Source organism: Carcharodon carcharias, chromosome 11, assembly GCF_017639515.1.
Source record: "Carcharodon carcharias isolate sCarCar2 chromosome 11, sCarCar2.pri, whole genome shotgun sequence".
Taxonomy (NCBI): Eukaryota; Metazoa; Chordata; class Chondrichthyes; order Lamniformes; family Lamnidae; genus Carcharodon; species Carcharodon carcharias.
The window spans coordinates 110,708,857-110,780,945 of NC_054477.1; positions in this window are offsets into that span (position 1 = coordinate 110,708,857).

Here is a 72,089-nt window from a genome sequence, read left to right on the forward strand (position 1 = left end):
GGGATATCACCATTCACTCTCTCACACTCACACCTTAATCGGCCCTGCGATCGTGTACTCATCCCATCCATGGCACCACTCACCACACACAAATGCCAGGCATCTTTCTCATCTGGCCTGGCAGGCACCCCGCTCACACTATCTCCATCTGTATTCATGCAGGACAAGCTGGCATGCAACAAAAAGTAGAGGTTGCAGACTGGTGGAGGAATGCCTGACATTAAGGTCCTAACAGACTTTGAAAGTAGAGCCATCCAGCTGGCCGGTGGTGATCTGGGCTATTCCTGTGCTGACGGTGAGGTCAGAGGTGCTCAGCTAAGTGAGGATCCAGCAGAACAACAACCATCAGACAACCATGCTGGGAGGCAGATCTGCTGTTCCGCAGTTCCCTGCCATGCACTATTTGTCTCTCTTTGTTTTTGCAGGCACATCTGGGAAGGAATCAAGGGGATCCAGGAGCCAGGTCCAAGAATCAAGCCCCAAAGGCATCTCAGAAGAAGAATCTGATGACACCCTAATTGAAGATCCATCACAGCGCTCACCCACACCCTCCACCAGCCCAAAAACATACACTTTGGTGAGACCTAATTCTGAGGTAGCCTTAGGGTCACAATCTGGTGAGCACATCGCACTATCTGATCCACAGCAGGGACTTCCTAGGTTTCCAGCACTTGGAGTATTGTTGGAGACCATAGATTTGCTGAGTCCGAGTCAGATGATGAGCTTCTGTCGGTCATACTTCAGTTGCTGCAGCTGCAAAGGCAAGTCCAGGGATATCAGGAAGGGATGTCTGCTGCACTCCTCAGACTGCAAGGCATGATGGAAGAACCTTCAGTCTGATGTGATAGAGCTGGCATGCCAACGCATTGAGATCAACACTGGTAGGGCGGTGGTCGCCGTGGAGACCTTGTTCCAGGATGCCATAGTTTGCTTCCAACTGTGTCAACGCGAGAGGGGTGCAGGGCATCTCGAGCTCACTCCAGCTACTCCTTCTCCTCAAGGAGTCAACCAGGGGCCCTCAGGCACCCATGGGGAGAAGGATCACAGTTGCACACCCCAGGGCCATCCATCCACGTGACTCTGGGAGGGTCCGGCCCATCTGAATCCATTCTTTTTTTGATCCCAGCAGCTCCAACTCCACAGGCTGAGGAAGGTGCTGCTGCCACACAGAAGAATCCTGAAAGCAGACTGGGTCCCTCCAGGTTTTGGACCTCCAGAGAATGCCGATCAAGATCATCACAGACAAGGCGTAGCAGTCAGCACGCCGCCTCCACCTCCACCCTGGATGTCAGGGAAGAACCAAGATGCAGGGGCAGGGTTATGGAGATTAAGAAGATGTAACTCTTTCAGAGTCAAACATCTAAACTAGTTCAGAAGATGTAACTCTTTCGAGGTAAAACCAATAAAACCAAATTAACAAAATTGGGATAAATCAGGCACAGCCCCTAATTCCGGTCAGCTGTAAAACCAAGAGCAAAGTTTAAAGAAAACTTACAAACTTTAAACCAAAATGTGATTAAAGGGGTCGATAAAGCACCCCAGTCCCCACGGTGCCCACCGAGCACGGAAGGCCTCGAGAGTGCCGGCAGACACTGCGTGCTCCCTCTCCAGGGACATCCGGCCGCGAACATAGCCGCGGAAGAGGGACAAACAATCGGGTGGGACTCCCCCGTCGATTGCCCACTGCCTGGACCTGTTAATAGCCAACTTGGCCAGGCCCAGGAGCAGTTCAGAAGATGTAACTCTTTCGAGTACAAACCCATTTCCATCTGTTTTTCAGATGAAGTTACATTGTTTCATAGTTTGCCATTGTGAGATTTGAACTCTTGATCTTGGGGTTACAAACCCAGTACCATAACCACTTGGCTATTTAGGCCAAGCGTTCAGAAGATGTAACTCTTTCGAGTACAAACCCGTTTCCATCTGTTTCAGATGAAGTTACATTGTTTCATAGTTTGCCATTGTGAGATTTGAGCTCTTGATCTTGGGGTTACAAACCCAGTACCATAACCACTTGGCTATTTAGGCCAAGTGTTCAGAAGATGTAACTCTTTTGAGTACAAACACGTTTCCATCTGTTCCTATTCAGATGAAGTTGCATTGTTTCACAGTTTGCCATTGTCAGATTTGAACTCTTGATCTTGGGGTTATAAACCCAGTACCATAACCACTTGGCTATTTAGGCCAAGCCTAGATGTTGTAACTCTTTCAAGTACAAACACGTTTCCATCTGTTCCTGTTCAGATGAAATTACATTGTTTCATAATTTGCCATGGTGAGATTTGAACTCTTGATCTTGGTGTTACAAGCCCAGTACCATAACCACTTGGCTATTTAGGCCAAGCCAAATAGGAAACCCACCTGGAGTGAAACTCACTCTGGATCTTTTCCTGCCCAGATGAAATTACATTGTTTCACAATTTGCCATGGTGAGATTTGAACTCTTGATCTTGGGGTTACAAGCCCTTTACCATAACCACTTGGCTATCATACCAGAACTTTAATGGGATGCTTGTAACTCTTTCGAGTACAAACCCGTTTCCATCTGTTTCAGATGAAGTTACATTGTTTCATAGTTTGCCATTGTGAGATTTGAACTCTTGATCTTGGGGTTACAAACCCAGTACCATAACCACTTGGCTATTTAGGCCAAGCCCAAATATTTGTTCAATGTCTCTTTCATTTCATTGTTTTGCCATTGTGAGATTTGAGCTCTTGATCTTGGGGTTACAAACCCAGTACCATAACCACTTGGCTATTTAGGCCAAGTGTTCAGAAGATGTAGTTGCACAGCTTGAGCATGGGTGTTAATCACTTGTACTTAATGTTTACTATTATAAATAAACTCAAAAGAATGTCTCCTTGCCTATGTCTCCTTGTTATGATGAACAGTGTTCGTATCACTTAGATCTGAAACTTTGGTTCCTGCGCAAGATAAAGGCAGGTGTCTCAGTCCAGGGCCTCTTCCCTATGCAGTGTATAATATGGAGATCAAAGTGATGGTTCTGCTTAACACTCACTGGACACATTAGTGATGCCTGCACCTTGATGCTGCTTGCCATTGCTGCCAGAATGTCGTGGGCAGGCATCACAGAGCTCCGTTATTCTCTCTGTGCTCTCAGCACCTTTTGAGGTGGGGCTGACCTCCCATCTCCTCAGCATCTGTGACCGGTGATGCTGTGCTCCTGAAGTGGTCAGGTGCTGAAGGCGAACAAAGGATCAGGTGCACTTAAAGTTTCACAGCTGCATCTCCATGATACAACTCTGCTCATAGCCAGACAGCACACAGATATTCACAGAGGCTATGTAAAAATCTATGGAGTGTCCTCACTGTATGTCGTCATCATCATTCTCCTGGAATTGAGCCACTATTGGGGCCTCCTCTGCGTCTCCATGATATGAGACTGAGCACTGAGGGTACGTGTGCTGCCATCAGCCACACAGGAGTCAAACATTCACAGATGCAAGATAAGGATGTCAGGACTGTCCTCACTGCATCTTGTCATCATCCTCCATGAATCTTGCAGCTATGAAGGCCTCCCAAGTGTACCTGCTTTCCCTGGTCATTGCTATGGCCTCATTCCTGGCATCCTCGCCTTTGAGGACCTCATCACCATCATCACCTTTGACATCCTCCTCATCGGAGGATACGTGTATCGCCTCCTCAGCCAGATCCTCTCTACAGCACTAGGTTGTGGAGCGTGCAGCAAGATACGATGATGCGCGAAACCCTCTTGGGACTATATTGCAGTGCTACAACAGACCAGGTGAGGCACTGGAACCTCATTTTCAAAATACCTATCGTTTGCTGCACCAAAGTCCAGGCTGTGGCGTGAGCCTCATTGTACTGTCGCTCTGCTGCAGTCTGAGGCCGCTGCAAGGGTGTCATCAGCTACATGCTCTGTGGGTAGCCTTTGTTCCCAAGCAGCCAACCCTGCTAAGGATGTAGGAGTCATGGACACTTCCTTGGGATCGTGCACAGACGTGCAGGACGTGTCTGCAGTGGTCACACGCCAGCTGAACATTGCGGTTGACGTAGTTGACTGCTTGTTGCCGCAGAGATTTAAGAGCCACATGAGTGCAGTTGATAGCGCAGTGCACCTGTGGAAAACCAGAGATCTGCGGAAACATCAGCGCTTTTGCTTCTTGGCTTTCCTGATCCCAGGCAAAATGCACAAAGTTCTGTGGCTTCGCGAAGATGGCGTCTGTGACCTCCTTGATACACTTGTGCATGGAAGCTTGCAAGATCCCACACAGGTTACTTGTGAAACCCTGGAAGGAGCCATTGGCATAAAAATTAAGCGCCACGGTCACTTTCCCGGCCATTGGCAGAGGGTGCCCTCCGTGGTGCCAAGTCCTGCAGCAGGGGTAGCATATGAGAACGACCAGTTCCCTAGACATGCAGAGTCTTCAGTGACACTGGTTCTCAGTCATCTTCAGAAACAACAGGTGCCATGAATAAACCCTGGGCCTAGCAAGGCACTTATTAGCAACAACTGGCTGTGCATCTTCAACTGCATGTCTAACAGGCCGCCCCTTCGCCTTGAGGGAGCTGCTCCTCTCTTTGCTGAGACAGAGGCCTCCACCATTCTCTTCTTCTTCTTCTCTGGTCTCTGTAAGCCATGAGGCATACCGCTAAGTCATCCAGCTCCATGATCCCGATGTTCTCCTGTAGAATCAAAGAGAGAGAGAGAGACGCATGGGTTAGCATGGGTGTACTTGGTTAAGTCTGAAGGACTCTTCATACATGCAGGAGAGTGCTGGCCACCACTTGGATGGCCAGAGAAAAGTGTACTCATTGGTTGTCCGAAGCCTCACCCACCTCTGCCCCAATCCAGTTGACTGATTGGCGGCAGCTTCAGCCATTGGGCTGCATCCTGTGTTCTCAGCTGAGGCTCAGGCATTCCCCCAACCCGCACTACAAGGCGGTTAGCTTGAACCATAATGGATCCTGGTCCACACCTAATTTGCAGTTTGCACCCGAGGGGTGAAAAGTGATGGAGCATTTGGTGGCACTTTCATGCTTTTGCATTGCTTGAGTGGGCTGAAAAGCTTCAGAGGCCCGACTCCAAACATGTCAATGGAGCTGCAGCTGAACGGTCTCAGCTGCGGATGAATGCTCACTTTGGGAAGCTTTCCAAGTGCATGGCCACTTCCCTCACCCACCCTCCCCCCATCCCCCGGCATGTGCTTGAGAATTTCCTTCAGTCTATCTGTGCTGCCTTACCCCCAGACCCCACCTGCCCAGCCACCCCTCCTGGTCTGATCCCCCCACACTGGAGCCCTTGCCCCAGCACAGCGCTGAAAGTCAGCCGTGAAAAAATGACTTGCCTGGACCCCCTGGGAACGCGCAGCGCCTCATCCTTAAAGTCCAACAGGTAATGCTCGTGAGCACTGTGCAAGGTTGTGTGCACTCACCTCCATGTTCCTCTCAAAGTTCAGGTTGTCCTTTTAAAGGCAGTCATGAAGCATGCCTTTCCAAAGTAACATCGACGTGGACGGTAAATTTGATGTGTGGGGATGATTCCCGTAATCAGGGCTTATAATTAGATGTAAATGTATTGAAATGATGTTCCAACATGAGGTAGTGGGAAATGCGGCCCACCACTGATGGATGGAGCAGACGATTGCAAACTGCTGTCACGATGGCGTAAAACCAATTTTGGCCTTCTTGCCATATTGTCCACCCTCCCTGCCCGCCATGATGCATGACGCCAATGGGTGTGGAAAATTCCAGCCATAGTTTTAAATACATTTAAATAAAGCTGTCCACTTTGTTGCTGACCTTAAGACCTGGGCCAAAATTTTGAAAATCTGTTAAAATAGCGCTTGAAATCCACATCAATTCCATGTTTTGTCCCAAAGAGCTGGTCATTGTTAGCAGGGGTGTTAAGACAAGCAGTCACCCCAAAAATGCTCCGCAGCCTCTTTTATCAGCAGCATTTCAGCTAGCAGGCACTTTAAGTGGCAATCAATCACTTAATGATCCTTGGAATAGCCATTTCTAATGCAAGTTGAACTCGTTTACAAAGAAAGCATCTTGTGCTATACATAGACTAAAACAGTATTTCAGTCATAAAAACAAAAAATGCTGGAAAAACTCAGCAGGTCTGGCAGCATCTGTGGAGAGAGAAACAGAGTTAACGTTTCATATCTATCTGGCTTCTTCAGAGCTTTGATGCTAGCGATGAGTAGTTACTCACTAAAATCACCAGCAATGATTTCTAGGCTGTGGCTGCTTTGCAAAATTAATATCCATTCAAACGATCAAAAATATTTCCCTTATGTTCTAAACTGGTACTTTTAATCATATTTTGTGCATAATCAAATGAAACACTTATTGCCTAGCCTTCACTACCCTCATCAGGACCATGGTATAAATAACAATAAATGTCAAATTATGTTTCCTTTCCTCTCACTGTAACTTTCTCCCTGACCTTTTCTTTCTATTTGTCTTTCATAATTCATTTCAATTTATTCTGAGGTTTACATTCTTTCTTTTTCATCTTTTCTCTCTCATAGTTAATTGCAGCTCAATTCTCTCTTCATGGTTTCGAGAAAACTTCAACCAGAACAGAGCTCAATTTGGAATTATTAAAATGAGCTGTGGAGTTTATTGGATTCTCACTTGAAATTTTACTGTTTTTGGCAAATGTTTTTAAAAACCGGAGGCCAGAATTTTGAGGTGGGTGGGCAGACACGGCAGGCGGGCAGACATTGTCGGTGGGCAGACACGGTAGGTGGGCAGACACGGCCAGCGGGCGGACACGGCCGGCGAGCAGACACGGTCGGCGGGAAGACATGGTCGGCGGGACTGGGAGCTGCCGGAAATGGCCTGTCGCCCACAATCGGTGAGGTGAGGGCGGGAGGAGGGCAAGCGCTGAAGTTAGCGCAGGTGCTGAGGTGCAGTCGCAGAAAGCTCCCTATTAGAGAGGAATACCAGGGTGCACCAAAAACTGGGAGGGACAGATAGCACTAATACAGAGAATAGTAAGTTAATAGGTGAAGTCAGGGTCAGGGAGAAAGTAACAAAATCTAAATCAGGGTTACAATGCATGAATGCGAATGTTGGAATATAGTAAATAAGATTGGGGCGTCACAGGTGCAGGTTGCTGTGTGGAAATACAATGTTGTGGTGATAACAGAGACCTGGCTCAAGGAAGGACAGAACTGTTTGTTAAATATCCCTGGGTACGTGGTGTTCAGAAGAGACAGGTCATGACTAATTTTATGTTTATTTATGTTTACTTTATCTATGCTGGTCTGGGAATGAAGACCGGAGAAGTTTATGTGATTAGTTGGAATTGTCAAAAGGAGATGAATTTTATTTTTGTCATCATAGCCTAAGTATGCTTCGCCTTTTTGTTTTGCCAGTATGTAATGCTGGATCTAAGTGGCTCTGAACTTCATTGCACAGGCACTGATTGTTCTTTGTGTTCAAATGAAAGGGTCTTTTCAGACATCCGGGATGGAGGAGACAGCCCTGGCAGGCGTTTGAAGCTGTTCTTTGGTAGCCTAGCTGAAGGAACATTGGACCCCTGGTGTCCGTAGCTCCCTGGAGGTTACTGAGGTCTGGTTCCACACCCTCAGCGTTCTCCTCATTGTGGTCCTCTTCTGACTCACGACTGGATTCATCATCTGTGGCCTGTGCAGCTGTGTCAAGATCCTCTCCCTCCAGTGGGTCCCCCATTACCAGTGACAGATTGTGGAAAGCGCAACATGCAACCACAATCAGTGACACCCACTCTGGGGGGTATCGTAGTGCTTCCCCTGAACGGTCCAGTTATCGGAAGCGCATCTTGAGAAGATGTATGATCCTTCCTATCACCGCCCTTGTGGGGGCATGACTCGTATTGTAACACTGCTCAGTCTCTGTTCTTGGGTGGCAGAGAGGCATCATGAGCCACCCCTTCAACACATCGCCCTTGAAACCCAGCAGCCATCCATCCAGCCAGACCACTAAAGAGCCTCAGCAGCTGGGAGTGTCTGAGGATGTAAGTGTCATGGGAAGACCCAGGGTACCTTGCACAGACTTGCAGTATCAGCATCCTGTGATCACACACTATCTGCACGTTCATGGAGTGGAAGCCCTTCCTGTTGACAAAGGCACCTTGATGGCCACATGTGTGCAAACTATAGCACCCTGGACACTGGGGAAGCCAGCAATGACCACGAAGCCTCTGGCTCGCTGTGTCTGGTTTGCCTGATCCCAACAGTAGTGGATGAAGGCCAGTGCACTCCTGAACAGAGCGTCTGTAACCTGCTTGACACAAGTGTGGACAGCTGATTTGGAGACACCACAAAGATCACCCACTGAGCCCTGGAAGGAGCCAGAGGCATAGAAGTTGAGGGCAGCTGTGATCTTTAGAGTCACTGGCATGGAGTGTCTGATTAGGAGACTCCACACAGATCTCCCACTGAGCCCTGGGAAGAGCAGAAGGCATAGAAGTTGAGGAGCTCTGTGACCTTCAGAGCCACTGGCATGGAGTGTCCACCCACACAGTCAGAGCTGATCTCAGGCCCTATCATCTGGTAAATGGAGGTCACTATCTCCTCTGAGAGGCGGAGCCTCCTTTGGCACTGCACCTCAGACATATTGAGGTAGCTGCATCGCTGCCTGTAAACCCTGGCAGCAGGCTAGTAGCATCTTCTGTGGCCCCTGCCACCTGGCAGTACCTGCTGGCCCTGCTCCCCTTGTGACTGTGCCTCTCTTCCCACAGGTCCCTCCCCTGGGAGCTGCACTGGGACATGTGGTCTTCTCTCCCTTCTGCCCCTCTCTTCCTCCTCAGAAGAGGTGCCTCCAGAGCAGACCACAATCCCCATTATCAAGGTTACGGAGGGCTGCCTGATACCTGGAAGGTTTCACATGGTCTGAATCCCTTGAGGGCCTTACAAACAGCAATGAGTCCTGAAATGAAGCCTGGAAATGCTAAGAATGAAACCCCGAACAGAAATGAGGCTGCCAAGTATCAATAAGCAAGCAGCAGCAAACTATCTCCAAAACTCCTCACCATCCACTCTGACAGTGCTGCTAACTCTTTTTATCCTGCCCTTGAATGAAGTTTTTGAAAATGACGGCTGGCCTCCTGCCCATTTTGCCTGTGCAACGAGCTGGAAATTGCATGGGCTAGGAAAAATCGCATTCAATTGGACTCTTAAGAGCCTTAAGTGGCGGCTTAATTAATGGCGGGCGCTGTTCCAGCACCCGTACGTGCCCATCGAGTGAAATATCGTATGAGTGCGCAATGCTGATGGGACACTTGCCCGACATCATCGCGCACTATCTTACTGCTGATTGGTTCACGTGCGCCCTCATGCTCGGGATGTAAAATTCTGCCCCAAGTGTCAGTCGAAGAACACTTAGGAGACAGTGATCATTGTATTGCACAATTTAGGATGATGATAGAAAAGGATGATAGGCCAACCAGAGTAATAATAATTAACTGGACAAGAGCCGACTTTGATGGGGCAAGAATGGGCCTGTGCCAGGTAGACTGGAATGAAAGATTGGCTGGAAAAACTGTCGCTAAACAATGGGCTACCTACAAAAAATAATTGGTTTGGCCACAGTTAAGGTATACTCCCTCAAAAGGGAAAGGAAGGTCAAATAAATCCAGAGCTCCCTAAATGAAAAAGGAGATAGAAATAAAGAAGAAAAAGTGTGCTGATGACAAGTGTCAGGTAGAAAATACAATTGAGAACCAAGAGAAATGCAGAAGATTCAGGAGGGAGGTGAAAAACGATATTAGAGAAGTGAATAGGGTTAATGCGAAAAGACTGGCAGCTAACATAAAGGGGAATTCCCAAATAGGCATATAAATAGTAAAAAGGTAGGAGAAGGATTGATTAGGGACCTGAAAGGGAATTTACACTTGGGTGAAGGGGCCATGGCTGAGGTACTAAATGGACAGTTTGGATCCATCTTTACCCAAGGAAGTAGATGCTACCCAGGCCATGGTGACAGAGAAGGAAACTCTGTCACTAGAAGGATTTAAAATTGTTAAGGAGGAAGTGTTGAATAGACTGTCGGTGGTTAAAATTGACAAGGCACTGGGACTGGATGAGATATTTCCAAGGATACTGAAGGAAGTGAGAGTAGAAATGACCAGTAGAACTGGCCATAATCTTTCATTCTTCCCTAGACTCAGAGGTGGTGCCAGAGGCAAGAAAATTACAAACATTACATCCTGGTTCAAAAAAAGCTGTAAAGGATAAGCCCAGCAATTACAGACCAGTCATTTTAACTTCAGAGATGGGCAAGATTCTAGAAACAAATATTCAGGATAGAATTAACATCCACATGGAAAAATATGGGTTGATAAGGAAGAGCTAACATGTATTTCTAAAGGGGAAATCATGTTTAACTGTGCATAGATCATTGAAGGCAGCAGGACAGATGTAGAGAGCTGTTAATAAAGCATATAGTATCCTGGGCTTAATTAATAGGGGCATAGAATACAAGAGCAAGGAGGTTATGCTGAATTTATACAAGACACTCGTTAGACCTCAGCTGGAGTATTGTGTACAGTTCTGGGCCCCACATTATAGGAAGGATGTGAACATGTGGAGAGAGTGCAGGAGAGGTTTAGAAGAATGGTTCCAGTAATGAGAAACTTCAGCTATGAGGATAAATTGGAGAGGTTGGGACAGCTCTCCTTGGAAGGAAGAAGGCTAAGAGGAGATTTGATGGAGATGTTCAAAATCATGAGAGGGCTGGACAGAGTAGATAGGGAGAAGCAGTTCCAGCTCATAAAAGTAGCAAGAATGAAGGGGCATAGAGTTAAAGTGATTTGCAAAAGAAGTAAGCATGACTTGAGAAAAAACTTCTTCACACAACGAGTGGTTCGGGTCCGGAATGCACTGCCTGGAAGTTTGGTTGAGGCAGGTTCGATCGAAGCATTCAAGAGGGCATTAGATGATTATTTGAATAGAAACAATGTGCAGGGGTATGGGGAAAAGGCAGAGCAATGGCACTAGGCCCTAATGCTCATTTGGAGAGCCGGTGCAGACAGGATGGGTCGAATAGCCTCCTTCTGTGTGGTTAAAATTCTGTGATTCTTTTGAATATGATCATAAATTTATGCTCACTGGTTAATAATGCACTGAAAAGCAGACATTTTCTCATTTACCTCATCAAACTTCTCACAAATTTGAACATCGCTATGAATTTCCATTTCAAGCATCTGTGTTCTGATGGAAAGAGTCCCAATTTCTCTCCTCATAACCAAAGCCCCTCATACCCAGTATTGTTTTAGTGATTCTCTTCTGCATCATTTCCATGGATCAACCTTGGTTCAATGAAGAGTGCAGGAGGGAATGCCAGGAGCAGCACCAGGCATACCTAAAAATGAGGTGTCAACTTGGTGAAGCTACAGCACAGGGCTAGTTGCATGACAAACAGCATAAGCTGGAAGCGATAGGCAGAGCTAAGAGATTCCACAACCAACGAATTAGATCTAAACTCTGAAATCCTACCACATCCAGTCATGAATGGTAGTGGATGAATAAACAACTCACTGGATGAGGAGGCTCCACAAATATCCCCATCCTCAATAATGGAGGAGTCCAGCACATCAGTGCAGAAGATAAGGCTGAAAAATTTGCAACAATCTTCAGCCAGGAGTGCCAAGTGGATGATCCATCTCAGCCTCCTCTGGAGGTCCCTAGCATCACACGTGCTAGTCTTCAGCCAATTCGATTCACTCCACGTGATATCAAGAAAAAGCCGAAGGAACTGGATGCTGGAAAGGCTATAGGCCCTGACAATATTCCAGCAATAGTACTGAAGACTTATGCTCCAGAACTTTCTATGCCCCTGGCCAAGATGTTCCAGTACAGTGACAACACTGGCATCTATCTGACAATGTGGAAATTGCCCAGGTATGCTCTGAACACAAAAAGCAGGATAAATCCAGCCCAGCCATTTACCGTCCCATCAGTCTACTCTCAACCATCAGTAAAGTAAAGGAAGGAGTCATCAACAGTGCCATCAAGCTGCACTTGCTCAGCAATAACCTGCTCACTGGCACTCAGTTTGGGTTCCGCCAGGGTCACTCAACTTTTGACCTCATTACAGCCTTGGTTCAAAAATAGTGTTATGACTGGTCCCTGGGCGAGACCCCCTAATTTTTTTATGATCCTAGAAGGGATACCCAAAATTGTTAACCTCCTGAACAGGACTCCAATTTTCTTATGCTCTGGGGTAAGGAGGGAAGAGCTGGTTCCCCTTATTTATTTAATCCCCTCAGTTGGTCACAACAAGGTTAATTTAAAAGTGATCCTTTCCCTCATGGATACCTTTTCCCAGTCCAAATGTATTTATGTTTTAGAAGGAGCCAATTTAATCAGGCTTCCTAGAGTCAAAGAAAGAGTGAGTTTATTAGTTACTAAAACCCGAGAAAAACTAATAGAAACACTACACACATACACACAGATCAGAACTGAGAAGTTGAGTCCAAAAAATAAAAGTTAAAAAAAGATATACAAATCAGTTTTTGGCTTGTCCATGAGGAACAGATGATGAACGGTTTGCCCATTAAGTTGGGTGATTCCGGTAGAGCTGACTTTGGCAGTTGAGCAGTTGATTTGGTGACACTTGGTTTTGCAGTTTAGCTGAAGGAGCATCGTCTATTTCCTTTTTGACTGTGGTTTTCCTGACTTGCCTCCAGCCCCAGAGGGAGAGGAGAAAGAGACTTTTACCTGTAAGCTGCATGGATGCTTAGTTGATGTTCTTCTGCTATGACCCTCACAGCCCGCACACTAGCACACCAGAACTAGAACACACAGATCAGATTAGCAGCTGGCTTTTTAACCCCTTTTCTTGTGTATTCATAAACATGTATTTCGCCTAGAATCTGCTTTCTTTGAACTCAGGCCATTTCCACATACTGAAGTACAACTCAACAGGAGATGGTTTCCGCTGAGATACGGTAATCAGTCTCCATTGTCTCCACAGCCACAGGAGATTACAGTTTAGTCTTTTGCATTGCATCGCTCTGGTTCAAGAGTCTCTGTCCGAAGTAGGCTGTGATACCGTTTTTTAGGTGCAAGATTCCAGCCTCTCTGGACTAGTTGGTCAAGTATAACCCACATAAGAATTTTTTCCAGAAAATGGTTACTTTAAATTCTCAGCTAACTTTTGCTTGCATGCCTTTTTAAAAAACACATATCTTCAATATGCCTATGAGTAATTCAAGGCTGTAATCCGTTGTCATGACAACGGACAAAAGAACTGAACTCAAGAGGTGAGGTGAGAATAACTGCTCTTCACATCAAAGCAGCATTTGACTGAGTGTGGCATGAAGGAGCCCTAGCAAAACTGGAGTCAATGGGAATCAAAGGGAAACCTCTCCACTGGTTGGAGTCATACCTAGCACAAAGGAAGATGGTTGTGTTGGAGGTCAGTCATCTCAGTTGCAGAACATCACCGCAGGTGTTCCGCAAGGTAGTATCCTCAGCCCAAACATCTTCAGCTGCTTCATCAATGACCTTTCCATCATAAGGCCAGAATTGGGGATGTTCGCTGATGATTGCACAATGTTCAGCACCGTTCGCGACTCCTCAGGTACTGATGCAGTCCATGTGCAAGTGCAGCAAGAGCTGAACAATATCTAGGTTTAGGCAGATAAGTGGCAAGTAACATTTGCGCCACACAAGTTTCAGACAATGGCCATCTCCAACAGGAGAGGATCTAACCATTGCCCCTTGACATTCAATGGCATTACCATTTCTGAATTCCCCACTATCAACATCCTGGGGGTTCCCATTTGCCAGAAACTGAACTGGACCAGCCATATAAATACTTTGGCTACAAAAGCAGGTCAGAGGCTAGGAATCCTGTGACAAGTAACTCATCTCCTGACCCCCAAAGCCTGTCCACCATCTACAAGGCACAAGTTCGGTATGTGATGGAATATTCTCCTCTTGCCTGGATGAGTGCAGCTCCCACAACACTCAAGAAGCTTGACATAATCCAGGACATAGCAGCCCACTTAATGACATCCCATCCACAAACATTCCATCTTTCTGCCACCGACACAAAAGCAGCAATATATGCCATCTGCAAGATGCATTGCAGGAACTCACCAAGGCTGCTTGGGCAGCACCTTGCAACATACAACCATTACCATGTAGGATAAAGACTGCAGATACATGGGAACACCATCACCTGGAAGTCACCTCCAAGACACTAACCATCCTGACTTGGAAATATATCGTTGTTCCTTCACTGTGGCTGGGTCAAAATCCTGGAACTCCCTCCTTAACAGCACTGTGGGTGTATCTACATCACATGGACTGCAGTTGTTCAACAAGGCAGCTCACCACCTCTCAAAGGCAATTACCAGTGAGCAATAAAATGCTGGCCTAGCCAGCGACGCCCACATCCCATGAATTAATATTAAAATCCTAAAGGTTCTTCAATATGGTAATTAACACGTTACTGTTTGTCGGTGCTTGTTGTGTGCAAATTGGCTGACACATTTCCTACATTACAACAGTGACTACACTTCCAAAGTATTTAATTGACTGTAAAGCATTTTGGGGTATCAGGTGAATGTGAAAGGAATTGTATCAAGGCATTTTTTTTTTATTTAGTCATCAGTTTCAGTAGGCCATATAGTTTCTCTGTAATGACCCTGATACCAAAAGAGATTCTACATCCTCTGACAATGATTCATTAAGTTAATGACAGGTATATTAGTCCTGTTACCTTGTAGTATGCTTGTTTTTTGTGTAAATGGTTCATGTTTCAATTTGTGGCATTCCAGCGCTGATCTTTCCAGATAGTATACGAACATAGCAACAAAGGCCAGGAGTAGGCCATTCAGCCCCTCGAGCCTGCTCCACCATTTAATAAGTTCATGGCTGAGCTGATATTATAGTGCAGAATTCAATGGTGTATGATGCTGATAGCCTTTTGTGGTTAAAGCTATAGCTTACCTGTAAGTACAGAACAAGAGATTTTTTTCCAATGCTGCTCTTGCCACCTTATTTTGAGTCAGCATTAACATTGTCCAACAAAAATAAAAATTAAAAGTTTCTTCTTGCATATTTTGAGTGGGCCTCAGAGGACAGTTCACTCATTTTGAGCTGAAATTTCAATCACGGAGATACAACTGACACATCACCCTTATTTGCATATTTTCCAATATTACCACCTCTTAGCTTAATATCAGAAATTACTGCTCAGCTCTTACTAATTAATTTTTGAACCTTTAAGTTTCTGTTGTCCTGTGCTGTCAGTCCTCTTGGCCCAGGTGTGGAAGGAAACTTTTTGGTGTATTATTTATGTCAGGTAGCCTTTTTCTCCCAGTTAAATCAATGGTAGTGATTGCATTTACCTAGCTTGTTATGCCTTCCAAATGACTGTGGGGAAGTTGATTGTGGTGCTGGTGCTCCAACGCCATGTCCAAGGAGCACAACTTCCTTTATCCACAATTCACTTGCTTCAAATTGAAGATATGATGGCAGTGAATTGGAATGTTTGCACATTTTGGGGGCCACCAACTCTAAACTTGAAGCATTTAAAGGGTTAACTGAAAGATCACTCACCTTGCACTAATAAGGAAAATCTGCATTCTAATACTTGACTTCTTTGGCCTCAATCAATAACTATTGAGTTTCATTACTGATGTCAGAGTGAGAGTTCTGACATCAGGACAAATGAAGATTAACTGAGTGTAGAAATTACTGGACAACTTGTGTGTCAGGGAGTTGATCTGTGCTTTAAGTACACACATTATGTGCTTTAAATACTCACAATAATAATTTCAAACTGCTGTTGTGATTGGAAACTGCTGCAATCCTGCTCATATAAACAAACAGTTCTACCATTAAGGGGCATAATGATCAATACTTTGAAAGCTCCCTCCCCAAGGAGCCTCTCCTGCCAGTCTGTTCATTGTAATAACTCAACTGACCTCAAATCAACTCAACCTTTGTAGAGAAGCATTGTGTGAAAAAATCAATTAAATTCTTTCTAAAATGAATGAGAAACCTAGAGGTGAAGGGATCTGAAGAATTGCACTGATTTATTTTCCTAGATTTTTAAAATTAAAGCATCCAAGCTGAAGAAAAGAATGTATAACTTAATGAGTAATTTAAAATAAAAGATAACTTCAAAGAGCAATATATAGACCAGTTACAGTGCTCAAGGGTTTGACATGTGCATTTGCTGAGCCTGAATGATGTGTTAGAACAGTAGATCTAAAGTTTTTGGTGGAAAGACCCTTTTTTGAATGGATTTCCCATCTGAATTATATCAGTACTGTGTATAATAATCTTGATATGAACATACTGCATGTAAAGAGTGCTTGAATAATGCTTTAAAGAAAATGAATATGTATTTAGATATATTAGTGAGTTGGGTGCATCTATTTCTCACAGCAGAGTCTGCCAATCCTTGATGGGAGCATGGAGGGAGAAGGAGAATGGGGCAGGCAGGAGCATGGAGAGAGCAGGAGAACAGAGGGTGCAGCAGCAGGGAGAGAGCAGGAGCTAGGGGAGTGCAGGAGCATGGTGGGAACAGGAGCATGGAGAGATCAGGGGCACAGAGAGATCAGGGGCATGAAGAGAGGAGGTGCACGGAGAGAGAAGGAGCACAGAGAGAGCAGGAGCATGGAGAGAGCAGGAGCACTGAAGGAGAGCAGGAGCACCAAGAGTGAGCAGGATCATGGAGAGAGCAGTGTAAAGAACATTTTTTTTTATTTCTGTTGGACTGTGGATTAAAATGATAATGGCTGTAGTTTGAAAGACATATCTATTGGAACAGTGTGAGGGATATATACAAGGTTGCTGTCCTGGAACAGAGTGTGCCATGAAAGACAGGATGGTGCTGAGGAGGAGCCTGGTCTAACAGTGAACTGCCTGGCAACAACATTTTAATTGGTTCCTAACCAGGTGAACAAGGTTTGCGTGAGAGCAGTGCAGCAGAAAAAATAGCTCCTAGCCTGAAAAGAGAAAGACCTAAAACCTTTTTCTCCAGTTTTTGTAAGATTCCAGTACTTCTACAATAATGGTGAGCTATTTTTTCCCCCATATATACCTATAACTTGTTCTGTCTCTGATAAACCCCTGTCAAGAGGAAAAGGGGAAAATCATCATTAGAGACCATTGAAAAGCAAGTGCTCAACCAGTGAACTAAAGACTGAAAGTGTTGGGAAGACCACCTCATATCATCAAGAAAGCACTCAAAGGAATTTGGAAGATATTGATCAATCAATTAGTGCTATTGAACTGATTTAGACCATCCTTTAAATGTCTGCTTTTGTCTGCCTTGTGTGTGCATCTAGGAGTTTAGGAAAGGGTAGAGTTTTGTTTTAGAGTTAGAAAATAGCAGTTCATATTTCTTTCTTTTGCCACTGGTTAATGCCAGTTTGTTCAATAAACAGTTATTTACTTATTAAGTTTATAAAACTGGTGGTTGGATTCTGTTAAACTAAATTAAACATTTAAGTGGCTTGATCAAATTTTCATATTTTTTCTGGCTTGGGGAGCAGTGGGGCTTGATATTGCAGCAGAAAATCCCCAATGAGGTGTGACAAGGCAGAGAGTATGAACATGGAGAGAGCAGGAGCACAGAGAGAACAGAATCAGGGCGAGAGCAGGAGTACAGAGAGAGCAAGAACAGGGCAAGAGCAGGAGAAAGGAGAAAGCAGGAACAGAATGAGAGTAGGAGCACAGAGAGGTGCAGCACAGTGAGCAGGAGCACGGAGGGGGCAGGAGCATGGAGACAACAGGAGCATGGAGACAGCAGGAGCACAGGGAAAGTGGGAGCACAGAGAGAGCAGAATCATGGTGCGAGCAGGAGCACAGAGAGAGCAGGAACAGGGCAAGAGCACAAATTGAGGAGGAGCATGGGGGGAGCGAGAGCATGGAGAAAGTGGGAGCATGGAGAGAGCAGGCGTATGGAGAGATCAGGAACAGGGTGAGAGCAGGAGCTTGGGGAGGCAGAGCATAGCAAGCAGGAGCGTGGAAAAAGCAGGAGCACAGAGAGAGAGGAGCAAGGAGAGAACAGAGGAAAGGAGAGAGCAGGCACACAGAGAGGGCAGGAGCACAGACAGGCAGAGCAGAGTGAGCTGGAGCTTGGGGAGAGCAGGAGCATGGAGCGAGCAGGAACACAGTGAGAGCAGGAACACGGGGAGAGCAGCAGCACCCATATTGCAGGAACACAGAGAGACCAGGAGCATGGAGAGAGCAGGAGCACAGAGACAGAAATAACATGGGGCAAGCAGGAGCATGGGGTGAGAATGAGCACCAAGAGAGCAGGGGCATGGAGAAAGCAGGAGCAGAGAGAGAGCAGGAGCAAGGAGAGGGCAGGAGCACAGAGACAGAAACCACATGGGGTAAGCAGGAGCATGGGGTGAGCATGAGCACGGAGAGAGCAGGAGCACGGAGAGAGCAGGAGCACAGAGAGAGCAGGAGCACAGAGAGAGAGGAGCAAGGAGAGAACAGAGGAAAGGAGAGAGCAGGCACACAGAGAGGGCAGGAGCACAGACAGGCAGAGCAGAGTGAGCTGGAGCTTGGGGAGAGCAGGAGCATGGAGCAAGCAGGAACACAGTGAGAGCAGGAACACGGGGAGAGCAGCAGCACCCATATTGCAGGAACACAGAGAGACCAGGAGCATGGAGAGAGCAGGAGCACAGAGACAGAAATAACATGGGGCAAGCAGGAGCATGGGGTGAGAATGAGCACCAAGAGAGCAGGGGCATGGAGAAAGCAGGAGCAGAGAGAGAGCAGGAGCAAGGAGAGGGCAGGAGCACAGAGACAGAAATCACATGGGGTAAGCAGGAGCATGGGGTGAGCATGAGCATGGAGAGAGCAGGAGCACGGAGAGAGCAGGAGCATGGAGACAACATAAGCACGAGGAGAGGAGGAGCAACGAGAGAGCAGGAACACAGACAGAGAATCGATGTGGGGTGAGCAGGAGCACGGAGAGGCAGGGCACAGTGAGCTGGAGCGCAGAGAGAGCAGGAGCATGGAGAGAGTAGGAGCATGGGGAGAGCAGGAGAACAGGGACAGCAGGAGCATGAAGACAGCATGAACACAGAGATCAGGAGCACAGGGACAGCAGGAGCAGAGAGAGAGCAGGAGCATGGAGACAGAAATAACATGGGGTGAGCAGGAGCATGGGATGAGAATGAGCATGGAGAGAGCAGGAGCATGGAGAGAGCAGGAGCACAGAGACAGAAATAACATGGGGTAAGCATGAGTATGGAGAGAGCAGGAGAATGGGGAGAGGAGGAGCAGAGAGAGAGTAGGAGCACAGGGAGAGGTGGAACATAGAGACAACAGAAGCACAAAGAGAGGAGGAGCAAAGAGAGAGCAGGAACACAGAGAGAGAATTGATGTGGGATGAGCAGGAGCATGGAGGGGCAGAGCACAGTGAGCTGGAGTGCAGAGAGAGCAGGAGCATGGAAAAACTAGGAGCACAGGGAGAGCAAGAAAACAGAGACAGCAGGAGCACAGAGACAGCATGAACACAGAAAGCAGGAGCACAGAGAGAGCAGGAACACAGAGAGAGCAAGGACATGGAGACAGTGGGAATACAGAGAGAGCAGGAGCATGGAGGAAGAAGGAGCACAGAGAGAGCAGGAGCATGGAAGAGCAGGAGCATGGAGTGAGCAGGAACATGTGTAGAGCAGAAGCACTGAGATTAGAAGCACAGAGAGATCAGGAGCTTGGAGTGAGCAGGAGCGAGGAGAGAGGTGGAGCACAGGGTGATCAGGAGTACAGAGAGAGCAGGAGCATAGAGCGAGCAGGAGCACTGAGAGAGCAGAAGCAAAGAGAGAGCAGGAGAAATGAGAGGAGAGGAGTACTGAGAGAGCAGGATCATGGAAAGGCAGAGCACAGTGAGCTGGAGTGCAGAGAGAGCAGGAGCATGGAGAGAGTAGGAGCACAGGGAGAGCAGGAAAGCAAAGACAGCAGGAGCAAGGAGACAGCATGAACACAGAAAGCATGAGCACAGAGAGAGCAGGAGCATGGAGAAAGCAAAAGCACCAAGGGTGAGAGCAGGAACATGGAGACATCATGAACATGGAGAGAGCAGGAACATGGAATGAGCAGGAACAGAGAGAGAGCAAGAGCACAGAGAGAACAGGAGAATGAAGAGAGCAGAAATGGGGCTAGGAGAGGAGAACAACTGGATAAAGAACACCGAAAAAGCAGGAGCACGCAGCAAGAAGAGAAGAATGATTCAGAGTACAGTGAGCTGGAGCACAGGGGTAGAAATAACATGGGGTAAGCAGCAGCATGAGGAGAGCAGGACAACAGAGAGAGCAGAAGTGTGGACGGTGAAGGAGCACGGAGATAGAGCAGGAGCATGAAGAGATCAGGAACACAGAGAGAGCAGGGACATGGAGAGAGTGGGAATACAAAGAGAGCAGGAGCACGGATTGGGCAGAAGGTGTGAGAAGGCAAGAACACAGAGTACAGCAGCATGGAGGAAGAAGGAGCTCAGAGAGAGCGTGAGCATGGAAGAGCAGGAGCATGGAGTGAGCAAGAATATGTGGAGAGCAGAAGCACTGAGAGAGTAGGAGCACAGAGAGATCAGGAGCATGGAGTGAGCAGGAGCAAGGAGAGAGCAGGTGCACAGAGTGATCAGGAGTACAGAGAAAGAACAGGAGCACAGAGAGAGAGCAGGAGCACAGAGAGAGGAGGAACACTGAGAGAGGAGGAGCACGGGGAAAGCAGGAGCATGGGGAGAGAAACAGAATGGGGAGAAGAAGAGCACAGGGAGAAGAGGAGCGCTGAGACAGAATTAACATGGTATGAGAAGGAGCACAGAGAGAGCAGGAGCACAGGGAGAGCATGAGCACAGGGAGAGCAGGAAATAGAGAGAGCAGAAGCATGGAGAGAGCAGGAGCATGGAGAGGCAGAGCACAGTGAGCCAAAGCACAAAGAGAGTGGGAGCACGGAGGGAGAAGGAGCACGGATGGAGAGGAGCACGGAGAGAGTAGGAGCATTAGTAGATCAGGAGCACAAAGAGAGTAGGAGCACGGAGAGAGCAGAAGAATGGAGACAGCAGGAGCACAGAGATGGCAGGAGACTGGAGAGAGTTGGACCATGGAGACAACAGGAGCACAGACGGAGCAGGAGTGTGGAGAGAGCAGGAGCATGGAGATAGCATGAACACAGAGTGAGCAGGAGCATAGAGAGTGCAGGGGCACAGGGAGAGCATGAGCATGGGGAGAACAGGAACACAGTGAGAAGAGGAGCATGTGGAGAACAGGAGGATGGGGAGAACATGAGCAGCTGGAGAATATGACCATGGGGAGAGCAGCAGTACAGAGAGAGAATTAACATGTGATGAGCAGGAGCAAGGGGAGAGCCGGATCAAGGCAAAAGCAGGAAATGGAGAGAGCAGAAGCTTGAAAAGGCCAGGAGCTTGGAGAGGCAGAGTACAGTGAGCCAGAGCACAGAGAGAGCAGGAGCACAGAGGGAGAAGGAGCACTGAGGGAGTAGGGGCATGCAGAGAGTAGGAGCACAGGGAGAGCAGGAACATGGAGAGAGTAGGAGCATAGAGAGAGCAGGAGCATAGAGAGAGCAGGAGAATAGAGAGAGCAGAAGAATGGAGACAGCAGGAGCATGGAGATACCAGGAGACTGTTGAGAGTTGGAGGATGGAGACAGCAGGAGCAGAGAAGGAGCAGGAGCATGGAGAGACCAGGAGCATGGAGACAGAATGAACACAGAGAGTGCAGGAGCATAGGGAGTGCAGGAGCACAGATAGAGCAGGAATACAGGGAGAGCAGGAGCACTGCGAGAGCAGGGGTGCAGACAGAATTAACATGATGTGAGAAGGAGCACATAGAGAGCAGGAGCATGGAGAGAGCAGGAGCACTGAGAGAGCTGGAGCCTAGAGAGAGCAGGAGCACAGGGAGAGCAGGAGCATTGGGAGAGCAGGAGTGCAGAGACAGAATTAACATGGTTTGAGAAGGAGCATATAGAGAGCAGGAGCACAGTGAAGGCAGGAGCACAGAGATGTGAGAAGCACAGAAAGAGCAAGAGTACAGACAGAGCAGGAGCACTGCGAGAGCAGGAGCGTAGGGAGAGCAGGAGCACGGCGAGAGTAGGAGCACAAGGAGAGCAGGAGCACAGACAGAATTAAAATGGTGTGAGAAGGAGCATATAGAGAGCTGTGGCACTGAGAGAGCAGGAGCACAGAGAGAGCAGGAGCACAGAGAGGTCAGGAGCACAGAGAGAGCAGGGGCACAGAGAGAGCTGGAGCACTGAGAGAGGAGGAGCATGGGGAGTGCAGGACCATGGGGAGAGCAGGAGCACAGGGAGAGCAGGAAATTGAGATAACAGAAGCATGGAGGGGGACGGAGCACAGAGAGAGCAGGAGCATGGAGGGAGCTGGAGCATGAAGAAAGCAGCAGCACACAGAGAGCAGCAATACTGGGAGAGCAGAAATATGTGGAGATCAGGAACATGTGGAGAGCAGGAACACATGGATAGCAGGAGTACGGAGAGAGCAGGCACATGGAGAGAAGAGGAGCATGGAGAGTAGGAAGATGGAGAGAGCAGAACCTTGGAGCGAGAAGGAGCCTGTAGAAAGGAGGAGCACGAGGAGAGGTGGAGAATGGAGAACACGATGGAGCGTGCAGGAGCATATAGACAGCAGGAGCATGGAGAGAGAGCAGGAGAGTGGAGAGAGAAAAGGAACACAGAGACAGCAGGAACATGGGGAGAGCAGGAATTCGGAGAGAACAAATAAATGGAGACAGCAAGTATACGGAGAGAGGAGGAGCATGGAGAAATCAGGAGCATGGAGAGAACAGGAGCACAGAAGAGCTGGGGCACTGAGACAGCATGTAAACAGAAAGGGCATGAGTCAGGATAGAGCAGGTGCACATAGAGAGCAGGAACAGGGAGTGAGTAGGAGCATGTGGAGAGCTGGAGCATGGGGAGACCAGAGCATGGGGAGAGGAGGAATACAGAAAGAGGGCAGGAACATGGAGAGAGCAAAAGCCCAGGGAGAGCTGAAGCCAGATAAAGCAGGAGCACAGAGATAAACAGTGGCAGAGAGAGAGCAGGAGCATGGAGAGAGCAGGAGCACTGGGAGAGCAGGAATACAGAGAGAGGGCAGGAACATGGAGAGAGCAAGAGCCCAGGGAGAGCTGAAGCCAGATAAAGCAGGAGCACAGAGATAAACAGTGGCAGAGAGAGAGCAGGAGCACGGAGAGAGCAGGAGCACTGGGAGAGCAGGAATACAGAGAGAGGGCAGGAACATGGAGAGAGCAAGAGCCCAGAGAGAGCCGAAGCCGGGTAAGGCAGGAGCATGGAGACAGCAGGAGCCCAAAGAGAGCAGGGGCATGGGGAGAGCAGGAGCAAAGAGAGGTAGCAGGAGCATGGAGAGTGCAGGAGTATGGAGAGAACATGTATACGAGGTGAGCAGGAGCATCGGGAGAGCAGGAGCATGGGGAAAGCAGGAGCACAGGGAGAACAGGAATGCAGAGAGCAGGCAGGAACATGGAGAGAGCAAGAGCCCAGAGTGAGCAGGAGCATGGAGACAGCAGGGGCTCAAAGGGGGCAGGGGCATGGGGAAAGCAGGAGCATGGAGAGGAAGCAAAAGCATGGAGAGAGCAGGCATATGCAGTGAGCAGCAGCAGAGGGAGCAGGAGCTTGGAGAGCAGGAGCCACAGAAACAGCAGCACAGAGAGAGCAAGAACGTGGAGGGAGCAGGAGCATGGGGAGAGCAGGAGCACGGGGACAGCGAGAACACAGAGAAAGCAGGAGTGTGGATAGGGCAGGATGTTGGAGACAGCAGGAGCATGGAGAAATCAGGAGCTTGTAGACAGCAAGAGCATGGAAGAGCAGGAGCACTGAAGAGCCGGAGCACTGAGACAGCTTGAAAATGGAGAGAGCAGGAGCTGCGAGAAAGCAGGTGCATGGAGAGAGCAGGAGAATGGAGTGAACAGGAGCACGTTGAGAGTAGGAACACGGATACAGTAGGTGGCTGGAGAGAGCAAGAGCATGGAGAGAGCGGGAGCACAGGGAGAGTAAGAGCATGGAGTGTGCAGGAGCATGGACTGAGCAGCAGCGTGGAGTGATCAGCAGCACGGAGAGAGCAGGAGCCACAGAAACAGCAGCGCAGAGAGAACAAGTGCGTGGAGGGAGCAGAAGCACAGAGAGAGCAGGAGCCCAGGGAGAGCAGGAGCCTGGAGAGGAAACACGAGTAAGGAGAGAGCAGGAGTATGAAGATTTCAGGATCATCGGCACAGCAGGAGCACAGAGAGAGCAGGATCATGGAGAAAGCAGGGGCACGAGGAGAGTAGGAGCACAAAGAGAGCAGGGGAATGGGGAGTGCAGGAGCACAGAAGAGCAGGAGCACAGAGTCAACATGAAAATGAAGACAGCAGTAGCATGGAGGGAGCAGGAGCACATAGAGAGCAAGAACAGGGAGTGAGCAGGAGCTTATGGAGAGCAGCAGCACAGAGAGAGCAGGAGCACAGAGGGAGCAGGAGCGCAAAGACAGCAGGAACATGGAGAGAGAATGAGCCCAGAGAGCGCCAAAGCCAGGAGCACAGAAATAGCAGAATCACAGAGAAAGCAGGAGCATGGAGGGGGCTGGAACTTGGAGAGAACAGGAGCCCAGCAGCAGCAGGAGCACCAAGAGGGCAGGAGCATGGGGAGGGCAGGTGCATTGGGAAAGCAGGAGATCGAAGACTTCAGCAGGAGAGCAGGAGCACGGAGAGGGAGCAGGAGCAGAGAGAGAGCAGGATCATGGAGAGAGCAGAAATTCGGAGAGAGCAAGTAAACGGAGACAGCAAGTACACGGAGAGACCAGGAGCATGGAGACAACATGAGCACGGGGAAAGTGGGAGCACAGAGGGAGAGCAGGAACATGGAGAGAGCAAGAGCTCAGAGAGAGTTGAAGCCAGGAGCACAGAGATAGCAGGGGCACAAAGATAGTAGGAGCACAGAGAGAGCAGGAGCATGGAGAGAGCAGGAGCACAGGGGCAGCAGGAGCTTGAAGAGGGCAGGAGCATGGGGAGAGCAGGTGCATGGGGGAGCAGGGGTTTGGAGATTTAAGGCACAACGGGAAATCAGGAGCATTGAGAGGGAGCAGGAGCATGGAGAGAGCAGGAGTATGGAGAGAGCAGTAGCAGAGAGAGGGCAGGAAAATGGAGAGCACAGAAGCCCAGAGCGAGCTGGAGCATGAAGACGGCAGGAGCATGAGGAGGGCAGGAGCATGGGGAGAGCAGGAGCAGAGAGAGAGTAGGAAGGTGGAGAGAGCAGGTGCTTGGAGGGAGCTGGAACTTGGAGAGAACAGGAGCATGGGGACTACAGGAGCACCAGGAGAAAAGGAGCACGGGGAAAGGAGGAGCATGGGGAGAGCAGGAGCACGGGGAGCGTAGGAGCACGAGGTGAGCAGGAGTATGGAGAAAGCAGGAAATGGAGATAATAGAAACTTGGAGAGAGCCAGAGCACAAAGAGACCTGGAGCACGGATAGAGCAGGAGAACAGAGGGAGGAGAAGCACAGAGGGAGCAGCAGCACATAGAGAGCAGCAACACAGGGAGAGCAGGAACATGTGGTGAGCAGGAGCCCGGAGGGTGCAGGAGCCTGGAGAAAGGAGGAGCATGAGGAGAGGAGCAGCATGGTGGGCATGATGATGGAGACAGCATGAGCATGGAGAGTGAGCAGAAGGGTGGAGAGAGAGCAGGAGCATGGAGAAACCAGGTGCACGGACAGAGAAGGAGCATAGTGAGAGCAGGAACATGGAGAGAGCAAGAGCCCAGAGAGAGCTGAATCCAGGAGCATGGAAATAGCAAGAGCACAGAAAGAGCAGAAGCACGGAGAGAGCAGGTGCACAGAGGCATCAGGAGCTCAAAGAGAGCTGCAACATGGGGAGTGCAGGTGCACGGGGACAGCAGGAGTAGGGAGATATCAGGAGCATCGGGAAAACAAGAGCATTGAGAGGGAGCAGGAGCACAGAGAGAGCAGGAGTACGGAGGGGGAGCAGGAGCACGGAGAGAGCAGGTGTATAGAGAGAGCAGGAGCAGAGATAGAGTAGGAGGATGGAGAGAGCAGGAGCATGGAGGGAGCTGGAGCTTGGAGAGAGCAGGAGTATGGAGAGAGCAGCAGCAGAGAGAGGACATGAACATGTAGAAAGCAGGGGCTGGAGAGAGCAGGAGCAGAGGGAGAGCAGGAGCACAGGGAGAACAGGAGCACAGGGAGAACAGGAGCACAGGGAGAACAGGAGCATGGGGAAAAGAGGAGCATGGGGAAAGCAGGAGCATGGGGAAAGCAGGAGCACTAGGAGAGCAGTAGCATGGGGAGAACAGGAAATAGAAATAATAGAAGCATGTAGAGAGCTAGAGCACAAAGAGAGCAGGAGCACAGAGGGAGCAGAAGCACGGAGGGAGCAGCAGCACATAGAGAGCAGGAACATATGGAGTGCAGGAGCCCAGAGAGAGCAGGAGCCTGGAGATAGGACAAGCACGGGGAGAGGGGCAGCACAGACAGCACGATAATGGAGACAGCATGAGCGTGGAGAGGGAGCAGAAGGGTGGAGAGAGAGCAAAAGCATGGAGAGAGAGCAAGAACCTGGAGAAATCAGGAGCACAGAGACAGCAAGAGCTCGAAGAGAGCAGGGGCATGAGGAAAGCAGGTGCACAGGGGGAGCGGGGTATGGAAATTTCAGGTGCATTGGGAAAGCAGGAGCATTGAGAAGGAACAGGAACATGGAGAGGGCAGGAGTATGGAGAGATCAGCAGCAGAAAGGGGCCAGGAACATGGAGAAAGCAGGAGCCCAGAGAGAGCAGGAGCATGTGGAGAGCAGGAGCATGGAGAGAGCAGTAGCACAGGAGGAGCAGCAACATGGGAAGAGCAGGAACATGTGGAGAGCAGGAGTCCAGAGGAAGCAGGAGCCTGGAGAAAGGAGGAGCATGGGGAGAGGAGCAGCATGGTGGGCACGATGATGGAGACAGCATGAGCATGGAGAGTGAGCAGAAGGGTGGAGAGAGAGCAGGAGCATGGAGAAACCAGGTGCATGGAGAGATCAGGAGCATGGTGAGAGCAGGAGCATGGGGAGTGTAGAAGCTCGAGGAGAGCAGGGACAGAGAGGGAGGGCAGGAGCATGGGGAGAGCAGGTGCACAGAAAGAGTCGAATCCTGGAGCACAGAGATAACTGGAGCACAGAGATAGCAGGAGCACAGAGAGAGCAGGAGCATGGGGAGACCAGGAGCATGGGGAGAGCACGTGCACGGGGAGAGCAGGAGTAGGGAGATATCAGGAAAGCAGGAGCATTGAGGGGGAGCAGGAGCATGGAGAGAGCAGGAGTATAAAGAGAGCAGGAGCAGAGAGAGGGCAGGAACATGTAGACAGCAGGAGTCTGGAGAAGAGCAGCATGGAGAGCACGATGATGGCAATTACATGAGCACGGAGAGGGAGCAGAAGGGTTGAGAGAGAGCAGGAGCATGGAGAGACAGCAGGAACCTGGAGAAGGCAGGAGCACGGAGAGAGCAGGTATTTGGAGAGAGCAAGTAAACAGAGACAGCAAGTACACGGAGAGAGCAGGAGCGTGGACAAATCGGGAGCACGGTTAGAGCAGGAGCACAAAGACAGCAGGAGCTCGAAGAGAGCAGGTGCACGGGGAGAGCTGGAGTACAGAGATTTTAGGTGCATTGGGAAAGCAGGAGCGTTAAGAGGGAACAGGAACATGGAGGGCAGGAGTATGGAGAAAGCAGCAGCAGAGAGGGGGCAGAAAAATGGAGACCATGAGCCCAGAGAGAGCAGGAGCATGGGGAGAGCAGGACCATAGAGAGAGAGTAGGAGATTGGAGAAAGCAGGAGCCCAGAGAGATAAGAGGCCAAGATAGAGTAAGAGCCAGGAGGGCAGGATCATAGCGAGAGCAGGGGGAGAGAGCAGGAATATGGAGAGAACAGCTTCAGAAAGACGGCGGGCACATAGAGGGAGCAGGAGCAGAGGGAAAGCAGGAGCATGGAGGGAGCTGGAACTTGGACAGAGCAGGAGCCCGGAGACTGCATGAACATAGAGAGAGCAAATAAATGGAGACAGCAAAAACACGAGATAGCAGAAGTAAGGAGAGAGCAGGAGCCTGGGGACAGTGAGAACACAGAGTGCAGGAGCATGGAAGATCAGGAGCACTGAGACCGCATGAAAACAAAGATAGCAGGAGAGAGCAGGAGCAAGGAGAGATCAGAAGCTCCGAGTGAGGAGGAACACAAAGAGAGCAGGAGCATGGAGGGAGGAGGAGCACTGAGAGCGCAGGGGCACAGAGGGAGCAGGAGCACGGAGGGAGCAGGAGCACAGAGAGTGAAGGAACAAGGAGAAAGCTACAGCACAGAGAGTGTTGCCGTATGGAGAGAGCAGGTAGACATAAACAGCAAGCACCCAAAGATGGCAGGAGCCCGGAGATAACAGGAACACAGAAAGAGCAGATACACCAGGGGAGCAGGATTACGGCGAAGGCAGGAGCACAGGGAGAGCAGATGCACAGTGAGAGCAAGAGCATCGGGAGAGTAGGAACAGAGAGTGCAAGAGCACGGAGAATGCAGGAGCTAGGAGAGACAGCATAAACTAGGAGAGAGCAGGAATATGGATAGAGCAGGAGCATAGAGAGCAGGAATATGGAGTGAGCAGGAGCATGGAGAGAGTTGACACACGGAGAGAGCAGGAGTACGGAGAGTGCAGCAATATGGAGAGAGCAGGAGACAAACGGAAGAATGGAGGGAGGGAGGGAGGGAGGGAGATAATGGGGGAGGAAGGAAAACAATCGATGGTTGGCATGATCCCATCACAGCAATGATATCAATACCCAGGTAATTTGCCTTTTTTAGATGTTGCTTTTGTGAACAAGCTTAGAACTTGCCTGCTCTCATTCTTGCAAGAGGGTTGATGGGACCTCAGTTTAACATATCATGTGAAACATTTTGCTGAATGCTTCTTTTAATGTTGAAAACAGGCGCTAAATAGCTGGTGATTTTCATGATTTAAACATTCTGACAGCCTCTGACACCAATAACTTCCGGTTCAGTACTAAGTGCTGATTGGACACAACTTTCCTGGAGCTGTATGTTATATTCTGCACTTACCCACTAAACACGAAATGCATGCAATGTCCCAGTTAACATTCAGTAGCATGTTCCAGGATGGCTCAGGGACCAAGTGAGAAGTGCAGACGTTCCTGGATATAGCACTGGGGATCTTGAGGAAGAGGGATGCTCTCTCTCTCTCTCTCTCTTTCTTTCTCTCTCTAAATCCTCTCTCCTGCTGTTTAAACTCATTGATTCTAACAGTAGGTGCATTTTACACCAAATTTCAAGTTCATTATTTGTTTAAATGCTCTCAATTAGTTCAAAGAGCTTTGTAAGCTCTGCTAAAGATCTGGAAAAGACCCAGGGCAGAATTGTCCACTTCAGGTCTACATTGGTTCCTGTTAAATTGACATATTGAATTTAAAATTCTCAGGCTTGTTTTCAAATCATTTCATGCCCTCACACCTCCATATCTCTGCAATCTCCTCCAACCCCACAATCCACTAAACTATCTGCACTCATCTTAATTGTGGCCTCTTGGGCATCCCAAATTTTTATCATTCCACCATTGGTGGTCGTTCCCTCAATAGCTTAGGCCCAAAGGTCTGGAATACCCTCCCAACACCTCTCTATCTCCCCACTTCACTTTCCTCCTTTAAGACACTCCTTAAAATTATGGCCAGGATTTTCCAGTCCCATTCATGCCAAGAATCGTCCCAGGCGGAATGAAAAACTTAATGGACCAGCCAAAGGCCGATTGACTTCAGGTGGGGATTTCTGGTCCATCTTCTTCGCTTTCAGGGCCATCTGTTGCCAGGAGCAGTCTGGCTCTGAAGACATGAAGTTGACATACGTCCTGGTGCGCTTTAAATATGGTGCCCAGATCGAGGAGACAATGAGGTCACGGTGTGGCAGGAAAATCCGAGCCTACCTGCCAGTGATCTGGCACATTTCCAGTGAATGCATTATTAATGAGGCAGGACATGTGGGAATGGGACGGTATGGCACGAAAAGCCACCTCTGTGGCTAGCGGGTAAAGCATCCTTTATCCTGCCTGCTACCATACTTTGTGCAAAACTGGGATGATTCCACCCTATGTTAAAGATTCTACATAAATATAAAATGCTGTTTTGTTATCGAGATCCTCATAGAATTTTGTTTAAAAGTTGTCTTCAAACCTCCAGCAACAAGTGAACAATATGATGTAATATGTATTTAAGTGGCACTCAAAATCCCCTGCAATGACTAGTTTATTCTTCATCATCTGGTTGCTGTGGAAGAGGGCATTAGATTGAGTGTTAGGCATCAAAATCTCACACTGCCTCCTTGCTGAACACAGCAGGCAATTTAAGTGCCAAGCAACAGTTTCATGAGCTACTGTGTAGACGTTCCTAGCTCATGTTCCTACTTCATGTTCTTCCTTTAAGACATTCCTTAAAAACTACATCTTTGACAAAACCTTTGGTCATCTGACCTAATATCTCCTTGTTTTATAATGTTCCTGTGAAAATGCTTTGTGACGTTTCATTATGATAAAGGTGCCATATAAATGTAAGATGTTGTTTTTGCAAGCTTCAACTCCTTTAGCAAGATTGTGTATTTTATTAGTTGGATGCTAAACTAGATTTTCAGCTTAAGACCACATCCTGGTCACTTCAGAGGTTCTTTAGTGCCTAAAAAAACTGGGAAGATACCCAGCCCAGCATCATCCACAGTGAAGCATTTCCTCAGTTCTCTATCGAAATGCCAGTGTTGGTTATCTGCTCGAGTCATGGAGGGGGATCCCAAAACTTTTTAACTCAGAGCAAAAGTTGCTGATTTTCCCTTCTCTAATCCATGGCATTGAGGCAAAACTTCCCTTTGATTCCAGATAAGAAAAAATAGCTTAACACAGACTGTGGTTAAAAGTCGGTCCTCCTGGCATATGTGGGCCAGCTACTCACTGAATAAACTTAGTCATTGATGGACCCCTGGGTTGAATTAATTCTTAGCACAAATACCTTTCAGAAGCTTATACCTACAAGCTCTACAAGTGTCAGAATAGATAACATTGCTGACAATTGCTCATCAATCTCTGCAATGGAGTACTTGTGGTGAGGAGATTAGTATACTCAAAGCAGCTTAAAGCAATCGTATCCTTTCATGTGCATCCCATGCACCTTAAAAGAATGGTAAGAAAAATGTTAGCATATTATTATATTTTAGATTAATTAGAGATATCAATGCAACTGACCCATTTGATCTGTAAAAATATATAGAGAATAAATAAATTGAATTGCATGACTTATTTCACATATCACATTTTACTGTTTCAAACAGTTTAAAAACTCCATCGTTAGAGAAGTAAGTAAGTTAGACAATATTTTATTTAGTAGATGATAATGTTTACCTCGGATTGGTCAGATTTCTTTTAATTCCTCTCCCAATCATTCTATCATGCTAGACAGCTGCACTTCAAGCGCATATGCTATCACTTTAAAATTTCCATCAGAAAATCAGAAAATTGCAGATGTTCTGAGGCGTATTTTGGATATCTAAGTGGTTCACTCCCTGAGCCTCTCCTGATTTTCTTTTACTTGAGTCTCCTTAGAACACCATAAGACCTGAGAGCAGAAGTAGGCCACTCAGCCAATCAAGTCTGCTCCACCATTCAATGAGATCATGGCTGATCTGATAATCCTCAACTCCACTTTCTTGCCTTTTCCCCATAATCATTGATTCCCTTACTGATTAAAAATCTGTCTTTCTCAGCCTTGAATATAATCAATGACCCTGCCTCTACAGACGGTCTGCAGTAAAGAATTTCACAGATTTACAGCCCTCTGAGAGGAGAGATTCTTTTCCATCTCTGTCTTAAATGGGTGACCCCTTACTCTGAGATTATGCCTCCTGGTCCTAGACTCTCCCACCTGGGGAAACAACCTTTCAGCATCTACCCTGTCAAGCCCCCAAGAATCTTTCAATAAGGTCACTTCTCATTTTTCTAAACTGCAATGAGTACAGGTCCAACCTACTCAACCTCTCCTCCTAAGAAAATCCCTCCATATGCAGGATCAACTTAGTGAACCTCCTCTGGACTGCCTCTAATGCCAGTATATATTTTCTTAGATAAGGGGATCAAAACTGTTCACAGTATTCTAGGTGTGGTCTAACTAGTGCCTTGTATAGTTTTAGCAAGACTTCTCTATTTTTATACTCCAATCCTTTTGAAATAAAGGCCAGCATTCCATTTGCCTTCCCTATTACCTGCTGAACTTGTAGGCTAGCTTTTTGTGATTTATACACGAGGACCCCTAAATCCCCGTCTGCTGCAGCTTTCTGCAGTCTTTCTCTATTTAAATAATATTCAGCTCCTCTACTCTTCCTGCAAAAATGCATAACCTCACATTTTCCAACATTATATTCTATCTGCCAAGTTTTTGCCCACTCACTTAATCTGTCCATATCCCTCTGTAGACTCTTTGTGTCATCCTCACCACCTGCCTTCCCACCTATTTTTATGTCATCCACAAATTTGGTGATAGTACATTCATTTCCCTCATCCAAGTCATTCATATATATTGTAAGTGATGTAGCTCCAGAACTGATCCCTGTGGTTCTCCACCAGTTACAGGTTGCCATCCTGAAAATGCCCCTCTTATCCTAACTCTCTATATTCTATTAGTTAACCAATCCTCTAACTGTGCTAATATACTACCCCCAAAGCCATAGGCTCTTATCTTATTAAGTAGCCTTATGTGCGGTAGCTTATTGGATGCTTTTTAGAAATCCAGATATTTTACATCTACTGGTTCCTCTTTATCTATCCTGACTGTTACTTTTTCAAAACATTCTTTAAAAAATTGTCAGGCATGATTTTCCCTTCATGAAGCCCTATGCATTTCTAAATGCTCTGCTATTACATCCCTTATATTAGACTCTAACCTTTTCCCAATGACAGAGGTTAAGCTAACTGTCCTATAGTTAACTGTTTTTTGTCTTCCTCCCTTTTGAATAAGGGTGTTACATTGGTAGTTTTCCAATCCTCTGGTACTTTTCCAGAATTTGAGGATTCTTGGAAGATTATCACCAGTCCATCTACTATCTCTGTAGCTACTTCCTTTAATGTTCTTGGATGCAACCCATCAGGTCCAGGGGACTTATTGGCCTTTAGCCCCATTAGTTTCCCTCGTACTTTTTCTCTGGTGATAGTTATTGTATTTATTCCCACCCCCACCCACATTTTGCCCCTTAATTATTTAGAATATTTGGAATGCAATTAGTGTCTTCTACCGTGAAGGCTGATGCAAAATCAAAATATTTATCCAACTCCCCTGCCATTTCCTGGTTCCCCATTATGATTTCCCAGCCTCATTCTCTAAGGGACCTATGTTCACTTTGGCCTCTCTCCTCCTGTTTATATAGTTAAAGAAGCTCTTACTGTCCATTTTTATATTACTTGCTAGTTTACCCTCAAAGTTTATTCTTTCCCTCTTTATTATTTTTTGGTCATCTTTTGTTGGTTTTTAAAAGGTTCTCAATCCTTTGGTTTACCAATAATCTTTGCCATGTTGTATGTTTTTTTCTTTCAATTTGATACCACTGTTAACTTCCTTGGTTAACCATGGTTGGTTTATCCCCTTCCTAGAATCCTTCTTCCTCATTGGGATATATCTTCGTTGTGAATCATGAACTATTTTCTAAAATGTCTGCCATTGTTCATCAACCATCTTTTCTGCTAAACTCCTTTTCCAGTCCACTGCAGCCAACTCTGCCCTCATTCCTTTGTAATTGCCCTTACTTAACTTTAGCAAAGTTGTTTCGACTCAACTTTCTCATTCTCAAACTAAATTCCACCATGTTATGGTCAGTATCCTTGAGGATCTTTTACTCTGAGATCACTTATTAAATCTGCCTCATTACACATTACCAGATTCAAAATAGCCTGATCCCTGGTTGAGTGCACAACATATTATTCTAGGAAACTATCCCGAAAACACCCTATGAATTCTTGCTTGTGGCTACCTCTGCCAATTTGATTTTCCTAACCTACATGAAGATTAAAATCACTCATGTTTAATGTATTGCCTTTTTTACATGCCCTAGTTTTCTCCTGATTTATTCTCTGTCCCACAGTATAGCTCCTGTTAGGGGGCCTATAGCCTACTCCCATCAGTGTCTTCTTCCCCTTGTTATTTCTTACCTCCGCCCATTTAGATTCTACATCTTCTGATCCAAGATCATTTCTTGATATCATATTTATTCCATCTTGTTCTAACAAAGCTACCCTACACCCTTTCCTTCCTGTCTATTCTTTTGAAAAGTCACATACCCCTGAATATTTAGTTCCCAGCTTTGATCTCCTTGTAACCATGTCTCTGTAATGGCTATAAGATCATACCCATTAGCCTCTATTTGTGCCGTTAATTCATTTATCTTGTTCTGAATACTATGTGCATTTAAGTAAAGAGCCATCAATTTGCCTTTTTACCAGTTTATCCCCCTTTGATCCTATTTGCTGCTTTTTTTAATGTTTGTACACTCTGTCCCTCCCTATCACACTCTGGGAATCATTACCTAAATAGTTGCCTTGCAATGCTGCCATATCCTTTTGCTGTGTAAGCCTATGTATCCCCTCTCCAGAACCCTCCCCCCTTCTATTTAGTTTTAAATCCCTCTCTATATCCCTAGTAATCCGATTCACAAGGGCATTTGCCCCAGCATGACTCAAATGAAGCCTGTTCCACCAGAACAGCTCCCTTCTACCCCAATACTGGTGCCAGTGCCCCATGAACTGAAACTCATTCCTCCCACATCAATCTTTGAGCCACTCATTTAGCTCCTTGACTTTATTTACCTTTTGGCAGTTTGCCCGTGGATTGGGTAGTAGTCCTGAGATTATTACCTTGGAGGTTCTGCTTTTTAATTTAGCTCCTAACTGTTCAAATTCTTTCAGCAGAACCTCCTTTCTAGTCCTGTCAACATAATTGGTACCAACTTGAATGATAACAATTGGATCCCTCTCTTCCCACTCCAAGTTCCTTTCTAGCCCTGAGGAGATGTCCTTAACCCTGCCACCAGTCAGGCAACACAGCCTTCGGGACTCATGCTCATGGCTGCAGAGAACAGTATCTATCCCCCTAATTATACTGCCCCATACCACTACCACGTTCCTATTTCCTCCCCCCCATTTGAATGTCTCCCTGTACCACGGTGCTGTGGTCAGTTTGCTCATCTTCCCTGCAGTCCCCGCTCTCGTTCACACAGCTTGCAAGTACCTTGTAACTGTGGGACAATTGCAGGAGCTGAGGCTCCTCGAATGCTACTGCCTAGGTCCTCATACCTGCCTCACCTGCAGTCACACCCTCCTGTCCCTGATCGTATACCAAGTTTGAATTACCCAATCTCAGGGGTGCCTCCTGGAGCGAAGTGTCCAAGTTACTTTCCCCCTCCCTGATAATATCTGCAGCTTGGACTCCAGTTCCTCAACACAAATCCAAAGTTCCTGCTGCTGCAAACACTTACTACAGATGTGTTCGCTCTGGGTTACCTTGGTATCCAGCAGCTCCCACATGCTGCATCAGCACACATCACCTGTGCAGGCATCACTATTATATTTAATTAAAGGTATCTGATTGACATCCGAAAGTTGTCACATCTTACAATGCAGCATTCTCTCACTAGTCCGTTGGAGTAGCATAGTAGCATACCGGATGATGTGCTCAACACCTGGAATAAGCTTTCAAAGGGCAGGGTTACCACCATGCCAACCATGCGATCTCATACACTGAGTCAGTCAGGAATCCAGTGTGCATCCAGGCTGAGCTCTTGGTTGAATAACTGTATAGAACTTCCTCATCACCAACAAAGTCAGGGATGGTGACAGTGCGCCAAGGACATCCAGCCCATTAACTGATCCTTTGAACCTGGTAAGGGACCAAAGGCCTTTTGCTTCTGAAATTAAAGTGCTTTGAATAAAACCAGGTTGATGAATTTGAAGTATTTTCCTAACTGCAGCCCTCCAGAATACCAATACAAAACAAAAAATAAATCCTTTCAGAGGTGCTTGTCTGTTAATTCACTACATTGGTTCAGATAAACTATATGCGGGGCAAAATAGATTTGTATATAGAATGTTTAGAGTTGCACCTAATGTAGACTCAATCTACACACGATTCTCTATCATTTGAAATTTGCTCATATTATTGAATAATAGAGAAGAGGAAGATGTGAGAGGTACATTTTGAAGTTTCTTTTTTGATTTCTCATAGAGTGATACTTACAGCAAAATTGCAAGCTTGCTTATAAAGAATGAGTTCGTGGCTTCACAACACACAGAAGAAAGTTTTGTGCAGTTTCGTGCTCATTATCAATTTTGAATCTCCTGGAACACCTACATAACAGTTGGTTTCTAATGGCAAATGTGATGCTGAAGTGGTGTGGGATACTAATTAACATGCAGAACGGCAACTTAACTTTTGCTTTCTGATGCTCACTCTCCTGATGTGTAGTTCCAGGCAGATTTCAAGCACTTTTCATTTGAACTTCTAAAAATTGAATTTTTTAGTCAAACTGCCAAAAACAGGACTTGTCCCAGTTTATAAGACAGTTGCAAAATTGTACCACTGGAATCTGCCAAACTCTTGCCTCTCATCCTACATATAAATGCAAGCAACTTTTCTCTGCTGAACAGAAGGGGCTTCTTATCTTAGGAATTATTATTTTAATTTGAGGTTTGCTTTTCTTATCATATCAAAGACACTGATATGTCTGATGCAAATTTATCAAACCAATAAGTTAGAATAAATGCTGCATAATTTTCTTCAAAAATAAGAAACAATTGTATTACTGATAATGTGATAGATAATTAAACAGCTGATCATTGTGGCTGCTGAGCCTTCCAGCTCATTAGTTTCAAACAGAACCCATATTCCACCGAGCAAGCAAGCAAGCAAAGTGATTCACACTCCAAAAGACTTATCAAGTTAATCAAGAGTCGGCTGTAAATAATCAATTGGCTTTTGACCTTTATTGGAAGGGGATTGTGGTATCAGAGTAAGGAAGTCTTACTGCAATTATATAGTGCTTTGATGAGACCACACTTGGTATACTGTGTACAGTTTTGGTCTCCTTAAAGGAAGAATATACTTGTCTTAGATAGGGTTGTAACAAAGGTTCACTAGATTTATTCCTGGGATGACAGGGCTGTCTATGAGGAGAGATTGAGTAGAATGATCCTATGCTCTTTGAAGTTTAAAGAATGGCAGATGATCTTATTGAGAAGTATAAAATTCTTAGACAGTTCACAGGCTAGATGCTTAAAGACTGTTTCCCCTGGCTGGAGAGTCTAGAACTGTGATGGCTTTATGGAGCAGACAGATTTCATAAAGGAACAATAAACATTTATTACAGACACATGTAGAAGTGCTTGCATGTTAGTCTCAATCCCTCATCTGAAAGCCCCGCCCCAGGATTGCCCACTTTAAGAGCTCACTAGTCGAAGGCCCTGCAGTACATCACATGATCCGTGATTGACAAGACGGAAGGACAATGTATGCAATTACCACATTTCCTCCCCCTTTGGTTATTGTACTCTTTACAACCCAGAATGAAAAAACAGCAAAAACTGGGAACTAAGAATACGGGCCTGAGCTGTTTGTTCCTTCTGGGAAAACACATTTGAACATCCAACAAACATATATACAACTTCAGGTGATTAAAAATCAAGTCTCTGAGGTGCTCCTTGTATACACGATTAGAGCGGTGTAACTCTACCACTGGAGGTTCCTGAACAGGATCGACAGGATCTGGAGCTGTACTATGAAACGCATCATTGGAACTGGGCAGTTCAGAATTTGGAAACACCTCTGAAACATCTGGAATGTCCATTCTAGATCAATCACACGCCTCAGAATTTAATGGTTCAACATTAATTACAGGCTGATCAGTCAATTGTTGGAATGTCTCTCTGGCACGGATATGATCTACGTGCTTATGGACGATTCTATTGCCCACTTGTACTTGGAAAGATAATGGACCAGTCTCTGAAACAATGGCTCCCAGCGCCCAACAGGGTCTACTACTGAAATTTTGCATGTATACCACCTACACTGAATGTGTGAGCTTTACCATGTATGTCATGGTTAAATTTCTGACTACTCTGGTTCCGCGCTACCTTCCTATCTAAATTCGGAAACCCCAAGTGTAAAATATACGCAGACGGCGTTGGACCTGTAATCAAATGTGGTGTTGTGCAATAACAAGAGAAACTGGGAAGGTCGAGATTCCAGAGTACCTTCCGATAACCTTTTCATATCAGATTTAAGAGTTTGTACAGCCCTCTCTGCTAGACCATTCGATGAGAGATGTCTTGATACAACGGATTCCATTCTGATTCATAAATTTCTGAAACTTGGTGTTGGTAAAGGCATTGTCAGAAACAACAATTTCAGGTAGGCCAGGAATGCTGAAACAGTGACGTAGCTTCTCAATAGCTGCGTTCTACGCTGGCAATATGACTTGGTATACATCCATCCACTTGAATATGCACCCACAATTAACAAGGACATGGTACCTTGGAATGGTCCTACATGATTGATATGTAGTCCATCCTAGGGTCAACCAGGCCACACCCACAGATGCCAGGGGAGCTGAAACAGACAACTTCTGTTGTCGTCGGCAGTGGAGACAGTGCTTGACCCTGTTTTCAATGTCACTGTCAATGCCTGGCCACCAGACATAGCTTCGCACAAGCATTTTCATCTTTAATGTGCCTGGAAACGCACTGTGGAGCTCTGTGAAGAGTGGCTCTCTACCTTGTGATGAGACCACATCTCTTGAACGCCACAACAAAATTCCATCTTGACGGCTTAATTCTGTGTTTCTGACATGGAATAGTCTCAATTCTTCAGAAACAAGTGAGTTTAGCCATCCTTACAAAACAAAGTCTCTGACTTTCGACAATATTGAATCTCTGTACATCCAATTTCTGATTTGTTTCGCACATACTGGCAAAGAATCTAAGAAATTCAATGATGACACTAATTCTTGTGGAACGGGGGTATTTACCATACTATCTGGTAAAGGGAGATAACTGAGTGCATCTGCATTCACTTTTTCTTTCAGTGTACAAGGCACGGGTCTGGCCTTGGAGAAACAGGCTGTTGCACAGGGATCGATATACACTTTGGCATGCATGTCTTCCAATTTTCCTAATTCATCCCAAAAAACTATGTTGTATTTCTTCAGAAGTTCCGGAATTCCATCTGATTTTAATTGAAATATTTCAGACCAGTCAAGTTTTATCTTCTGTAGCCAATTTCAAACTAAAAGACTGGGTCCCTCCCGTTTTATGATTATTACAAACATTGGGCTATCTGTTGCTTGTCACAGACTGGGACAGTGGCAATGCCCTTGATTTGAAAAGATTTTCCCATTTAAGTTCTTAACTTAGCGGTTGTCTGCTCCAAGTTTTTTAGCTGTCTTCCTTCATTAAGGTATCTGAAAGCGTGCTCTCCAACCACCGTAGTTGAGATACCAGTATCCACTTCCATATGCAGTGGCTTCTCATTTATTTGCACTGTCACAGTAATAGGCTCAGTTTTCACAGAGGTTACATTATACAGGGAGTACACATTGGTATCAGCAGCTTCAGCATGTGCTGTACTCGTTAACTTGATCATGTTTGTTTGCTGTCTTGCAGGCTGCCTCATTTTTGTTGGCATTGCCTAAGCATGTGTCCCTTCTTATGACAATAAAGACATTCTGCCTTTCTGAATTTACAAGTATCTACGCCACATCTATAGCAATTTTGCCTTGAAGTCATTGATGAAGCATTCTGGTTAGGCTTCTTAATGTTTTTCACAGTGGGCACTGAATCGGACTTTAATTCTGCAGGTCTGGTTTTCGCACTATGCTTGGTGGCAGGTTCCTGCTCCACATGAAGTATGGCGCAATTATCCATGCGTTGCAAAGCCTGCAAGTCTCTCACAGCACTTTCCATGGCGAGGGAGATTTCTACGGTGCGCTTAAAGTCGATATCGATTTTGGCAAGCAAGCGGTGCTGTATGGTGTTGTTCTTGACTCTGCATACCTGTCAGTCCCGCAGCATATCATTTAATGTGTCCCCAAAGTTGCAGTATTCCATTAACTGCTGGAGATTCACCACATGGGTTGCGATGTACTCTCCAGGAGCACAAACTCTTGAATTGAATTTAAAGCACTGCTTTATCACGGACGGCTTTGGCTAGTAGTGTGTTTTCATAGGTTCACGAACTCACTATACAAGTTGGAATTGGGCACACTTGGGGCAGGCAGGTTGCGAATCGGGTTGTATGTTTTACTGCCACATCCACTTAAGAGGATCGCTTTCCACTTTTCTTCAGTGGTTATTTCATTTGTTACAAAGTAGAATCTGAGGCGTTCAACATACTGGCTCTAATCTTCAATATTAGCATCATATGGATCTATTCTTTCAACCAGCGGAATGACTGGTGAGTAGTTTTTAAAATTCGATTTACTCACAGTAACAGGGCAAGGTGCACAGTCGAGTTCGATTTTACCCTTGCTGCCAAATGTGATGACTCAATGGAGCAGAAAGGCTTTGTAAAGAAACAATAAAACTTTATTACAGAGACATCTCAGAGTGCTTGCACGCTAGACACGATCTCTCATCCGAAAACTCCACTCCCCAGAATGCCCGTGCTAAGAGCTCACTGGTTAAAGCCCCGCAGTACATCACATGACCTGTGATTGACAGGAGGGAGGGACAATACATACAGTTACCATAAGAACTGCACTGATTGTGTCAGGTTAACGAGTCAGTCATTTACGATTGAGATGAGAAAACAATTCTTCATGCAAGTTGTGAATCTTTGAAATTCTGTACCCCAGAGTGCTGTAAATATTGAGTGGTCGAGTATATTCAAGACAGAGATTGATAGATTTTTGGACATTAAGGGAATTAAGGGATATAGGGATAGGGTGGGGAAGTGGAGTTGATGTGAAAGCTAAGATCTTATTGAATGGCAGAGCAGGCTCAATGGGTCATATGGCCTACCTCTGTTCCTATTTCATAATTTCTTATGTTCATAATGCACTCTTTATTCATTGCTGCTAGTTCTGGATCAGCATCAGCCTCAATGTAGCCTTTAAGAGTTGAACAATTCAAACTTAAGAGAAGAAGGAGGGAGAAGAAAGCTGTGATAAATAGCTGGAGTTGGGTTTCAGTGGGACAGGATTCCAGCTTTGCACTTTCCAGTGATGTGGTAAAGTGGAGTACCATGTACATTTAAGAGATTGTAGGTGGACTAACAATGTGACAGTACTGACCAATCACTGCCCAGCATGGACGAACATGGTTAACTGTAAATCTAGAGCTGGAGGTGGTTGTGGGAGCACGCAAGGATTTAGCACTTTGCCTTCTGTTGCAATAAACAATCACAGTTTGTTCTTATGTCATTCTCTCTCCATTACTGATAGTGAGCATCAACTAACAAGTATGTATGAAGCCTTGTAATTCAAGTTTACTTGACTAGTGAACTAATAGGGCAGAAATTTTTGCTTGGTGGGCGGGCATGCACCTGATTCCACTCAAGCGTGTAATGATGCATGTTGACGTCGGCTCAGCATGCCAATGTCAATTGTGCAGTCATTATGCGAAAGTTCAGTTGGCGGGCACATGCCGGAGCCAGCAACGTGCCCGCCGACACCTAACAGTGTGCGGGCAGGCAAAAAGGCCTAGCAGGCTTTGCATATTTTTGGAAACCTCATCCGCAGGCAAATAATAATAAAAGTTGTAAAATGTAATTAATAACATGTCCCTGCTCATGTGACAGAGTCACATGAGGGGACATGTGTTATTACATTTTAATTTTCTTCATTTTCTTTTCTAAAAATGCTTCATCTCCCTGAGGCAGCTCTGTGCCTGAGGGAGATTATTCAGCGATCACTTGCGCGCATGTGCAATTTCGCGCTCAGCCTGCTTGCCCTCCTCCTCACCCCCTCACAGGCAGCGCTGATCGCTGCTGCTCACGTTACATGTTGGATGGGCCTTAATTGGCCTGTTAGCGTGAAATCATGGTCCCAACCACGTCTTCCCGACCGCCGCCGCCTGCTCCCACCGAGCCTGCCCGCCAAGTGAGATTCCACATGATGGGTGAGCAAAAGATTAGAAAGAGAATCTGTACTTAGTTGTCAAATCGGCGTCAATCAGAGCAGAAAGCAGTGCTGCAGTTTTAAATTTGAGAAAAATAACCCTGCAGAATTGCGGTCACGGGAATCCTGCCAAAACTCAAAAAGAGCATGAAACCCAGCACAGAAAAGCTGACAGCTGCTGAGATGGAGTAAAAAACATGGTGACTGCTCTTAAAGCAGCAATACCTTTAAAGAAGTACATGCACGAAAAATGGCTATAGACAGAAAATTGTAAGAGACCCCAGAGAGAGGGCAACTCTGCGGAAGGCAAAACATGAATTGATTGACAGCATGCAAGAAAGCCGTGGTAAGCCCAACACCTGAATTCATCATTAACTGTGAAGCCATCGGAAGTGCAGTCCCTTTGCAGTCGTTCACAATGCTGCAGTTCGGGCATATCGATCCATTCAACCTCATTTCAAATTACTGGTCTCAGTGTGTCAAACGCCTAGCGTTCTTTTTTACCGCTAATGACACCACGGGGGAGGAAAAGAAGAGATGATTCTTTTGTCTACGTGCAGGAGCAAAACGTACAAGCTGATCTGCAGCCTTACATCACCTCACACACCTGATACAAAGACATCCAACGAGTTATTAAAAAGTTTACGAAACCACCTGGGGTCAAAGCCCTCAATCACTATGCAGCTCTTCTAGTTCAATTCAAAGAATAGGCTTCCAGGGGAGACAGTAGTTGACAATGTGGCCATTTTAAAGGCATTAACTGAACACTGCAAGTTCAGAACATCCACTAGTGATATGTTGAGAGACTAGCTGATACCTGGGATTGGAGATTATACTATTCAAAGGCGTTTGCTAGCCAAAGCTAATCTAGACTTCAATAAGGCATTAGAATTAGCCACAGCCATGGAGAGTGCTGTTAGAAATTCAGAAGCTATAAAAGATACACAAAATGGTGCCCTCCATCTGGTAGGGCGTGCCAGACCGGCAACAAGAGCCACAAAAACATTGGACCCCATAGAAAGGTGGGAAATGCTCCCTATGTACAGATCAGTGAAAAACAGCAGTACAAAGTGAAAACCCACAAAACGAATGAGAGAAATGCATTCAGGCTTCCAGTGGGTGATCGAAAATTCAAACAAGTCGAATGCTTTTTCTGCCACCACTATGGTCGCATAATGTGGCACTGCAGAGATAGGCTGAGACAGCATTTTAAAGACAAGGGAGAAATTGTGACATATGTTGCATGGAAGAACCAGAAGAAATAGAATCACGCATCTATTCATTATATAACCTGAAAGTGGGTAGAATCGAGCCAATCTAAGTAGTCATTATAGTTAACGGACAACCTGTTAAGATGGAAGTTGATACTGGATTGTCGATGTCTGCCATTGGAGAACATACATTCAGATACTTGAATAAAGGAACCCATCCTTTAAGATTGGAAGCTTTGGACAATAAACTGAGAACGTACACAGGTGAAAGGGATATATCAAGTCAAGGTGCAGTCTGAGGAACAGCCTGAAAAATTACCCCTATTTGTAATGTCAGGCAGCGGACTGAGTCTCCTTGGAAGGAACTGGCTGGGAGAGATAAACCTTGGGGCCCATTAAGTTCCCAATTGGAAACCAGAAGTGTTACTGCAGAAAATTGAGTGCATGAAGACCTAATGCGAGAAGCCCGTAGAAGTGTTACACAGGAACAGAGTTCAAACTGAAGTCAGCATCCTTCAAAAAAAAAAGGAAAGCCTATTAAAGGACTTTTGTGTGTTACAAAATTCAATCAGCTCCCAATTTGTGCCACTGAAAAGATATGAAGAAGAAAAGGAAGAGTTAAACCTGTCTCTGGCCAAGTTAAGGAATGAATTAGCTGAGAAGGGGCAATGATATGAGATTCTCCAGGAAACTATTAATGAGAATAGGAAAGAATTGAAAGAGCTGAAACAGCAGCAGCGTGAAAGGCCTAAAGTTTTAAAATGAGAAGGTCCTGAGCTCTCAGAAGAGCTGTTGGAAAACCTAACTATTGAACTCATTCGCGTTCAGCTCATGCTTGAGTTTAGTCCAACCAATAACAAAATTAAAGAGAAGACCGAGATACGGATCAGTGCTACCAAGGAAAGGACACACAGGAAGAAAAAGAGGAATTATTGACAATCCTCAAATAGAAAAAACATTTTTCTCTCTGTGTTGCTTTGTGCTTGTTGCCCTTTATCTGCTTCAGCTTGGCAGGGAGGGGCAGCAGGAGTGAACGTGATCGCACCCAGAAGATGGTGAAATTGTCCACTGAGGAACCTGAAAAGGAGGTCTTGGAAAAAACAGCCATGGCTGTTGAAATGCAAAACTCAATACATCCAAGAAAGCCTCCTGAGAGACTTGGTTTGTAAATTATTATTAGTGTAAATAGTTCACATGTTACTAAGTTTGTCAACAGTAGTTTTTTAAGGAAAGGGGGAGGGATGTGGTAAAGTGGAGCACCATGCACCTTTAAGAGAATGCAAGTGGACTAACCATGTGACAGCACTGAGCAATCACTGTACAGCTCGGGCTACTGGTTAACTGTAGGTCTAGAGCTTAAGGTGGTTGTGGGAGCATGGAAGGATTTAATGCTCTATCTGCTGTTGCAATAAATAATCACAGTTTGTTCTTAAGCCAGTCTCTCTCCATTATTGATAGCGAGCATCAACTAACAAGTGTATATGGAGGTGCGCAATTCAAGTTTACTTGACGAGTGGACTCATAGACTCAAGACATTAAAAATGATCAGTGCATTTCTCCTTTAGAACCAGTGCACACCTTCACGAGGAATGGTTGAACATGCAAGGGTTGGTGGTGATTATATCTTGGTGCTGAATTGAAATCTGTGACATTATCATACAGCAGGAAACACCTGGACTCAGAAAACCAGATAGCTTGATAGTGGCAGTTGGTGCGTCAATTCCACATGGCTAGGTATTGCTCACAAATTTCTTAAATGTCATTTACCAAATTCCCTCATCCTGACACCAAGGGCAGAATTTTCCCGATGGCGTGTGGGGCCTGTCCAGGCGTAAAATTATGCGCAGTGATGTTGGGCAACCATCGCAATGTTACTACGCACCATCGTGATATTTCGTTCAGCGGACGCACGAAGATATCTGCTGTGTGCCCGCCATTAATTAACGGGCCACTTAAGGCTCTTGACTCACCAATCGATGCTGATTTTTCAGCACCTGTACATTCTTCGGGTCGGTGCACGGGCGCAACGGGCAGGCAGGTCGGACACGTTTGTATAAATCGCATCCACGGACGGGATAAGAAGGCTCAGTGGGGCTGCGAGTGAATTCTCTCAAGTATTGATTGTTCAAAGTTTTTGAAACTGGCTGTGTGATCTACAATATTTCAAAATGCATACCAGCTGATTTGTCTGGACTCTGAACACTCAGGTCAGTACTTTGGAGTGAGGAAGCTTTTTTGGGCCTGCAGGTTTCTGGAAGCCTTCCCTTAGCCTGGCAATGGGAGCTGAACTCCCCACTGGAGGCACCTCCTCTGAGGAGGAAGGGAGAGCTAGAAAGGGGAGGAGGCCAGGAGTGGACATTCAGCCTCCAGGGGAGTCACTTTTGGAAGGTCAAGCACAGGCACAAGGGGCGCAGGGCCAAGAGGTAGTCCAATGTGGAAGTGGCCGCAGAAGGTGCCACTATCCTACTGCCAGGGTATACAGGCAGCAAAGCAGCTACCTCAATATGTCTGAGGTGCAGTGCCGAAGGAAGCTCCACCTCTAACGGGAGAAGGTCAAATCTATCTGTCAGATGATTGGGCCTATGATCTCCGTAAACTGTGTGGGTGGACACCCAATGCCAGTGGCTCTAAAGGTCACAGCTTCCCTCAACTTCTATGCCTCTGGCTCCTTCCAGGGGTCAGTGGGTGATCTTTGCAGTGTCTCCCAATCAGCTGTCCACACTTGTGTCAAGCAGGTTACAGATGCTCTGTTCAGGCGTGCATTGACCTTCATCCACTTCCATTGGGATTAGGCAAGTCAGACACAGTGAGCCAGAGGCTTCGTGGCCATTGCTGGCTTCCCCTGCGTCCAGGGTGCTATAGACTGTACACATGTGGCCATCAAAGTGCCAGCAGGTGAGCCCGGTGCCTTCGTCAACAGGAAGGGCTTCCGCTCCATGAATGTGCAGATAGTGTGGGACCACAGGATGCAGATTCTACAAGTCTGTGCAAGGTACCCAGGCAGCTCCCACGATGCCTGCATCCTCAGAAACTCCCAGGTGCCGAGGCTCTTCAGTGTTCCAGCCCGGCTGGATGGATGGCTGTTGGGTGACAAGGGCTATCCCCTCAGAAGGTGGCTAATGACGCCTCTCCGCCATCCAAGAACAGAAGCTGAGCAGCGGTACAATAGGAGCCACGGCACCAAAGAACTGTGGTGGAGAAAGCCATTGGTCTTCTCAAGATGCGTTTCCGATGCCTGGACCGCTCAGGGGGTGCACTCCAGTACCCCCCAGATCGTGTCTCGGTGATAGGGATTGCATGCTGAGCTCTGCACAATCTTACGCTGGAAAGGGGGGACGCAGTGGACGATAACGACGTCGACGCAGTGGATGAGGCTGTACACGATGAGTCCAGCAGTGAGTCCGAGGATGAGCAAGAACAGGGAAATGCTGAGAGGGTAGACGCTGACCCGGGCATACTCTAGGAGGCAGGGACACCCGGGAGGCTTTAATCCAACAAACCTTCAGCTAGCACACCACAGATGGACTCCAGGACAAGCCTGGGCTGTTGGCCAAATCTTCTAGGTTAGGAACAAAAACTAAAGGCCTTGTTAATAAAGCTGAATGTCCCACAAGGCACACCTAACATTTTTGGAAACCATACACATGCAGAAGAAAAGAGGCACCCTCAGCCATTGTCACATATCTGACTTTAATATCACAGGCAAAGAAACTTAATGAAACAAAATGATAAGGGTGTTTCAGTTCAAAGAAATCATAAAGACCTCATCTCGGGCCAACACAAAAGCTCCAGTGTGAAACCTATGCCTAAGGTGCCTTATGTTTCCGTTTGCGGGTGCTACGTCTTGGTGCTGCCCCATCGCTGGGAGTGGCATCTGAGACAGCCTGCTGACTCTGCTGTCCTGTTGGCCTTGATGACCTTGGCAGTCGTCCCCTGGCCCATGGAGACTGTGCTGGCCCCACCTGGGAGGGAGTGGCCAGTTCCACAGCTGGCATCTCCCCAGTCTACGCAGCTTCAATGGATGCTATGGTCACTGGGACTGGGGCAGAAGAACTGCCACCCTCATCCAGAGTGCCCTGAGAGGTGCCCACAGAGATGACAGGCAGATGCTGCGCCAACGTGAGGTCACTTCGAACCTCCCTGCTCACCACGGATGGATGGGCACTGAGCTGGGAAACTTGGTGCCCAAATCATCTCCCACACTGGCACTGACCAGCTGAGATCAATGCCGATGTGAGGACTTGCTGGTCAGAGCGCATCCCCAGGAAGACCTGATGGGTCTCCTGGAGGATCCTCTCCATGAGAGTCGCCACTCTCTCCATGGAGGACACATGGCGCTTGGACATGTGGCTCATTGCTTTGGCGATTGCCTGCGTAGACTCCTCTGCCACGGAGACCAAGCCAAGCATAGCCTCATGTATCTTCCCCAGATGCTCCTGCGCACCCGGCCACATTTCCCACACCTGCTGCATCGCAGACGACTCCAGAGGCACATCATCAGGCACCGACTGAGCATGTGCCTGGTCCCCTGCCATCCTCCGACTGCTGGAGCCATGGGCACTCTCTGTCTCTGCCAGCTCCCCCAGCGACCATGAAGTGCCTTCACCGCTGTGCCCTGGGACACTAGCCGATGTTCCAACCTCCACCGAGTTGCTAGTATCTGCGCTGGTGCCTTCCTGGCAGAAATGGTGTGAAGCTGGTGAGACTTCAGGGCCCTCGGGTGTGAGAGGGGGCCTCTGCTGCTCCTCCTCCCAGCCTTGCTCCACTGATGCTGAAAGGAAGAACAAGGTCAGACTCAAAAAGAAAACAGTATGCACTATAGCATGTAGATCTGTCCCTTGGATTGGATACGAACTGGTGCTGTATTAAAGTAGCTTATGAGAGTCTTGTCTACCTGAAACTTCAATACAGTACAGCTTGAAATTTATTTTGTGTGTTTTTTTAAAAAAAGCTTAAAAATGTTTTAACCCTTTAAACTCCAAAGTTCTTTGACAACTGGCACATGTTATTTTTCCTCTGACTCCTTTTCTAAACAATACTTGTATATTTAGCAGTTTTTAAATGTTTTAATTTCATTCTATCTCAAGTGGATGAAGAGCATTATTCAGGTTTACCACTGCCATTCGAATTTCAATGGATCAGTTAACGTGGAGACACTGACATAGTGCGTCCCTATCCCCTGGACCATTATGCACTCATCCTTCCATAAGCAATGGTCAAGCTATGTTGCAAAATTAAATCACTTAACATTCAGCACTGCTATGGCTGTTGGGAGAACAATGGTGACCTCACTGCTGGGCGTACATACCTGGCTGTGTCACCCCACATGACTGTTTTGGGGGCAACCTGGAGGAGCTGCACCTAGGTGCAGTGCTGGAACTCCAGGACATGTCAAAGTCAGGGTGATGACAGGCTGGGAGGGGAGCTTCAAGGTGGCGTTGGTGCCGATCGATCTGCTGCCCTCTACGCTCCACGTATTTGTGCCTTCTTGCTATGGAAGGTTTGCCATGTGGTGCCTAATGTGATGTGGGCAGCATTTGGCCAAGGGGGGTGTGCGGGGGGGAGGGGGGAGGTATGGGTGGGAGGGGGTTGTGTGGGGACAGGCCTAGCGCCTTTGTGTGAGTGTTTGGCAACAGCGGGGTGAGAAGAAACTGTAGCCCGGTGAAAGGTCTGAGAAATACTCTGGTACAAAATTTCAACACTCGGAGTCCAGATGCAATATTCAAGTGATTCCTTTATTGCATATGCGGGGAGCAAACGCTGGGCAATCCAGGCGCTTCTCCACCGAGGTTGAAATGAGCAGAGTTTATATATCTTTTACTATCAGTTACAACTTAATGGTGTTAGTTAGACAAAGGCCACAGCACAATGACCCCCCCAGGTGGGCTGATTATTGTGTTCCTGTACAGTAATTGCAGTGCAGAGACTGGGCATTGTCTTTTTTGAAGATGGCTATCAGACGGTGAGAAATGGCCTTCCCCATTTCTTGATTGAGTTATCCCATGTCTCTACCCATGGGTCTCCCATTTCCTAATTGCAAATTTACAGCTGAGCCCTTTGTACAAGTTTAAAGCTTTCACGTAAGGCTGCGACTGTTTGTGTATGCTTTGGTGCCTTAGCAGCTGGTCCTGGCTAGTACTTTAAAATAAATCCAAATTTTCTGCATCTTCACCCTGCAATGTCCCACTCTGGTTGGGGTGGGCCGTCCGTGAAGAGAGTCCAGGTACAAGTAGCACTAATCAATTCTCTCCTCTCTCCGACACTAGTGGACCTGGGCACATGGCACCTCTCCAAATCCAGGGCCTCCTGCTCAAACTGGCTGAGAATGTCTAACTCCACCAGTCCTCACAAACTCAGCAGCATTATGTGCATTCCTCTCCTAAAAATGAGAGAAGAGCATTGATTTGTGTAAATTGTACATGGACTGTCTTCGTGCATGGCCCACTCCAACCAGAGTGGGACATATCAGGTCTCCAGTGCCTCATCACCCAGCTGCTGCCAAACACTTACACAAAGATCCTAGGCCTGGTCCCCACCCTCCCACCTACTCTCCTTGGCTGCATGCTGTCTACAGCACATTAGGCACTACACGGTATATCCGTCCAAAGCAAGGAGGCACAAGCACATGGAGCGCAGAGTGCAGTAGATGTTTCATTGCCATGCCAGCTTGAAGCTCCCCTCCCAACATGTCATCACCCTGACCTTGAGATGCCCTTGAGTTCCAGCACAGTGCCTAGGTGCAGCTCCTCCAGGTTGTCCCCAAAACGGTCATGTGGGTCTCAGTGTACCACATGCTGCGAGCACAGAGCCCATCTCTTCACCACCTTCTCAGGGTGACCTCGGCATGGGCAATATCTACTGGCCCACTGAGGAAAGGATACATTCCGTCAATGATTCAATGCAGTCACTACACTCAGACTTGGGGGGCAGGGGGACAGCAGGGGGGAAAGCCGACCTGCTGGGTTAAGTGACCAATGCCAACATTGTCCTCATCCTTCCAGAGCGCAACAAGTTGTTGAAGCTCTTGCGACACTGGATCCAGATGCACCGCAGCACATCACGGGAGCTCACCACCTCCGCCACCTCCTCCCAGGCACGTTTCATCATGTGGGGGGGCCTCCTTCTCCTGTCTTGGGAAATAGCCACCTCCTCCAGGAGGGCAGCAAGGCAATCATCAGAAAAATGAGGAGCACGCTGGCCATCCACCCTACCCTCCGGCCTGGCCTGCCCTGATGGCCTACCCTCCGGACTTGTATAGCCTCCAATTCCCCTCTGCAGAGCCCTTCACCCAGCCATTGAGAGCAGCCTTTCCAAGGCTGCCAGGCTTTCCTTTATACAGGCCGCTGGGTTGTCATTGGACCCAGCGGGCTGAGCACGCCCACTGTCGCCTGTCCACTCCCGCTATGCACGAGAGTCGTGAAGTACACTGAGTGGACCTTAATTGGCCCGCCCTTGTAAAATGGCTGCGGGGACCCGATCGTGAGCAGCGATCGGGTCTGCGCCTGCACGTGCCCAGTCCACGCTCCCCCCCCCCACCGCCATCCAGAAGATTCTGCCCCATAAGAAACCAACTTATTAAAGAACACCCAGCAAAAATGTATGCACACGTTACTAATTTTTCAAGCTGTCACCAATTAATAGGGCTTTTTTTCTGCCTATGCTTGCCATATTTTGTACAAACATTAGAAAGCAGAATATATTTGTGGCTCTTTGTGTCAGTCTTGACATTGAAGTCCTTAGGCCAAGGGATAACCATTTTCTGAAAGCTTCGTGTAATAAAACCCTGTCAAAATCCCACAGAACAGCAAAGTGTTAACAAATAAATCATGCTTCTGATAAATCATAAAAAATTATGAGTGTTTCCAAAGCACTAGGCATCAAAGTGTTAGAATTTCATGTTATAATAACCTTCCATCATTTATCAGTCAGTACCTGCAACATTTAACACTCCCATGGGTTTATGCTGAATGGAGCAGGTGGGTAATAACTAATACTCACTAATGTTTTGTTGCAGTTGGTTCTGGAGGAGTGTTCTAGAATCATAGAATGATCAGAAATCAAAAGGAGGCCATTCAGCCCATCAAGTTTATGTCATCTCTCTGCAAGAGCATTTAAGCTGATCCCATTCCCTTTCCCTTCTGCCCTTTCCCTGCACCCCAGGTTAATACTGTAAGGCGAACCTTCTATACTTGGAAACAAATCCCAGTGTGTGATTAACCAACACCCGCTCATTGTGAGGCAGGCAGCAAGTTAGGTTCATGCTGCTATTCTTTTGCATGATTATGTTTTCTATCCAAAGCAACTCCACCTTTCATTGACTTCATGCATCAGCAGGAGGTGTCCCAATACTGCGAGTGGATATATTTTCATTCATTTATGGGATCTGGGCTTCGCTGACTGGGCCACCATTTCTTGCCCATCCTAAGTTGCCCTTGAGAAGGTGGTGGCGAGCTGCCTTCTTGAACTGCTGCAGTCCATGTGGTGTAGGTACATCCGCAGTGCTGTTAGGAAGGGAGTTCTAGGATTTTGATCCAGTGTCAGTGAAGGAGTGACAATATATTTCCAAGTCAGGATGGTGAGTGACTTGGATGGGAACTTCCAGGTGTCGGTGTTCCCATCTATCTGCTGCCCTTGTCCTTCCAGGTGGTAGTGATCATGGGTTTGAACGGTGATGTCTAAGGAACCTTGGTGAATTCCTGCACAGTGTACTGCTCAGGACAGTGCTATTTAAAGGCAATCTTCACCTTCTAAAGGCCAGGTGCATTGTGGCTGCAGGATGTGGTGGAAGCCAGTTGAAAAGTCAATCTGTGTTGTCATACATTGGGGAATGGCTGAACATGCAAGAATGCATACACCAAGGTTTTTAGACACTGCATTGGAGGTCTTGGTGCAAGGCATAGAGAGAAGCCATCCTGTTTCTGCAGGGGTTGGGAGGATGGAGGTTGGGTGTGGGGGGAAAGAGACCCTCTAGAGAGATACTCAGGAAGCATTGGGAAAAAGTAGAGGCAGAGATCAATGCCAGAAATATTTCTTCATGGTTATGGATTCTGTCTGGGAAGAGGTTTACCAGTCTGACATAAGTTGTCATGGTGGGCAATTTCAATTTTCAAATGGTACATCCTAACAACTATTAAACCTTATTCACTAATCAATTCATTACACCTCATCACTCACCTTTCAACAATCTTTATCAATTAGTTCCCATCCCTTCAATTCAAAAAATATTTGCACTTATTTAGTGCTTGTAATGACCACTGCACATCTCAAAGCATTTTACAGCCAAATACTTTTTGACTTGTAGTCACTGTTGTAATATAAGAAATTCATATACTTTATCGCATGGTCATACACTTGGCAGAATTGCAAGTCTCGCACCAGCAACTCACAGCTAATACCTGCTGACAACTATTCAGCCATGAAAGGCACATCATGTAAACATATTGCAGGAAATTTATTGACACACTTCTCTCTTTTTTCCAGATAAGGTGATGGATAACAGCAGGCAGCAGGAAAGAGCTGGAGGAGGATAAACACAACATGTATTTTAGCCCTATTTATTTAGGAGGACTCAGTGCTGACCCATCATGGGAAGGGGCATCACTGAGGCTTGATCACTGGTGGGGCTGCCGGAGTTGAAGATAAGGGAATTTAAATATCTAAATGTTCCTTCACCCTTCCCACTTCTCCCTCATCTCCTTTTAACATATTGGCCTGCATAATATCCAACAGAGGGCGCTGGTGAGAAGTGACTGAAGCATTCTGAGAGAAGTCACCGCAGCCACCGCGACTCAGGAGGGAATCGAGGAGAAGGACTCTTGCACTCTACAGGAGGAAGAGCATCCAACAGAGGGTGCCGGTGAGAAGTGACTGAAGCATTCTGGGAGAAATCACTGCAACCAACATGACTCAGGAGGGAATCGAGGAGGACCCACTGTCAAAGAACAGAATACATTGCTGTTGTGTTTCTTCCCTCCCTCCTCCTCAAAACTAAAAAGAGAGGAAGAGACAGTGCCTTCAGGAGTGCACCAGATCTGCAAGGGACACTCTTCTGAAAGTGGATTTTAAAGAAAAAGCAGCTGATTGGTGAGTAAATCCTGGGAGCAGACTTGGAGGGAGGAGCATCAGAGCGGTAAGTATAAATTTAGCTTACCTCGGGATTCACAGCCTTGTCTCCAGAGAGCAGACTCGGAGGGAGGAGCACCGGAGCGGTGACCTCGGGGCACAGAGTAACTGAAGCCAAAACCTTAAAAGTGACATTACAGGAAAGCTGTGACCTGATTGATTGGTAGGAAATCTGCACCAAATTTGAAAAAACAAACACTGCAAAGCTAATTAATAAATTAATTATCTAAGTCAATATGGCTGAGCAGGTGATGTGCTGTAGCTGTATGATGTGGGAGCTGGCAGATCCCATTGCGAGCCGCAGTGATCACATCTGCAGCAAGTGTTGGTTCCTGGAGGAACTCCGGCTCAGAATTGATGAGCTGGACTCCGAGCTCCGGACACTGTGGCACATCCAGGAGGGGGAGAGTTACCTGGATGATTTGATTCAGGAGGCGGTCACACCCAGTAGATTAAGCACCTCAAGTTTGGTCAGTGGTCAGGGTCAGCAGGGTGTGACTGCAAGTGAGGCAGGTAGTGGGATCCTGTGTTCAGGAACAGAGGAGCCTCAGCTCTTGACCAACAGGTATGAGGTACTTGCTCCCTGTGTGGATGAGGAACAGGGCTGTAGGGAGGATGAGCCAGCTGACCACGGCACCGTGGCACAGGAGGCCATTCAAGAGGGGGGAGCAAAAAGACAAGTGGTAGTTGTAGGGGATTCTATAATTAGGGGAATTATAGCATCCTTTGTAAGCAGGATCAAGAGTCCCGCATGGTATGTTGCTTGCCCGGTGCCAGGGTGAGGGACATCTCTGACCGGCTTGAAAGGATATTAGAGAGGGAGGGGGAGGATCCAGTTGTTGTGGTCCATGTTGGGACAAATAACATAGGTAAGACTAGGAAAGAGGACCTGTTTGGGAATTATCAGGAACTAGGAACTAAATTAAAGAACAGGTCCTCAAGGGTTATAATCTCCGGATTACTACCCGAGCCACGTGCAAATTGGCAGAGGGACGCGAGAATAAGGGAAGTAAACACGTGGCTAAAGGAGTGGTGCGGGAAAGAGGGGTTCTATTTCATAGGACACTGTATTGGAACAGGAGGGATCTGTACCGTTGGGACGGTCTCCACCTGAACCGATCTGGGACCAATGTTCTAGCGAAAAGGGTAAATAGGGTGGTCAACAGGACTTTAAAAAAGAAAGTGGGTCAGGGGGGAGGTGGAGGGTAAAACTCCAAGAAGTATGACTAATGGGAAACAAAGCAGCAGGTTGGCGTGTTGGGGGGGTGGATTTAACTTCATGGAAAATTATGAAAAAACTGAAAAGAAAGGAGAGCCCAGGAGAGGCTATTAAAGTCTCCAGAACACAAAATAGGACAGAGTGTTTGGAAAGGGCTAGGAAACTAACTTCAAGCACATCAGATAAAGGGACGACAATGAGAAAGGGGACGGGAAATACAGGACTGAAGGTGTTGTATCTGAATGCCGCAGTATATGAAATAAGGTAAATGAGCTTGTGACACAGATTGAAATTGGCAGGTATGATGTGGTGGGCATCACAGAGACATAGCTGCAAGGGGATCATGACTGGGAGCTGAATATCCAAGGATATATATCCTTTCGAAAAGATAGGCAGGTTGGCAGAGGGGTTGGGGTTGCTTTGTTAGTAAGAAATGAAATTAAATCGATAGCAAGAAATGATGTATGATCAGATGATGTCGAATCTGTGTGGGTAGTGTTGAGGAACCGCAAAGGTAAAAAAACATAATGGGAGTTATGTACAGGTCTCCGAACAATAGTCAGGATGTAGGGCACAAGATACACCAGGAGATAGAAAAGGCGTGTAAGAAAGGCAAGAAAGTGATCAAGGGGGATTTCAATATGCAGGTAGACTGGGAAAATCAGGTTGATAGTGGATCCCAAGAAAAGGAATTTGTGGAATGATTACGAGATGGCTTTTTGGAGCAGCTTGTGGTGGAGCCCATTCGGGAACAAGCAATTCTAGATTTAGTGATGTGTAATGAGGCAGATTTGATAAGGGAGCTTAAGGTGAAGGAAACCTTAGGAGGAAGTGACCATAATATGATAGAATTTACCCTACAATTTGGGAGGAAAAAGCTGGAATAAGATGTAATGGTATTGTAGTTGAATAAAGGCAACTACAGAGGCACGAGGGAGGAGCTGGCCAGAATTGACTGGGAGATGAGCCTAGCAGGAAAGACAGCGGAACAGCAATGGCAGGAGTTTCTGGGAGTAATTTTGGAGACACAGCAAAAAATCATCCCTAGGAAAAAGAAGCATACTAAAGGGAGGACGAGGCAACCATGGCTGACAAGGGAAATCAGGGACAGCATAAAAGCTAAAGAGAAAGCATATAATGCGGCGAAGAGCAGTGGGAAATCAGGGGATTGGGAAGTCTACAAAAACCAACAGAGGACAACTAAAAAAGAAATAAGGAGGGAGAAGATTAAATATGAGGGTAAACTAGCAAGTAACATAAAAAAAGATTGCAAGAGTTTTTTAGATATATAAAGGGAAAGAGAGAGGCAAAAGTGGACATTGGCTACTGGAAAATGACACTGGGGAAGTAGTAGTGGGGAACAAAGAAATGGTGGAGAAACTGAATAGGTACTTTGCGCCAGTCTTCACGGTGGGAGACACGAGTAATATCCCTAAAGTTCAAGAGAGTCAGGGGACAGAGGTGAGTATGGTGGCCATTACCAAGGAGAAGGTGCTAGGAAAACTGAAAGGTCTGAAGGTGGATAAATCACCTGGACCAGATGGATTACACCCCAGAGTTCTGAAGGACATAGATGAAGAGATAGTGAAGGCGTTAGAGGTGATCTTTCAGGAAGCACTCAAGTCAGGGAGGGTCCCAGAGGACTGGAAAATCACTAATGTGTAACCCCTCTGTTTAAGAAGGGAATGAGGCAAAAGACGGGAAATTACAGGCCAATTAGCCTGACCTCAGTCATTGGTAAGGTTTTAGAGTCCATTATTAAGGATGAGATTTCAGAATACTTGGAAGTGCATGGTAAAATAGGGCAAAGTCAGCATGGTTTCATCAAGGGGAGTCATGTCTGACAAATCTGTTAGAATTCTTTGAGGAGATAATGAATAGGTTTGACAAAGGAGAGCCAATGGATGTTATCTACTTGGACTTCCAGAAGGCCTTTGACAAGGTGCCGCACAGGAGGCTGCTCAGTAAGATAAGAGCCCACGGTGTTAGAGGCAAGGTACTAGCATGGATAGAAGATTGGCTGTCTGGCAGGAGGCAGAGAGTGGGGATAAGGGGGTCCTTCTCAGGGTGGTGGCCGGTGACTAGTGGAGTTCCGCAGGGGTCAGTGTTGGGACCACAACTTTTCACTTTATACATTAATGATCTAGATGAAGGAACTGAGGGCATCCTGGCCAAGTTTGCAGATGATACAAAGATAGGTGGAGGGCCAGGTAGTATTGAGAAGGCGGGGAGGCTGCAGAAGGATTTGGACAGGTTAGGAGAATGGGCAAAGAACTGGCAGGTGGAATACAATGTAGGCAAGTGTGAGGTCACGCACTTTGGTAGGAAGAATAGAGGCATAGACAATTTTCTAAATGGGGAGAGAATTCAGAAATCTGGAGTGCAAAGGGACTTGGGAGTCCTAGTCCAGGATTCTCTTAACGTTAACTTGCAGGTTGAGTTGGTAGTTAGGAAGGCAGATGCAATGTTGGCATTTATTTCGAGAGGACTAGATTATAAAAGCAGGGATGTGCTGCTGAGGCTTTATAAGGCTCTGGTCAGACCACATTTAGAATATTGTGAGCAATTTTAGGCCCCGTATCTCAGGAAGGATGTTCTGGCCCTGGAGAAAGTCCAGAGAAGGTTCACAAGAACAATCCCAGGAATGAAAGGCTTAACATATCAGGAATGTTTGAGGACTCTGGATCTATACTCGATGGAGTTTAGAAGGATGAGGGGGGATCTGATTGAAACTTACAGAATACTGAAAGGCCTGGATAGAGTAGACATGGGGAAGATGTTTCCATTAGTAGGAGGGACTAGGAACCAAGGGCACAACCTCAGAGTAAAGGGAAGACCTTTTAGAACAGAGATGAGGAGAAACCTCTTTAGCCAGAGAGTGGTGAATCCATGGAATTCATTGCCACAGAAGGCTGTGGAGGCCAGGTCATTGAGTGTATATAAAACCGAGATAGATAGGTTCTTGATTGGTAAGGGGTTCAAAGGTTACAGGGAGAAGGTGGGAGAATGGGGTTGAGAAACTTATCAGCCATGATTGGGCCAAATGGTCTAATTTCTGCTCCTATATATTATGGTCTTATGGTCTATAATACAGGGGTTGGACGGCACATCCCAACCCCCGGGAACCACCTTAGTGTGGAGCCAACATTCTCCATGCCAACCCTCCCCACAGCTATAAAGCACTGCAAAATGGACTATGAGGGATGAGTGAGACTTCCACCCCTCATTAAGGAAGAAGTCCCACCGCCTGGAGCTGCTGGCCAATCGGATTGTTTAGTGGCTCCATTGGTCACAGCAGCAGAAAGGCGTCAGTGGCCACTGTTGGGACTGCTGGAGAAGAAAGGACCTCAAGGCCATGGATGCCTGGAGCAAGTAAGTCTTGGGACTTGGGCCAGGAGCATTTGGATAGGTTAAGAGCGGCAGTTGTTTGGGGGGAGGGGCAGGGGTTCAGGGAGAGGAGGAGGAAGGGGGTGGGCCTAAGGGGAGTAGGAAGGTAGGGGGGATTCAATCTAAGGGGGAGGGGGCTACCCTGCTCTCAGCAAAGGGCAGCTCCTGAATAGCGAAGCCCCCCCCACCTCCTTCCCATCTTTTAGTCACTTGAGGTAAAAACTCGGGCTTCCCGCTCCCACCTTGCTGCCCACATCAAGCATTTTATGGCATGGGTAACATATTGTCAGGGTCTGATAACAAGCCCAATTGACCCTTAATTTTTCACTTAAATATTGCTGGCAGGCTGTTGATTTTGGCGCTTGCCCTATCTCCGTATTATATGAGTGAGCTTGGGGGTGGGTAATAAGGTGGTGGGATGGATGGCCTTCACATTTTATGGGGGACCACTGCCATTTTATGTGCCCTGCTGCGGGAAACATACCCACTGGGGACACGTAAAATTCAGCCCATTAGCTGCAGATGATGTAAGCACACACTTCTTATTTTCTCCTTCCTATCACCACAGCCCAAACCATGTCCATTTTATTCATTTGAGATACACAAGAACTGGAACCTTTCCAGTCACTGGAGGAAGAGAAAGAATATAATGAAGAAGATGAGACACCATCATTTGATCGTACGCATAAAGCCACCAGCTTAGACACTGAGACAGAGTACATTTTAGATGTTAGAATAGAGATGGATCTGCACGGGATGAGACACTGGAAGCATGTGCACAGGAGCTAGGGCAAGGGTGGAAGTGAAAACATAGGTGCTAGCTTGCTGGAGGGTAAAATCATACACTAGTACTGCTGCAAAGGATTCAGATGAGGATTTTGCTGTTCCAAGCTGCAGAAGAAGGTTGATTGGTATATGCAGCTAAATGCTGTGTGTGCTGGAAAAACCTGCCAGAAAGCCCCCCGCAGACAATATCAAGGAGTTTGAAGGAGCCCATCACCAATTGGCACAGGTATTGTGTAGAGCTTGTAGCACATTTCCCACATGAAACTAATGGTTACATTCATCAGCACTCCTGTGGAATCGGCAATGATAGAGGATCTAAAGGGCAGTGCCACAACTCCCATTGCATTAGCAACAGCTTCTATCAAAATTATGAAGGCTACAATTGAAACTGAGATTGCTACCTTTGTGATCCTGGATACCACTGTTCAAAGGGGCTGCCAAGGTGCAACAGAAATTGGTCTTCCAACAGATTACTGGAATTTTTTAAATTTCCAATTCATTATCTATCTGTTACACGTCCTGTGGCAATGAATGAGTGACGTATCAGCAGGTGTGGATACACAGAGCTGTAGCCACCACCTGCACACAGGTGCCACAGGCCATAGGGTCTTTTTGACTTGAAGGAAGCAGAAGTGGAACTTGGCAGCCCCCTGAGCAACTGAACAGCCCTATTTAGGACTACATTGCTTATCTCCCTGGTATGAGAAAGAAGCTAGAAAAGATGCCCTGAATATGGTATGCTTCACCTTCCTGGCCAGCAAGCCACAGCTGGCAATGCTGTTGTAAGCAAATCTCAGAAAAGAAAGTAAAGGCAACACCATCATCATTAGCTCATGGAATATACATACCCTCATGTACAATGCCACAGCCAACAGACCTGAGAGAAGAACTGCTCTTCTTGGTACAGAGCATAAATACAACATCCAGATTGCTGCCCCAGTGAGACTTGACTATCTTATAAAGTTCAGCCCAAGGAAATTGGTACACGTTCCACATTCTTTTGGACTGGACATGGAAAAGAAGAGCCGCATGAAGCTGGCATAGACTTTGCTGTCATGAATCACCTGATCAGTAAGTTGACTTGCGTTTCCAAGGGTGTTAGTGATCATCTGATGAATCTTAAACATCTCTGCACCGCAAGAGGCAAGCAACTCTCATTAATGTGTACATCCCTACCATGACCCAATGAATTCAAGGATAAATTCTATGGTGACCTCCAAGCCTTGATTGCTACTGTGACAAAGTCAGACAAGCTAATCATTCTTGGTGGCTTCAGTGAAAGAGTGGATGCAGATCACCAGGCTTTGAAATGGGTCATCAGAAGAAAGACTAGGATGGCGGTTGCAACAGCAATGGTCTCCTCTCCCTGAACATGTGTACTGAGTTTAAGCACTTAATCACCAACACAGTTTTCCACCTCCCTAATCCCAAAAAGATGTCTTGGATACACTCTCGTTCAATGCATTGGCATCCAATCAGCTATGTCATCACCAGGCAAAGGAGCAGGCAGGATGTTTGTAATAAAAGCCACATGTGGCACTGAATGCTGGGCTGACTACCGTTTCACCATTTCAAAGCTAAACATCAAGATCTATCCTCAAGGGCTTGAAGGTCCAGAAGCATCTCAATGTCTCAAGGTTCAAACAGACACTCATAAAGGAATTTCTCCCAGAGGAGCTCGAGAGTCACCTGTGTACAGTGAAAATGGACTGCATTGAGGAAGACTGGGTGACATTCAGGGATATAGTTCACCACACTGCTCTGGAGGTCTTTGTCCCTACCTTTTGCAAACATTAAGATTGGTTTGGTGAAATCAATGAGGTAATCAGAAGTTACTGGAAGACAAACATTATCTCTACAGGGTCCAATGACAAGTCATCACTATCCAAGCATGATCCCTACCGAAACATCCACAGGGCTGTCAATGCAAGATTAGAGGGATGCAAGACACTTGGCTGAATCAGAAAGCAGATGACCTTCACTCATCTGCAGACCACAAAGATTGGAAGAAATTATATGATGCCCTGAAATCTAGTGCTTCATTACTAATCCTTGGTACCAATATGTCAACACTGCTCACAGAAAGAGCCCAAATACTTGAAAGATAGGGAGAGCACTTTAACCTCAATCAACCTTCTCAATCAATGAAGAAGCAATAGATAGGCTACACAAGTTGCCTTCAACTGCTCTCTTGACGACCCTCCCACACTGTCAGAAATGATGAACGCAATCAAAATCCTAATGGCAAAGTTCCAGGAGCTGATACTATCCCAGCTGAGGTCTGGAAGTCAATGAAGTCAATGCCTGGTCAAGAAGCTCACTGCACTCTTTCAGCCTACATGGGAGCAAGGAACCATGCCGCAAGTAGGCAAAATGCCTCCATTGTCCACCGGTATAAGCAGAAACGAACTCACCAATCTTGCGACAATTGCAAAGGAATCTCACTCCTCTCCATCACTGTCCAGAACCTATCTGAACCACTCAATGCAACATTTCGACCAGAATCTACTGCCTGAGAGTCAGTGTGTTTTCAGAAAAGGTTGAGGAACACTGATATGATGTTTGCAGTTAGTCAGCTCCAGGAGAAATGCCAAGAACAGAACATGAAGACATCAAGTTTGTTCACTTGACCAAGGACATTGACACAGTCAGCATGAGGGTCTCTGAAAGTTAATGGAGAAATTCGCTTGCCCTGCGAAATTCAGCACAACGCTTTGATGGTGAATCTTCGGACCCAGTCGCTAATAGAGTTAAACAGCTTTGTGCGCAAGCGCCAACCCTCTTCAGCATGTTTTTATCTGCCATGCTTTCCAATACCTTCCATGATGCTGATCCCCTGGCATCAAAACCAGATATTACATGGGCAGGAAACTGCTCAATCTGAGATGATGCCAATTAAAGACCAAGGTCTTCAATGATGCACTTTGTGATTTCCTATTTGCCAATGACTGTGCACTAGTTGCTGGGTCAGAGCTGGATATGCAATATAGCATGGACCTGTTCTCCAACACAACAACTTTGGCCAAATGATCAGCATGAAGAAAACTGAAGTAATGTACCAGCCTGCTCCAGGAAAACCCAATCTAGAACCCAAGGTTTCAGTCCAAGACCAGAACCTGTCAGCAGTGGATAAGTTCACTTATCTTGGCAGCACACTCTCTCAAACTGTCGATATTAGTGAAGAGAAACATGCAAGAATTGCCAAAGCAAGTAACCTTCGGCAGTCTTTAAACATCAGTCTGGGAATGAAGAGAAATAAACCTGCCAACCAAACTGAAAGCCTATAGAGTTATAGTCCTGCCCTTTCTGCTTTAGGCTGCGAGACCTGGGCTGTGTACCTGCATCATGCCAAGAAGCCCAAACACTTTCCCTTGAGCTGCCTTCAGAAGCTTCTGGAGGTCAGATGCCAGAGCAAAATACAAGGCACTGAGGTGCGCACCAAGTTGGCATGCCAAACATCCACACCATACTGAGAGTGTCACAACTGAGTTGGGGGTGGGTCACGTAGCCAGGATGCCTGACACTTGCTTATCAAAATGAATCTTCTATGGAGAGCTTGAGACTTGGGTGCCTGTTCATGCCAGTCAAAAGAAAAGCCACTAGGACACTCTGAAGTCTTCAATAACGAATTACTTCTCTAAGAGCTGCATATGTTGTTACTATCTTTAATGCGCGTATCCCCGGGACAAAATTACTTTGTTTTACCCTCTCAAATTCAATATAAATTTGCCCAGGCTGCTTTCTCATATTCCTAAATTTCTGCCTGTATGTCTCAGGAACCAACTCATATGCATTCAAAACATTCAAAATAGCCTTTTTTTAACCACATATTGGGACAGAGGGTTATCCAAACAGAGGATGAGCTGAAGGCTAATGTGAGAGTTGTGGGTAATTGAATGATTAAGGGAATGGGTAGTATCCTATGTAAGCAGGAAGTCCCTCATGGTTTGTTGCCTGCCTGGAGCCAGGGTGTAGGACATCTAAAACAGGTTTGCAAGGATATTGGAGAGGGAAGGACAGGATCCTGTAATCATAGTCCATATTGGTACCAGCAACATCTGTAAGAGCAAACAAGAGGTTCTATTCAGAGATTACCAGGTGCTAGGAGCTGGGTTAACAAACATGACCTGAAGGGTTATCATCTCTGAATTTTTCTCTGAACCACATACAAATTGACTTGGGCCAGGATCCTAACAGAAAAAAGTAAAGAGGACATCACCAGCACTTTAAACTGGTAAATGAGAGGGGGAAGGGAGGATCAAGTGGAAAAGGTAGCATCAATATAATTTGAAAACAAATATAAGGGAAGAGAGCTGAATAACAGTCAGAAATTGTACTATACTTAAAAGGGAAAACTAAAAGAAGTAAAATCATGAAACCAGGAGAGAGAAATAAGCAATGTGTGAGAAAAACCGCATTTGAGAGGAAGGACAAGTTAGGGTGTGTGGACCAAATAAGTGCTCTTTGTGCAAAAACACTTGAGTATAAGGAATAAATTGAATGAATTACAGGCCCGAATTCAACTTAAAGGGTATGACATCATATCCATTACTAAGAGCTGGCTGCAAGAGAGTCAGGACTGGGGACATTATATATCAGGTTATAAGGTCTACAGTAAGGACAAGGAAACTGGAAGAGGAGGTGGAGTAGTCTTAGCAATTAAGGATGAAACAATTTCTGTGGCAAGGGATGATACAAGGGATGAGAGGAAAGCAGACAGCAGAGACTTTTAAAGGTAGCATTAAAAATTCTGAAAAGGATTTAATACTCCAGTGGGAACTGGTGGCAGTTGTGAAGTGGCAGCATCTATAAATTCAGAGGTTCAATAAGTATGTTGAAAATGTAAAGTGGCTTTAATGGAAGATTTTAACTTCTATTTAGACTGAAATAGCAGAAATGCTCATGTCACAAAGTTAGTGAATTTCTTGAGTGTATTCAGGACAGCTTTCTGCAGCAACATGAACCAACAAGCAGGCAGGCCAAATTAGATTTAATAATAAATAATCAGCCAGAATCATTTAACATAGAAGCAAAATACTGCAGATGCTGGAGATATGAAATGAAAACAGAAGATGGAAGAAATTAGGCAGATCTGGCAGCATCTGTGGAGAGAAAAACAGTTGGCCACAATGGTGGGTTTTCATGTCGTATCATCCCAAACCCACCTCATTATTTATACACTCCTGGGAAACATGCATTTTCCATGGCAGGTGGGGTCTCATTCGCCCTGCCGCCATTATCCTGCCGTTGCATCACATTGAGCTGGCCACCATGTTTAAAAGACAGACACCAGCACACAGCCCATCACTACCAGCTCACCGCCACTGCCTGGGAGGCATGGTTAGCAAAGGACAAAAGACCAAAGACCCCACCCAGGTTTAATGATGGCTCCCTCGAGCAGCTGCTGGATGCCGTGGAGGTCCATCGGGATGGCCTGTACCTCCGCTCTGGCCGCAGGATGGGCAGCAACGTGACCAATCTGGCTTGGAAGGTGGTGGCAACAGTGGTCAGCATCAAAACCCTTCAGAAGAGGACAGCCACCCAGTGCCGCAAGAGAATGGATGATCTCCATTCTGCCAGGGTAAATCACTCTTTTCATCACCCTCACCTCACATACTCACAAACCCAGCACATATCCACAGGGACTTCATTCACTGCCAGTTGAAGGGACATCACCATTTACTCTCTCTCATGCACTGTCATTATCCTCATCTTGTCCATGGGACCACTCACCACCTACACAGGCCAGGCACATTTATCATCTGGCCTGGCAGGCATCCTGCTTACATTTTCTCCATCTCTATCCATGCAGGACAAGCTGGTACACAACAAGAGAGAGAGGTCATAGACTGGTGGAGGAATGTCTGAAATTAAGACCCTCATGGACCTTGAAAACAGAGCCATCCAGCTGGCTGGCGAGAATGTGGACCAGTTCTGTGCTAACGGTGAGATCAGCGCTGCTCTACCAAGTGAGGATCCAGCAGTGCAACATCCATCAGTCAACCATGCTGAGAATGTTGTGTCCTCTTTCCACAGGCCACTGCCATGCACTAATTATCTGCAGTTGCTTTCGCAGACACATCTGCCAAACAGCCAACAGAGTCCATGACCCAGGGCCTCCAATCAAGCCCCGAAGAAACTCTGAAGGGGAATCTGAAGGCACCCTCCTCAAAGTTCCATCACAACGCTCACCCACACCCTCCACCAGCACAGAAACACATACCTTGGTGGGATCTAGCTTTAGAATAGACACGGGATCAAAATCTGGTGAACACATCGCATTGTCTGATCCACAGCAGGTGGTGGCAGGGACTTCCCAGGTCGCTGGAATTTGGGGGATTGCTGGATGCCAGAAATTTGCTAAGTCTGAGTAAGATGACAAGCCTCTGGACTCGGTCATGTCACAGTTGTGTGAGCGGAAAAGGCAGGCTAGGGAACATCAGAAAGGGATTGCCACTGCACTCCTCAGATTGCACGGCACGATAGAGGAGTCCCTCCGCCTTCAGACTAAGATGATATTGCTGGCATGCCAACGCACCGAGGTCAACACTGGTAGGATGGCAGCCGCCATGGAGACCTTGGTTCAGGATGTTGCTGCTGCGTTGCTGCACGGGCTGAACTTCATCGCTGACACCATAGTTGGCCTACAACTGTGTGTATGCGAGAGGGGCGTGGGGCAACTCGATCTCATTCCAGCTACCCCTTCCCCTCAAGAAATTAGGCAGGGGCCCACGGGCATCCATAGGGAGGAGGATCAGCAAATACACCATCCGGGCCCATCTGCCTAGGTAGCTCCTGGAGTTACTGGCCCATCCAAATTCCCTCCTCCTGTCACCTAATCAGCTGCAGCTTCTTAAGCCGATGAGGGTACCACCGCCACACAATAGTGCCCTGAAAAATGTCCGGGGCCCTCCAAGTCTCTGCCCTTCAGTGGACCCCCGGCAAAGTCATCACAGACAGGGAGTCGCAGTCAGCAGACTGCCTCCACCTCTGCTGTGGATGTCCAGGAAGCACCAAGATGTAGAAGCAGGGTTAGGAAGGTTAAGGAGAATTAGTTGCACAGCAAGAGAATGGGTGTTAATCACTTGTACATAATGTTCACTATTGTCAATAAACTCTCAAGAAGGTCTCCCTGCTTCTGGCTCCTTGTTCTGATGATCAGTGTTCTTGTCACTCAGATGTGAAACCTTCCTGCACAAGATAAAGGCAGGTGTCTCAGTCCAGGGCCTCTTCCTCGTGCTCTGTGCAGCCTTCAGACCAAAGTGATGGTCCGGCTTCACATTCCCTGGAAACATTACTGATGTCTGCACCTCAGTGGTGCTAGCCATTGCTTCCAGTATGTAGTGGGCAGGCGCCACAGAGTTCTTTCATTCTCTCAACTTCAGCAACCTTAAGGAGATGCTGGCCCCCATCTCTTCAGCATCTGTGACCACTGATGCTACGCTCCGTCTCCTGAAGGGCTCAGGTGCAGAAGGCGGACAAAGCATCAAAAGCTTTTAAAGTTCCTTGGCTGCATTTCGATGAATGACCCTGATCACAGAGTGCAAGAGAGCTGCCTTTGGCCAGACAGGAGTCAGACATTCTTAGGGGCTATGTGAAGATTTATGGAGTGTCCTCACTGCGCGTCGTCATTAGCCTCCACAAATCTAGAAGCTATGAGCATGTCTGCCTCATTTAGCAAGTGCGAGGGCCTCATCCCTGTCATTGTCGCCTCTGGGGACCTCCTCACCCTCATCTCCATCGGCATCCTCCTCATCGAGGCAGACGTGCAACTCCTCCACCTCCTCTTCAGCCAATTCCTCTCCCGTTGGAGCGCCATGTTGTAAATGGCGCAGCAGGCTATGACACTGTGTGACACCCTCTGCAGACTGTATTGCAGGTCTCTACCAGACCAGTCCAGGCACCTGAACTGCAGCTTCAGCATCCTGATGGTCTGCTCCACCAAGTTGCGAGCTGCAGCAAGGGCATCATTATTGCGCTGCTCTGCTGCAGTCTGAGACCTCCACACGAGTGTCCTCAGCCACAGCCTCTTTGGGTAGCCCTTGTCTCTGAGGAGCCATCCCTGCAGCATCTGTGGAACCTGGAAGACTTGAGAGATCTGTGACCGACTGAGGATGTAGGCGTTGTGCACAATCCCTGGAAACTGTGCATACACCTGCAGGATATGTTTCTGGTGGTTGCATACCAGCTGCATGGTCAGTGAGTGAATCCCTTGCAATTGATATAATCCACCGAGTGTAGCGACAGAGACTTGAGCGCCACATGGGTACAGTTGATTGCATCCTGCACCTGCGGAAATCCTGAGATCTAGGCGAATGCAATGCCACTGACATCCTGGCTGTCCAGGTCCTGGGCAAAATGCACAAAGTTGTGTGCCATGGAGAAGATGGCACTTTGAACCTGATGGATGCATTTATGGGTGGTGGCTTGTGAAATCCCACAAAGGTCATCTGTGGAGCCCTGAAAGGAGCCACTGGCATAGAAATTGAGCACCGCATTCACTTTCACAGCCATTGGCAGTGGATGCCCTCCATGTCCCCTTGGTGCCAAGCGCTGCAGTAAGTGGCAAATATTCTCACATCTCTGCGACCAGGTCGCTAGACATGCTCGGTCATCAGCGACACTGGTTCTCGGTCATCTGCAGGAATGGCAGGCGGTGTCTATGGACTCTGGGTGTCGCTAGGCACCGACCAGTCATGGCTCATTGTAGCTCTTGGGCAGCATGTGCAGGAGCTCCAGCAGTCTCTTCTTCCCAAGGTTGCTGCTCCTGCCTTTGCGCGCCCAGGAGCCTCGGTTGTGCTCTGCTCCATATTCTCCGCTCTTTATAGGCCATACAGCTAGGTCACCAGGCTCCATGCTCTAGACGTGGTCCCCCTGCAGCATGAAAGCGAGAAAAAGGTGTGGTTAGCATGGGTGTAATTACCACATTCCCTGGCCCTGTGAGACTGCCCCTTAACACTTCCCAGAGAGTCCTGGCCACCTCTCAGATAGCCACAGATGAGTGCGCTGCATGGCTGCCCTGACAGCCTGTGACATGGGGGAGCCAGTTCCTAGTCGGGATGCTGAGATTGCAAAGGGTGGTGAGTGCCTCCAGCAGTGACTGCTACATGGCCAGTGTTAGGCAAGGAGATTGTACAACATGTGCAGTCCAACTGCTCCACAGTCCGGTAAAGTTGTCGCGGACTCGCAGTCTGTGCCAGGCCAGGGGTTGTGGGGGGGAGGGGGAGGGAGGGAGGCAGGGGTAAGGGGGTGGAGTAGTGGGGTAAGGTCTTGAATGCTTGGTGGCACTTTGGTGCTTGCGTGGGTGGGCAGTCCAGGAGCCCGACCCCAATAATATCACTATGGCAGCACCTGAACTGTCTCAGTTGCAGAATGGTCAGTTTATACAGGTGTTCCTACTGCGTGGCCACTTCCCATGCCTACCCTGCCCCATCTCTATTTCTTGTGCGCGGGATCCAACGCCAGGGCAGGAGTAGCCCCCCAACCCCTCCCTCGACATCAGCAACAGTCGGCTCCAAGGCTGGGCAGCAGTTGCCCCCGTACACCCCCCCACCCCGCTGAAAGCAGTCGCTTCCGAGGCAGGGAGGCACTTCACCCAGGCCCCCCAGTGCCCCTGAGCCTACATAGCAACAGGCGACCCTGGTGAGCTGTGGAAAACGATGCTGTTCACTCACCTCAGCTCCCTCAAAGTGAAGGCCACCAAATGCACATCGCCTGTGTGCCACTGTGAAACGCATCAACGTGCTTTCCTGCCAATGTGGACGGATGATCTGCCAGGGGTCCAAGGGCCTGTTGGGATGGCTTTTTAATGATATGCTGATGCATTATAATGAGCTCCCGACAGCTCTTGGAGGGAAATGCGGCCCACCATCAGCAGGCTGAGCGGGAGATTGCAACCTGCCTCCCCGCTGTCATGAAACCGATCACGCCATATTGTCCATACATGCCATCTATTATGCCCGTTGCCAGCAGGCATAGAAAATTCCACCTTTAGTTAACAGTTAAGAGTCACATTGGACTCGAGAATTATTTAGCCGCCTGTCAGTGCATGACCATTTATTTAATGGTATTTGTAGTAAGATCATGTCTAACATTGTATTTGAAAGGGAGAAACACTAAACAGCTATTAAGATTCTAGATTTATGTAAGGCTGACCTCAATAGGATGAGGTGGAGAGTGTCCACAGTAAGCAGGACAAATCTGTGATTAAAAACAAAAACATAGATTAAAAACAAAAAAACTGCGGATGCTGGAAATCCAAAACAAAAACAGAATTATCTAGAAAAACTCAGCAGGTCTGGCAGGATCGGTGGAGAAGAAAAGAGTTGACGTTTCAAGTCCTCATGACCCTTCAACAGAACCCAGACCTGCTGAGTTTTTCCAGGACAAATCTGCTAATGGATAAAGAAGATCAGTAGGAGATGAACAAAAAAATAATTTAATGTGATGCAGAACCAGTTTACATGTCCAGGAGGCAAAGACTATAGTTGACAAAATAAACAGCCATGGCCAACTAAAGAGTTATGGGTCAACATAAAACTAAAGGAAAAAGCATGCAGGAATGCAAAGAAAAGTACAGATCCTGGTGAATGGGAGAGATACCAAAACAGCAAAGGGTAAGGAAACAAATAGGAAAAATTACAAAAAGCAAATATAAAAAGAAACTTGCAAGGAATAGCAAAAAAAAACCCACAAAAAAGCTTGCTGAACATCCAAGGAAACAATTCCTGAATCACGGGTTGATGACCCAAATAAGTGATTTCAGTCACTTAGAAAGAATGCTTCTTTCTCCTTTTTCAAACGTTCACCAGCTTGCAAAGATCTCCTTAAAACCTCCTCTAAGTTGGCCAAATGTTCTGCTTCCGTTTATCATGTGATCAGGACGATGTCCAGGTACAATATGGGCAGAATTTTGCCCTTTGCGGGGGTGCTCAGTGAGAGCGGGCAGGCCAGTTAGGGAGCCGACTGCCGCCCGCCACCCGCAATCAACACCAGACCGCGATTTCACACTGGCGGGTCAATTAAAGCCCACCCCATGTGAAACGCTCAGCACTGCCTGTATGGGGGCGGAGGGAGGAGGGTGAGCCGGCTGAGTGTGAACTTCACACATGCACGTGAGTGAGTGCTGCATGATCTCCCTGAGGCACTGAGTTGCCTCAGAGCTATTAAAAAATATAATTAAAAAATGAAAATGTAATGAAACACGTCCCCTCATGCGACTCTGTCACATAACCAGGGACATGTTATTAATGAGAACTTAAATTTTTTTGTTTTATTTTTATTTGCTTTTGGAAACCTCATCCCGTCCATGGATGCTGTTTCCAAAAAAATGTAAAGGCCGCTTGGCTTTTTCACCTGCCACCAACCATTAGACTTTATTAGCCTAACATCTGGGAATGTTGCTAGAACCTATTATTAGGAACAGAGGGCAGGGGGGTGGCCTCCTTTTGGATGATCTTCCCACTAGGCTCCAGCTCGCCCCAACCTCTCCACAATCTTACGCCAGCCTGCCCGCTCTTGCTCCAACTGAGGCCTTTAAGTGGCTAATTATTGACCGCTTAAGAACCACTTCCTGGCCAGCCTCAATTTTCAAGCTGATGGAAGGAGTTCAGGGGCAGAGGAGAAGCCCAAAAAGTAACCCAGCTCAGGCCTTGGGCAGAAAGTTGGGGGGAGGGGGTGGAGGGGAGCCTCATCATCAGCCTCCTTTTAACTTCGGGCACTCCCTCAAAAAGACCTGACCCCTGGAGGTGCTCCCTCTCCGCCTCTGCCCTCCGGCCTCTCCACCAGCACCCACAACCCCCTCTGCCCAGCCCCTAAGCCTAACTTCCCTACCCGGCTCTGAGACCCCCCACACTATTATCCAAGGACTTAGACTGTGGGGATTGCTTCAGGTCCCAGTACTGTCTACTACAGCTTCAGATGTTGCAGGGACTAGAGAGCTGTTGGCCAATCATATTGGTTGGCAAGACTTCATCCCAAGTGAGGGTTGGAAGACTGGACTCCAGAAAATTAACACTTGGAGCATTAAATAGCTGCGGAGCAAGCAGTACCATTGATGATATGTTCGCCACAGACACCTCAGATGGCAGGAAGGGAAACCCCACAATCCTAAAATTCCTGGCCAGAGAGACTGAGCATTTCGGCAAGCATGAGCAGATCAGATAGTGCCAGCATGCATTTGTAAGGATAAGTCATGTCTTCCCCCACCATGGACGCACAGTGGCAGCAGTGTGTGCCATCTACAAGATGCACTGCAGAAACTTACCAAGGCTCCTTAGGCAGCACCTTCCAAACCACGACTACCACCATCTAGAAGGACAAAAGCAGCAGATAGATGGGAACACTACCACATGCAAGTTCCCCTCCAAGCCACTCACTATCTTAATTGGAAATATATTGCTGTTGCCTCACTGTCGCTGGGTCAAAATCCTGGAACTCCCTCCCTAACAGTACTGTGGGTGTACCTACACCACATGGACTGCAGCGTTTCAAGAAGGCAGCTCACCACCATCTTCTCAAGGGAAATTAGGGATGGGCAATAAATACTAGCCTAGGCATGAAGCCCACATCACTTGAATGATTTAGAAAAACACAAACTGAGGTAACAATTTTCAGATAAGGGAATATATTTGAATGCTATTTATATGGAATTCCAGAAGGCATTTAACAATATTCCATATAAAAGACTGCTAACAAAAATGAGAACAAGTAGAATTGGAGATAACCTATTGAAATGGATTGGAAATTGGCTAGGGTGTAGGAGACAGAGAATAGGGATAATGGGCATGTACATCAAATAACAGGATATGGCTAGACTTTTCCACAGGGGTATATATTTTGGACTTAGGCCTGAATTTTCATGCAAATGGAGAGTCTCTCTGCTTTGGCAAAAATTGCAACAAAGGCATGAATCCGGAAATCCCGCCACTAAACTTGGCTCCTGCTATTTTTGCAGGGGTGTGGGATGGTCGAGTAGTTCAAAATTGCATATCTGTTGTTCACACAGGCAACTGCATGTGTTAAAGTGTAGCTGCCTTAGTCAGATCTGAATTTGGCTACTGGGATGTCCAAAACATGAATTTGCACTTTAGACCTGGTAGGGGAATATCTAAAGCTGCCGGAGTTCTTTGAAGAGGGAGATTACCCTTTTGGATATAGTATATAGTCCTGGAAAAGCTTTGGGAGAGGTCAGGTGCCCTTTGGGAGAGGGTACCTGCCCTTTGAGA